General features: G+C 41.2%; 1 protein-coding gene across 4 annotated transcripts; it reads left to right on the top strand.

Annotated features, from left to right (window-relative positions):
* The first annotated feature begins 3830 nt into the window (after positions 1-3830).
* lima1a (LIM domain and actin binding 1a) lies at positions 3831-54056 on the top strand. Of its 4 annotated transcripts, none has more exons than XM_034694969.1 (11): positions 3831-3961; positions 18400-18576; positions 21933-21978; positions 28119-28586; positions 42471-42531; positions 45591-45685; positions 49433-49498; positions 49640-49691; positions 50016-50083; positions 50169-50302; positions 52275-54056. In XM_034694969.1, exons 2-11 carry the CDS (start codon positions 18452-18454, stop codon positions 53299-53301), a joined length of 2142 nt encoding a protein of 713 aa, XP_034550860.1. In that variant the 5' UTR covers positions 3831-3961; positions 18400-18451; the 3' UTR covers positions 53302-54056. The 4 variants fall into 4 exon arrangements, with proteins under 4 accessions (XP_034550860.1, XP_034550857.1, XP_034550858.1 ...); XM_034694966.1 differs by having other exon boundaries at positions 45588-45685; XM_034694967.1 differs by lacking the exon at positions 3831-3961 and adding an exon at positions 3984-4203 and having other exon boundaries at positions 45588-45685.
* The last annotated feature ends 959 nt before the right edge of the window (positions 54057-55015 follow it).

The following is a 55015-nucleotide window of genomic DNA, read 5'->3' as shown; positions in this document are numbered from 1 at the left end:
CCTCAAGCGGATCCTCGATGAACTGCAGCTTTTAACACTTCCGCATTGACTCATATTTTTAGACCGGAGGTTGCCGCTTGGGTAAGACAGTTGGTCTGTAAATATTAAGTGAAAAGGAAAATGAACTTTTTATTTGAATGTTTGATTTGTGAAGTAATAATCACAGAAGATGTTTTGGAGGCCAGTTGACTTATGTTGTATTAAGAGGACTTCATTACCCAGAATGCTGTGCGAAGGAAGAGGGGAAAAAACCCAGTTAGTTTCTGATTCTGTCAGCAGAAAGTTTGTTATCCTCGTTATCACAAGTTATCACATTAACCCTTTTACTTAAGGAAAGTACATGTTCGGTTTAGAGTCCAGACTGTCATCTCAACATTTTGAAAGTAGTTAAATTAAGCTTTATATTACGGAAGCCCTTAAAGGACATGATTAAATACATTTAATTTTTAACGATTTTCAACCCCTCCTTCACAGCTGAAGTAAACCCTTTAACCGCGTCTGTTGTGAACTCAGTGAACTCAGCTGGATGGACTGATGTGTGTCATGTGTATCACCAGTTTTTACTCCTATAAATCATAAAAAAAGGTCTTAAACATGGCGGACACTTTGCCCTTCAGAAAAATACTAACATCATTATATCGTCTATCAGTGTCAGAGTTTGGCACGAGAGTGTCCCCTGTCCAAAACAGATATTTGATCTAATTGATTTTTAATGAGTGTGCACTGAAATAAAGGCTTAAAAATAGCTTGCATGCTAGTTTTTGCTTTTTGAACAGGTGGTCATGACACGTGACGTTACGATTTAAGATAACGAGTTAATTTCACTTATTTTCTCAAGATCACAACAAGCTTTGTTTTGTTGAGATAACAAGAAAAATAAGAGGAGAAAACTGAGACAATAAAATGTCTTTAATCATGTCCTTTTAGGGCTTCTGTAATAAACATATAGGAAGCACATTTATACATATGGTACCAAATAACTTCAGGTAATAGGAAAGGCCTGTTATCAGTTTCTTTAATTATTTAGTTTTTTCGCTTTTTTCACAAATATTGTTTAGAACATTTTACCTCAGGGAAGACAGAAAATACATTTTGTTACGAGACATTTATCTTACAGGTTTAAGATCAAAAACTCAAAAAACGAGCTTTGTTCTCTAAAATGAGATAAATGATCCCATTATCACGAGAAAAATAACTTGTTATCTCTAGAAAACTGAGAAAATAAATTTATTTAATCATGTCCTTTTAGGGCTTCCGTACTAAATGTATATAAGACCTGCATATATGTACAGTGGGGTGCGAAAGTTTGGGCACCCTAAAAAAAATTGTTGTTTTCATCTGTATTTTTTATTTCCTTCAGTGTGGCAGCTTGCTTCTCACACATCTTATAACTGACAGAAATACAGACATTTTCAGCATGAAAACTTATTTATTGAGTTAGATCAGGGTGTACAATAAACTCTGAAACAAGATTAGCTGCCACACTGAAGGAAATAGAAAATACAGATGAAAACAACAAATTTTGTTTAGGGTGCCCAAACTTTCGCACCCCACTGTATTTTTGAGGAAAAACTTTGAGAGCCAGCTAAAGCAGAAATGAGCTGAGTCCAAATGCCAAAAAAACTGATATTTCCTGCATGGTTATGAGCTGATTTAACCAAATTTGGTGCCAAGAGCTCACATAGAAGCAAAAATGTAAAATTTGAAAATAAAAGGTTCAAAATTGATAAAGTTGTAATTATAAATGTTTTGAAAGTTACTTAACGAAATGCACTTTTTTTGTAATTGAAAAATAATCAGGTCAAATTGCGCCAAATTCAACAGTCGTCATCTTTAGTCATCAGGGAAAAACCTGCCAAGTGTTTAGCAACAATTATTGAGAAAATTAGAGGTCATTTAAAAAAACTTTCCTGGTTACCGTAAGCACTTGTAATGCTACTAATGGATATGTAGCTGCTAACATTTATGAGAAAAGGGGATATAAAACAGATTTATTCTCTTAATCCATCATAATCTGTATTACAACATGAAGTCTTTGTTGAAGGCGGTGCAAACTTAAAAAGTTAATCTCTGGTTTGCACAGGAGGAGAGATGGGACGAGCTTGCACCAAAACAGAAGATATAACACAGACAGATAGATGTTCCTCCCTCAAAAATGAGACGGTATGAGTCAAGCTGCAAAAACAATGATCCTACAATCCCCATAATGCAACACAGTTTTTAATATAAACTGCTTCCTGTATTCAACTTTCAGATAAGATGACCTCAGTGACATCTGTGGCTTCCTTTACAAGCCCCAAAAGACATTAAACATCTGTTTGTACAGGCTGACTTCTCCTGAGTTTCAAGTGTACGCTGACGGACTGACCCTTTAAAAGTGTAAAGAGATGATTCACAAGGTTTTCAGAAATCATGTCTCCCTGATGAACAAAACTTCTGCTAGTATCCCTGCACAGCCTCATGTCTGCTTCTGTGTTTTAAATGTTGTCTGAGCAACCAAACAAACTAAATATAGTGATGCAGAGTGGAGCTGCAGGACACATGACTGAGGTAAGTACAGAGGTGGACTGCCAGGTATGTGGACTGACACTGAGCTCGGGCCAGTCATTGTTTAAACTGAAAATACCCTCAGGGATGCTCTTCACTGTACACGTGATAGATAGATAGATAGATAGATAGATAGATAGATAGATAGATAGACAGACAGACAGACAGACAGACAGACAGACAGACAGATAGATAGATAGATAGATAGATAGATAGATAGATAGATAGATAGATAGATAGCACACAGCATGCATGAAGGTCTGTCCTACAAATGTTGTTGTTTTCTGCCATCTTGAGGCACAAAGATAACATTACACAATAAAACATCTTAAAGTTTTAAGTCCATTGACACGTCGCCCCCTGCTGGACTAAATCATTACTCTATATAAATCATGTGAGTGTCTGAAATTTCTATAAATGAAACTGTGGTTTGTGCTACTTTTTTCTAAGCTGCATAAACATCTCACAGAAGTGACAGCGTGGACACAGGACACCAGACAGAGTGATGAAGCAGCAGAGGAACTTAGAACAAGTTGAAAATGTGTGAATATGTTGATATCATTTCTCTGTAATGCATGCAATGAAAGTATATAAGTGAGTTTGATCCATTGTTATGTTCCAGTTGTTTATGAGTTCTACATAGATCCTTTAATAAGCAAATTAGGGATCTTAGAAGCCTTAGATATTAATACAATTAGATGTTTGTTTGTTTAGACCTTGTCCAGTCAGAGTTGTGTTGCTGTATTATAATTTTGTGTAATAAAAAAATAAAAAATAAAAAATAAAATAAAATTAGATGTGATTAAAGAGATGTCTTACATTGATTTGTCTTGCTTTAATATATAGTTTTATTCAATTTATTTTAAACCCTAAAATTTTTTCAACTAGTTCCACTCTCCCAAACTTCACATTAACTCTTTATCATTGATATTTAATCTGTATCATTTAATTTAATTTATAACAGTTCCATTATTTTAGTACCAACCTCTCAGTAAATAAAATTAATATAATATTAATTGGACGCTTTAACTTATTTTAATTACACATTTTATTTTATGTATTGTATTGCTGTCAGTGTGCATTAGTCTCTATTTTATTTTAGTCTCTATTTTAAAATCTATTTATGGTTTTTAATAAGTCTTACCATTATTTTTATTTCTGCTTCTTTCTTGTTTTTCAGTCTCTGTAAAGCACTTTTAACTGCATTTAGTTTGTCTGAAAGGTTCTATATAAATAAAGCTTGATTGATTGATATTAATGCGCTCACAAATGGTCCCCCGGCGGAAGGATACCGTCCCACTATCACGATGACATCACCAGTTGATAAATCAGCGTTAATTGCTGTATCACTCCGCCTCCTGTGAGCCCAGCGGTACCTGCCTGAGAGAGTGACACACTGCCTGCGGCTGCTCAGGTGAGTAATCCTTCATTATGACACACAGCTGAGGCAGTACCTGCAGGAACAGAGTGTTAACAAGGTTTTATCATAAATCAGCGTTTACCTGTCGAGACAAGAGAGTGAGTCAGAGTTCACCTGAGCTGTACCTGTGTCAGTACCTGTGTCAGACAGGTGAGACCACCTGTCTGCACAAATGTTTGCTCACTGCTAATGAAGCACTGAGGCCTTCTATGGAGATTAACATCAGTCATGTCAAAGTAAGTGGTAATATGTTTGTTTATCTGATACTAATGATGAGTGTACAGCAGGTGTGTAGTTTACCTGTACAACCAAGAATACAGCATCCAACCTACATCATGACATAAAGGAGCTTCATACCTGGGAGACCTGGGAAGTCTCGTGCCAACTTCTCCTGTGTAGGTCTAAACAGGGTTCCCACTCTTTTACAGAGATCATTTTCCAGGACATTTCAAGGACATTTTCAGTGATGATCAAGCTGGTATGACCGTCTAAATTTAGTTCCTAATTTAGTTCCTAAATAGTCTAATATGTTCCTCTCAGTGGAAGTCTACATTGAAGACATGCAGTCTATGGCTATCCATGAAATCATCTCTTACATGCTTAAAAATGATGGCAAATTAATTATAGAACAATGCAAACACAGATGTAAAGCACTTTATTAGTGCAACCAAGTAACAATGATGGCCAACTCTCATCTCAGCTTTCTCTTTTCTCAAAATGAGCTAAGTAAAAAACAAAAGAGCCAGCGAAGGAATCTGGAAGCTGCCTTACTGAAATTAATAAATGATAATAATAATCAGAGGATCAGTGCATAAATTGACCTAAATAGATCTGAATGACAAAAATGACCACAAATGTTAAATGGGGATGTATTTTTTTTAACCTTGTCAGGTCACACACAGTCATGTTGGAAATTTTTCCAGGACATTCTGTGATTTTCCAGGACATTTGACTTTTTCTCCCATTTTCCAGGTGTTTTCCAGTCCTGGAAAACTGGTCAACTGGTCAACTGTTTCCAGTTTTTCCAGGATGCCTGGGAACCCTGTCTAAAGTTGAAGCGTGGACTAAACTTAATGACTTTTGATTGGGTGGATTGTCATCAAGTTAATTCTTCTTCTTCGTTGGTGTTTTCCAGCAGCTTGCATCCATTCAGTTGCATTTACTGCCACCTTTATGGTTTCACTCCTTAGTCTCATCAGAGTCTGAAGTCCATCCAGTCCAGTCCTCCTTAGAATAACAATAATTCATTTTCTGCCCTTTTATCATCAAGTTGAGTGAGGGATTAATCATGTTATCTATTTTGCCTCTAGCGCCCCCATGTGGTTAGATAATTTCCTCTTCATAATGATTGATTTTTGGTGAATTTGGTGCAAACATTGATTTTGATAACTTTATTTTGAACATGTAAAAGTAAAAATACAAAAAAAAGCATATAAGTAGAAAAGAGAGTTATACAAACATACAAGAAGAAAAAAAGGAAACAGTTTTACAAAAGAAACAAAATCAATATTAGCAAGCAGTGAAACAATTTACTTTACATGTGCGAAAAGGAGTAGGAAGAAGTTAAAACTTATCTAATCCTACCCCTCAACATTCATGGTGTTTTGCCATCTGTCAGCTTCTTTCAATGCCGATTATTCACACTTATCGTAAGTCTTTCCATTTTGATGTCAAAATAAAATCTAACTTAAAGCTGGGGTTGGTCGTCAGATTTAGATCCACTTTTTGTTCTAGTGGTTAAAATGATCTTTTTGGCCCTGATGGCGATCAATACATAATTTGTTCTTAAAAGAGAGCGACAAAAAGCCTCTATCTACAGCCGGAGTAAACCTGGGAAGACACCAACCAATCCCTGCCATGAGGAGCCAAATTATGAAACCAATCAAATCCCATCCTGCCGTTCTGCTCGCCTCCTGCAAAGCGTACATTTCATGTTTGTTTTTAACTTTCACTATGAGAATGTTTTGGTGTTTTCTTACTGCTGAGTGAGCCATGAGTTGACGTAGTGCAAAACACAAACCTGAGGACCGGTTTTGAGTCAGTCACCATCATATGGTCTCGTATCAGCGGCGCTCGTGCATGTGAACGGGGGCGTCATTTTGGAGGACCTCCGAGGGGAGGGGGGGAGGGGTTAGACGGAGTCCGGAGGAAATGCTACATTCAAATTCATGCTAGTTTTCCATGACTACCAACCCTACCTTTTTAAATGTACGAATTCTTACACTTTAAAAACATCATACCGTCTTGTTAAAGCTGTCTTCTGTGTCAAGAAGCACAGGATTGGTTGGTTAACACCCTCTATCGTGTACTGTACACACTCTCTTCAGTAATATCTCCCCCTGACTTTTGACTGGAAAGTATTTCACTGCTTATTTTTGAGGGAACAGAACACAAACAAATGTGATTCCATTAGTGAGAAGCTTGCTTGTGTTGTTGCCCCCGGGACGATGGACAGGAAACATGATAACGTGTGAGTTTTTCCTGGCCAGGAGAAAGTCAAACACACTTTCTCATTTGGCGTAAACACTCACAGCGCTGATCGTCGCACAGTCGGCTCTCTTTTGACTTTATTTTCTAGACTTAAAGCTGCCGAGTCACTACATCCCTCCCTTCCCTAAATGTGCCCACTGTTATCTCCTGTGTGACTCTCCTGATGTCATCACCAGAGGTTCAACTCCTCAGACTTGAGACAGCTCGTCTGGAGCCACAGAAGATATTACACAACAGTTTATTTAAACTTTGTGCGACCTGTAAACATGCATTGTGAACTCCAAGGCTGTAGATATCACAACATGGACTAATCATGAGAGGAATCTGCTCGGAGCGTTTTCACATACTCTTTGTCTAAACTTGTGATTTCTCCATGTTTGGTTTGTTGGATTATTTCTCTTTCGTAACGACACTGAGTCACAATACAAATGCTGATCCCTGCCGTTGATGTCATACCTGAGACGAGCCTGATGAGTGCGTCTGCTCGCTTTATCACATTTGTGAGAATGTCTGATTAGCTCATTGTCAAGCCTTTACCTACGGAGCTTCTTATACAGGTGCTGGGTCCAGTTAGTCCTTGTTTATAGATGCACCTACCTGGTTGTATGTGAATAAATATATTTAAATGACTAACATATTGAACATTATTGCACTTCTGAGGCACTCCATTTGAGTATTTATAATTTATGGTACTCTAAACATTCACTCCACCATATTTCAGTTCTCCTTTTATTTTTATGTATTCTGTAAAATGAAATGTGGGTTACATCTCTGCATCTCGAAATATGATCCACTTTCACCACAGGTTCTTTAAATGTACTTTAAAGCTACTACTTTTAAGTTCATGATACTTGTTTTAGATGACCGAATGAAGCTTTAATCGTCACTGTTACGTGGGACTTCCACCAGATCTGTGTCCGGTCCGTCTTCGATCCGCTGTGGTCTGTGTCCGAGCTCTCTCGTCTCGCGGAGCTGGAGCGCCGGACAGCTGGAGTCATGTGACCGAGGTTTTCCCTTGGTAATCACTGAATCAAGGATTCTCCTCCTCCTCCTCTCCTCATCCATGTTGTCTTTCTGGTCCTCTGAAAACCTCTGACCTGCTGACTCCAGGCCTGGCTCCGCTCATCAGGACTTTGGTTTGTTGTTGTAGTTAAGTGAAATACGATCTGTTGAGGTTGATGCGTCGTGCTCCGGCATCCTGCAAGAATAGAAGTCTTGTGTATCTGATCCGGAAGGCTCCGACCTGCTGGATCAGAGACAGCAACGGAGCGGATCCAGTGGAAGTTAACACATAGACTAGAATAGAAACCTTTCAGATCTAGTGCTGTGATGGACCGGAGACAGACCGGACACGGATCTGGTGGAATTTTGCCTTTAGAACATAACCATAATAGACTTTTATTTAGTTCTTGACATAAGCTTCACTTTTAGAGCATTAGGGGGCACAATGGAGCAGGTAATCGTGTGAAACCAATGAAGTCATACATTTTGCACTTTGGATTAAAAATTGTGCAAAGTTCAGTGAGTTTAAATGAAGGATTTATTTCGGATAAGAAAGAGAGAATAAAAATCTTTAGGGTCCCTAAAGGACGTCAACGCCACTGCGCAGCGTGCTCTTGCCCTAACTAGTTCAAAGTTAAGGAAGCAATCAGACAACAGTCTAAATTCAGCACAGTTTATTTAACACAATTAAAAACAATATTACAGAGTCTGCAGGTAAATGATGTCAAAGTTGTTTACAGAGTGTAGCTAAGGATAGCAGAGCTAGCACCACCAGCCTTCAGTCCTCCTTGCAGGTTCACGTCCACATGCGTACAGCTGATTATGCATCGCTCTGGTCGAGTAGTTATATTCCAGTTTGACCAGACACAGCAAACTTTATCTCCATTTTCAAGATCAAAACACTGACAAACTGCACCGCACTGCGATTATGAGAGTATACATTAACCAGAGCTGCAGCTTTGACACAACATATGACCTACTTTTAAGTCCTGCAAGAATAAAAATGATCATTTGTTGACCTGTCTAGTAGTTCTGGTGACGACTAGTGAGGGTGACGATGTGTGAGGGACTTAACATGAACACAAAGGTTAGCATTAATCCTTACATTTATGATTGTTTGGCTTGAAAAAGATGTGAACTATTGATTATTAGAACAGCTGTCAGTTAATTCTCTTTAGATCAACTGATCTGTGTGTTTTTTATTTCAGTTGTACGCACATTTAAGACAGAAAATAATCTAAACCTCCCAGTACCGATGCTAAAAAGAGGAGCTTCGACTCTAATCTCATAGAATATGTATTTATTATGAATCCTCACTGTTGAATCCATCTCCACCTCGCTGCACACCCAAAACACAGACCGCCAAGACAACTTTCCCTCGAGCTTTCCCCGTGAAGTTCTCAGGCTTCTGAGTGAAGAGATGAGATCAAGCTGGCCCCTCTCCTCAGCCGTCATGTGTTTGGGATTAGACTGACTCGCTGTTAACGTGACACTGATGGAGCTGAAAGTCTCTCCGGCCACCACAGAGCTGAGGTTTTATCATCCCAGAGGACCTTAATGCTGCACTCAGAATACAAGTTTGTTTTGGGATGATGTGTGACAGCTGTGCACAAAGTTAACGATAATCTGCAAACATTTGGGATCTTTTTTTGCTGAATGTGAATCCTGTGTTCCCAAATGTTGATTGTTTCCCAGTTTGTTAAGAAGTTAAATATATTTGGTCTTTTAGTCTGACAAGAGAAGAGAGTTATTGAGGAAACACTTGGGACTAAAGGTCTTCTGATGTTTTATTAACACAAAGTCAAGTCATTAAGTAAGGAGGAGAAAATCTGGATGCAGCTTGGTCAGTGTAAAGCAGCCTTGATGCTTCTTCTCTGTGAAAATGCCACATCTTGTGTCCCTTTGTTGATTATAATGACCTTGTGGGTCTGATTTAAGACAAAGGAAAACAGTGTTTAACATATTTCTTGATATTTTGAATCAATTTTGGTGACTTAAGTTGTCTGAGAGAGGAATTATGGGGAGCAGAGAGAGAAGGGAATGAAATGCAGCAAAAGTTTGGGGCTGAAAGGATTGTAGCATCAACACATGACATGTATGTGTTGAAAGTGAGGTTAAACTTGTGTCCCGATACCTTCTTATTATTAAGATAGTTAAGGCAACATGTTACGAAGAAGCACAGCCACGTAAAGTTGAATAACAGTACTTTTTTTAGCGTTTTAATGAGCTATGAAGTTCACTACTAAAGTTAGGATTTCAGGCAATTAATGGTAAAGGAAGAGTTTAGACTTTCCTGTGTCCTCAAACTGAAGTCAGGTTCTCGTATGAAAACTGAAACAGGTTTGTCTTGATGCTATCGTTATGAAAGACCTCTGACGTGCTTCATTGTAAGTGATGGGGGACAAAAACAGAAGGTACTTTTTGAGTGACTTGTCTTCACTTGTTTGGTTTTTGTTTCAATTTCTCCATTCAATCCTCAGTTCTGCCGTATTCAGACTGGAAAAACCACAAACAGTTCTTTGTTAGTTATGAAAATAGTTTTGCTTTTGAGTTAAACACAAGGTACTTGAAAGAAAGTATTAGATTACTACTTTACTGGTAAGTTTTGTAGCTTACCCCATGGCTCCTCATGTCCTCGAAAGCCTGAGATTATTATAATAATAACTGGGATTTATATAGCGACATTCAAGAAGCCCAAGGTTGCTTCACAGGGTCAGGTAGGGGGTCTGGGGGGTAGGTGGGGAAAACACTATCTAATGGGGAAAGGCCTTGAGGAAAAGATGTGTTTTGACTGCTTTTTTAAAACTGTCTAGGGTTGGGACGCTGCAGATGTCGGAGAGTAGGGGCTGCCACACTGAAGGCTCTGTCCCCAAAGGTCTGCAGCTTAGTCCAGGGGATGGAAAGGAGACCCAGGTCCGAAGACTGTAGGTTCCGGGATGGAGTGTGTTGGTGGAGGAGGTTAGCCAGGTATTGAGGGGCAAGGGCATGCAGGGATTTGTAAGTGAGGAGGAGGGGTTTATAGGAGATGCGGTACTAAACAGGAAGCCAGTGGAGGTGAATGAGAGTGGGGGTGATGTGCTGCCAGGGCTTAGTATGCGTGAGAATAGCAGCTGAGTTCTGCACATATTGGAGCCTGTCTAGGGCATTGCTGGGTACCTCGAACAGGACGTGGATGAGGTTCTCTCCAACTGAATCTGAAAGAGATGGATGCATGGGAAGAGAGAACCATCACTTCACTGGGGTTATCAAGTGGGCTCCTTCCTTCACTGATGTTTCCTTTAATTAGACTCATGGCAATTAACTCTGGCGTCCCAGAGCAGCCCCCTGAGCATCCCAGAGCACTGCCCATCATATCCACTAGCAGAAAACTCCAATTTAACAACCCAACCCATACAGTGCCACATTCAACGGACTAAGGCTCCGTACATGCAAGCTCCAGGTAGTGACAACACTGATACGGACCCGAGCAGCCCCCACCACCCAACACACAACAAGAAGAGTCTGCAGCCAGATATTAAGAGACTAAGAAGAGTTAAAAAATGCAGCTCCTCATTGTGTCCACTTGAGGCTGCAGGGAAACCCAGTTAGAGCCCATATTAAAGCTCCAGTGGGGAACTTTTGGGTTGTGTTGGTTTTGGCGCCCCCTGTGGACAAAACCATACGTCTCCTCTTTAGGCTGATCCTGTCCTGTGTAGTCTTATCTTACAACTCAACTTTATTTATATAGCACCTTTTACACACACAAGCATGCAACCCAAAGTGCTTCACAACAGAACAGAGAGACAGAAAACAACAGAGATGGTAAAATAATAAAATAAATAAATCAATACAATAAAATAAGTAAGGATAGAAAGCAAAATTAGAAATTAGTTAAAGATAAAAAGATCAGATGAATATAATAAATGAATGGTGGCTGTAGTCCCTTTTTGGAAGCTGTTTGCTAACCGCCTTTAAATAACACAGTGCCAGGTGTGGCACCTTGCATCCTTATAATCGCTCACAGCTCCCACTGACTATCCAGTCATGTTTGCATAAAATGCCCATCCTTAGTTTCTTTAGCGCTCTTCTTTTAATCCTCACATTTGACGCCTGCCCTCCTGCAGCCATTTAAGGCATCAACAGTAACTCTTTAGAAATAACGAGTCTTGTCCCTGATGGTCTTGTTTGCTTCTTTTGGTTATAAAAAGTCTTCAGGGTTAGTTTCAGTAACAGGCAAAACAATTCCTTACAGGAGCTTTAAAATGCAGATTTACATTAACAGCAGAAGTTTAAACGAAAAAGTAGTTTTGGTCTTGTTGCTTTCTTTGTTTTTCATAGAAACTTAAATTTCCAAGCCCACAAAAACTATCAGTTTTGAATATATAAAGGCTTAGATTTATGCGTCAGCTGATTTGACTTGCAGGTGATTGGTTGTAGCCGTTTCCCAGGCCTACACTTCATGTCCTTGCAGGTTTCTACAAAAGCAGGAGGTTAGTTTGAGTCACCTTCAGCGTTATGAAGCCATAAACACCTTGAATCTAATCGGTGACATCGCTGAGAGACTGAGTCAAAGTTTCGTACAGTCTAGGTTTTAAACCTGACTGATATAATGTTTAAAGCTGGGTGAAAATTTCTCCCTGCACAGACGTGAACACATGAAACTACGAGAGAGAATACACGATGGAGTCACAGTTTTAAATCCTTGTGTAGCTGAAACCACGTTTCATATCTGTTTATTGATAATTATCCCGATAAATATCAAATCACTTTCTAACTCAAATTCAAATTCTGATTTTTGCTCCTGAGTGAAAGTTGAAGACAGTTTGTTAGCTTGTATCGGGGATTTAGTTCTCCGATAAACTTCTTGAATCCATCATTTCTGACGGTGCTAACAGGAAGCAGGTCTTTTGTGTAAAATGGGATTTTTGTGAAGTTTTAGTTTGTAGATTCTTGTTTTCCTCAGATCATTCTCCCCCTCCCTTTCCAGCAGGGATGCCCCGATCCGATCCTGGTATTGGATATCGGACTCAAAAAACTAATTGGATATCGGTGACAAAGGGCCGATATATAGTGCCGATCCATATGGCAGATCTATTCATCTCAGTTCTATGCTTTCTGTGTTTACAACAGCCATGTGTGTCTCCTACGTCATCAGCGTCTTTATAAAATGTGCTGCTGATTAATATTGTCACAATATCAGATGTGGAGAAGGGAAACAGTAAGGGCAAAGCTGGGTAGAGTAATAATGTATTCAGTGATTTTAATCCCAGCCACAGGTACACTGCACTTCTGTGGGAAACACTCTATGGAAACACTACGTTGACATATTTTTTATATTCTCATTTGAAGCTGTTTTTTTATACAGAATATTTAATTCCACTTATCCACTGCTGAGGTTTAAAGTTGACATATCATGCAAAATCGACTTTTTAATGGTTCTCTACCTGAAATATGTGTCCCTGCTACAAACCCCCCGAGAATGAAAAGAATCCATTCTGCCCCTGTTCTGATTTCTCCACCTTTCTGTAAATGTGTGTGAAACGAGCCGTTTCAGACTTCAGTGTTTTTGTTACGTAACAACAATATCCGGTCTGTAACAGGAAGTCAGAGCTCGGAGCTTGTTCAGCCCATAGACTGTATAAAATAATACTGAACCCCTCCTCCGTTTTTCATTACCTGCACAAATGTGTGCTAACAAGGAGCTTAGGAGGGAGACATGCTAGTTGTAGGCTGTTTTAATAAACACAAAGGTTGGTTTTACTCCCCACGTCTGCAGATTTGAAGATCTAGTGGATGATTTTTATTTATCATGGATAAGTGCTAGCGCTAGTTAGCATAGCCACATAGCTACATGTTCATAGCTGTAGCTCTAGCTGTGTACCAAGACACACGTCGACATACTGACAAATAAAACAACAAGAAACACTAAATCTGTGACCAATGGTTCAGAAAGGTCCTGCTGCCTTTCTGGTAGACGTCGGTTTTACTCCCCACGTCTGCAGATTTGAAGATGTAGTGGATGATTTTTATTTATCATGGATAAGTGCTAGCGCTAGTTAGCATAGCCACATAGCTACATGTTCGTAGCTGTGTACCAAGACACACGTCAACATACTGATAAATAAAACAACAAGAAACACTAAATCTGTGACCAATGGTTCAGAAAGGTCCTGCTGCAGGTGCCTCTCAGTCAGGGTCAGATTCTGGATCAGATTCAGAGGGTTGAAGTAACGTGATCTCTTAGCAGCCGTATATATTCAGCCAACATGTAAACATTAGATCAACGTGCTGGAGAGCCGAGGCACATCCACTTCCTGAGGGGGCGTGGTCAGAGAGAAAACAGAGTGTTCTGAGGAGGACTGAAGAAGAGGGTTTTTCAGGCAGACCAAAATCTGATTTCAAAGTGTTTTTTTGAGCATAAACTTTAAAGACATGTTTTGGGGACCTCTTAGACCAATATATATTGATGAAAAAAGCGTGATATGTCACCTTTAAAGTTGAATTGTAATATCTGTTGGTTATGAAGATTAACTGACTCATTAACTGCTGGTACACATTTATAATATCTTGAATAATGATACTGTCAGTTTTTAAAAATGTTCATTTTATTTTGGTTTACAAAGTCAGAAAAGCCTGAAGTTGCCAAAACTTGATTCCATCCTCACATTAAGGAATAGAGATTGTTAAATCAATACCAGGATTGGATCGGCTAGTATCATTATCAGCAGATACCAAAGCCCAGGTATCGATATCGGTATCGGGACCTAAAAAGTGGGATCGGTGCATCCCTACTTTCCAGTGATTGGGGGGAGTAATTACAGGTTTAAAAATATCAAATTATTGACTAATTATTGTTATCGAATTATCAACCAGCCCTAGCTGAAACAAATCTGAGTAGTCTAACATGAAGAATGAGGAATGATGTCTGTGATTCTATTGAACAGCTGATGCTTATTGGTTATGGTTTAAGACATCCAGCGTGAAGAGTAGGATCAGAACAGAAGTGTTCATATGAGCACCTGACTTCTCCTTTAAGACCTGCAGACTTCAGAAAAACCGTGAACTTAACCTTTTGATCCGTTTTTTCCCACAGTGTAGGTTTCTCTTTGTCTCCCGAGCGATCTTTTAATCTTTTGAAAAACTCCCAATTATCTCTTTTCACCCCCCTCTTCTTCTGCTTGGCAGGGTTGTGCATGAGTCACATCCTCTAAAGTCTTGACCTCGTGAAAAAGTAGGCAGTCGGTAGTTTTGCTCAGCTTCCAGGAATCCAGTGTGGGATTTTCCCCCTCCCCCCTCTCCTCAGCCCTCCCCTCCTCCTCCTCCTCCTCCTCCTCCCCCCTCCATGCTGCTTGTCTGCCATGTTGCTCAACGCCGGGCCCTCAGGCTGCTCGTCTCACATTCCTCCATGTTACTCTGCGCTGACACTGAACCCCAACAGAGCGGCTGATTGGACAGAGGAGGAGAGAGAGCTCGTACCTGCCAGGTGGAAGTGTGCACTGCTGTATTATTGGCTGAGAGGAGTTAAATGGGAGTAGTGGGACTCCTCCTACTTCCTTTTCTCTACTCAAAAGCACCGGTGGAAGCAGCTGAGGAGTAAAAGGAGAAGGGAATATACAAGTAGTGGACTTCTGACAGAAACACGCCTTGTGGGAGTACAACAGCTGATTGATCTCAGGTAGGGAATGTCTTCTCTGTTTAAACAAAGTCGTGGGAAAAATGCAACTTTGAGAACTTCAGCTTCTTTAACTGGTGTGTGTCTGAAGCTTGAAATGCATCTATGTTTATTCCTCTTCTTTTTAAAACTACAAACACTTAAATAATCATCAGTCACCTCCAGGAAGGCTGGTCATTGTTTGTCCGGGACATTTCTTTGCCAAATGAACTTCAGAGCTCCTTTTTTTTGCATTGTCAGCATCACTTTTACATGCTGCTTTGTTTGTAATCTAAACTCTGGGACCTGAACTGGCTCAGGTAGACACTATCATCCTTCATTTGTGTGTTTACCTGGTGGGAGGAGAAGGTTTTGTCTAAGAGGACCTGGATGTTACAGCTGAAACCATTTGTCAGATAATTGAGCCATATATTCATCCTCTGCTTCTTCAGTGTGAGGGTTTAGTGCGTCCGTCTCTTCTCTTTCTTGCGCTTCAGATTGAGGACTAACCAAACGTCCAAACTCCAAATTTAAGTCCGTCTTCAGTCAGTCTTTATTTGTATGACTGTTAATAAACTAAAGTTGGGTTCATTAGGCAACATTTGACAGCATGTAATAATTAATGTATCATTTTCAAGTAGAAATGTCACGTTTGATGCTCTTGTCTTCTTACATGAGATCATTTTAAAGGCTTCTTTAGTCCTCAAAGCTCCTGTGAGAAATGTTTCGATTGCGTCGATTTTGGCGCCCCCTGTGGACAAAGTGGTACGATTTATACATTTTGCTGATCTCATGTGTATGTAATGTTTTATTTTCATGAAAAATGTCATCTTATTATTATATATTTTTTTAAAGTTGTATTTTTGGGCATCTTTGCCTTTTTTAATGGATAGGAAAACTGAAGAGAGACGGGAAATTTGGGGGGCAGAGAGCGGGGGAAGACATACAGCAAATGGCCGAGGCCAGGAGTTGATCTTGCGACCGCTGTGACGAGGACTATAGCCTCTGTATATGGGGCTGACGCTTAAACCGCTAGGCCAATAACATCCCTTAAGGAACTCTCTAATTGTCAGTTTTGGCGCCCCCTGTGGACTTTTCCTGATATTGTTTTTTTTTTTTTAGAACAGAAAAATCTCATCTTTCTGCCTTTTTTTTAAGTTATATTTTTGGGCCTTTTATTGGCAGGACAGCTGAAGAGAGACAGAAAATGTGGGGAGTAGAGGGTGGGAGAAGACATGCAGTAGATGGTCGACCGGCCGGGAGTCAAGCCGGCGACCTCTGCGATGAGGACTATGGCCTCTATACGTGGGGCGCTTAGACCTCTAGGCCACCAGCGCCACAATCTTGCTTACTTTTAACTGTCAAATATATCACTCACCTTGAGTGACCAGTTGTTTTGCCGGCTCATCTGATGCTTGATGGCAGCGTAAAGGCGTTAGAAATACCTCCAAGGTGTTGTCAGTCTTGTCGCTGATGATCTGTTGTTTTTTTATTTGGTCTTATAGAAGCATCAGTATCATTTTCTGTCCATTTTAGAAGCAGGGTGAGAAAGTGCTTTTTTTTTTTCACTTCCAGGACCCATGACCTCAATTTCAGAGCACTACTCACTTCTCAGAGGTCTTACCTTTCCCAGGTTTAGACCGTCATCCCAGAATACTTTTGCTTCCCTTAGTATTAACTGTTGAGTCACTTTTAAAAGTACTTATCTTTTCACTCAAGGACATTTTAAAAAAGATGGTGAAAAAGAAATCATGTTGCAGCAGCTCCAGACCTGAAAACTGTACCTCCCAAAAAATGAGTGCAGCTAGTTTCCATCCTTCTTCATTCTGATTGGTCGATGATCAAGAAGTGACACTGACCAGCGCAGCAGCATATCAAAAGTTAAACTAGCCCAGTGACAAAAACTGCTGACTCTGAGGACGCTGAGCTGCATTTGAACAAAAAACAGAGTTAGTGGACACAGGCCCTTATCACCAACTAAAAATTACTCACTGGAGCTTTAATTTGAAGAGACTTCGGCCTGCTGTTTCAACAAAAAAGGACACATAAAGACGTCACCTTTGACTCTGTGGAATTGTCACAGGCATTTTACTACTTTTGGAAACTGGATGACAAAAATACAAATGAAAACAGTTATTAGCTGATGACCAAATCATCTAAAATATTGATTTCAGAGAAGAAAGAGAGTCAGCCTTAATCCTCCAGATTGTGAAAATGATAACAGTAGTAGTAGTGAGGCTTCTCTAATGGAAGCATTTGTTTATTTTCTTGTCTATAAGTTGTACAACATGTCATGTTTTGATATAAAGGGTCTGATATGGAGTTGTTCTCTACCTTCTAATACTTCATAGGCCAACATGTCAGTCTATTATCAGGAGAAGTAAGGGAATGGTCTTGTCATACCAAGTTTTATCTCCATTCACTTTATATTACTACTTCACATCTTGGGTGATATATATTCCTTTGCAGTCATTTGAACAAACCTTTAAATGTCTGTGAAGTGAAACACAAAGGACTCAGTGTTTGAACATTTAACGATCCGCTCCCTAACTTGCCAACCTCTCACAATAGTCCACCTGCTGAGTGACGTGGAGACCCCGCAGGCTGCTCCGTCACCGGCCCGCTCATCATCCTCATTGTCCAACTCCCCCGGAGCGTGTATAACTCACAGATGACAGTTATTAGTTGTACTCTGACGATGCTGCTTCTTCTTCTTCTTCTGCTGCTGCTGCGTGTGTCTGCTTGTCGCTCTGCCTGGGAGCTAAAAAGTTGCAGAAGAGGCGAGCAGGTAGCGACGTGTGAGTGTTGTGAAAGTGTTTGTGTACACTACAAGAGGGCTTTTGTGATGAAGCAGAGTATCAGCTGTCTTGTCTGCAGCGTGTAGTCGCCCCGGAGGCTCAGTGAGAGCAGAGTCACACAGGGAACAGATGGTCAATGGCTGTGTGATTCGCTCTATTGACTTTCTGACTCAGACATGAAGGCTGCTCCGTGCTGCAGCAGTGACAGTCAAATGTGTGATGTGGCAGCATGTATTGATTCCTGGGCGAGGTTCTGCACTTTTGTAAAAGCCATGAGAACTAAAGCTCATGTTTAACTGTGCACATGTAAAGAAAAGCAGAACGTAAGAAGTGTTTTAAGCCGTGCAAAGAAATAATTTAGACACATAAAGGGTGTTTCTTCTCTCCACAGTTTGAGAGCTGCAGAGCTGCTGCAGCTAAAGTCAACAGCTTCCAGCACTGTGCTCATTTGCCTTTGTTTTGTTTTCCTTTGGCTCAACCTGCTCCTTGTTTTTTGTTTCTTCCCTCCTCAGAGTTACGACGTGTGCTGAAAACAAAGATTGATAGCTTGGACGTGCAGCAAACATGGCCTCCGTCGCACCGTTCAGCCGCAGACCCTGGGCGTCCCAGTCTCTGAGGGTCACCGCCAAGGAGCTGTCCATCGTCTCCTCCCGGGGGAAACACAACGCCATCGCTGAGCGCTTCTCCAAGTGGGTCTAACCTCTCCTCCTCCTTCTACTCTCCAGCTTCCTCCAGGAGTTCAATAATTCACAAGAAGCCACTCAGCAGATTATTTCATCTGTCACCTCACCCTGCTGCCTCCCCTGCTGATCAGCATTGAGGTCATGGGTCGTCCTTGCAGCACTTTCTCATCACTCAGCTGACTCAGTTTCCTCTTTTTCTATGAAGATGTGACTATCACAGCATCAGAAGCAGACCAGTTCCTCCAGTTCTTCTCAGGTCATGTCTGGTTCAAAGTAAAAGAGGTGAATTCACTGTAGAGTGGCATCTCAAATTACTCCTGTGCACAGAGAAAGAGGTGTTCAGGATTACTCCTCACTGCACTTCCTCTGTGTGACCACTAGGAGTTAGTCCTGCTCCACATGGCCTCTTCACATGCACAGTTAACTTATTTTCCTTCATGTACATGCAGTTGTTCAATTTTTGCAGTCGTTGAATTTTTATACGCACAACAGAAAACATTCCCAACTTCAAATTGCATTTTTTGCAACATATTTCGAAGCATAGTTCAAATGTTTTGATCTCAGTGTGGGAGATTGAACTCCAAATGGTGGATTTAGAAAAACGAGTATGCAAAAATAAATTTTTCAGGCCTTAAAGCTTCAATGAGGAGTTTTTAGCTACAGAAAAAACATGTGAAATGAATGCTGGTGTCTCTATATGGACTACTGAAGTAAACCAGACCAACAGGAGGAAGATTTGTTATAATTCTATTGTTATTTTTGCTGCTTTTTGCTGCACACTACAATACCTAAACAGCCCTTGTTTACATTTTTCACAGCAAATATCCACAGTGAGTGGCATGTCTTGAAAGAACTATGTTCAGGACTAAATTTCAAAGATATGAGGTGGCCAGTAGGGGGCACCAGATTTCACTCAGAGGTAAAACTCTCCTCTGAAGCTTTAATGAATTTTCCCTGTTCCCAAAATGTGTTTACATCCCACAAATCAACAGAGGAGGAAAATAAAAATTACTTTCCACATTTGTCAAACCGCAAGCATTGATCATAACTATAAATCAAATCTGCATCATAAAGAGAGGAGGAGTCATCAACATGTGGGCGTGGGAGTGAACGGAAAACACAGAAAGATCAAGAGGGGATGTTATTTACGATGAGCACAACAAAGGAAAAAATCCCATCCACTCAGTGTTCAGGGTTGTGAAAGGGGTTGTTGTTTTTAATGTGAGGAAGACTGATGGGAGGTTGAAAGCAAAGACCATCCCAAAGGAGAAATGTGTGTGCACTGAGAAGTTAATGTAGGAAAAGCTCTGCAGGTGTGAGAAGATGGAACATTTTGGTAAATAGAGAAGGAGATTACTCCAAAACTAGAGTGCAAAGGTCAGTGACACAGAGTATACCATTTCTGACATATGGAATATCAAGTGCTTAATTCATCTTGCAAGAGACTGTGCAACAAGTAGTATGTACAAATATTTTTAAACAGTGTCAGGCCAAGAACATGATCCTGATTATGAAGTGATGCTCTTTCTTTTTAAAGGCTAATTTTCAGAAACAGACTTTTTTAAAAAATGAAACTATTTGAAAAAATAAGTAACAAAAACATTGAATAGAATAAGAAAGGTTGTTGTTTTTACACTTTTTTGAATAAAAATCAAGTTTGCAAAATTGGATCGTCTCATTTAAATGACAGAAAAAGTGACATACTAACACACACACACATTTCAAGACAGTCTTTGTGTTCTCGCCACCTTCAGACCTTTCCCTCTGGGACGCCATATTTCTTGGCTGCTTGAAAGTTTAATGTCTGTGCTGCATTGATAACCATTATCTTAAATTCAGCATCATGACTCCGCCTCAGTCGGGGAAGAACAACTCCTACTTTTCTGACACCTTCACTGTCACTTTGTCTATCACTGTGTCTCTCCATCTTTCATCCCCCTGGTGCTGTAGTTATAATAATAATAATAATAAATGAAATAAGAATAAATACAATTATTAGTAATAGTAATAATACATAAATAAATACAATTAATGATGATAATCTTTATTTATAGAGCTTTTCAAATTCTGCATATAGTGCATGTACCATTACTATTAAAATACAAATATTATGACATATCAATAATTTGAAAAAATTACAATAGTAAAACAAAACTTTAAAAAAGATAGTTGTGAATGTATTCCAAAAAAAAGACTTATATTAGTGTGAATACTGTACATTGTAACCATAGACTGTATAAAATATGGACGTAGTATCCGTGACGTCACCCATCTGTTCCTGAGAGCTGTTTTGAAGCAAATCGACGGCAGCAGCCATATTGGTAATGCGGAACTCAACTAGGCAGAGTGTGACGTAGTGTGAGTCTCTCTTAGCCAATGGCTGTGTGTTCCCGACCGGGAGTCACGTCAGTCATGTCCTTATTTGGGCAAAACTCATAATCTTAATATCTTCTGAACCGTCACGGTAGAAAAAAATTCACCCCCGTACAGTGTGTGCCATTAGAGAGATTAGCGTTGTAGGGCCAAGACGTTTTTTGAACCAGGCTGTAAACATGTTTATTAATGCTGCAAAGATCGTCTTTTTCCCATTCATATCTATGTGGTTTCCGGTGTTTCTGCAGCCAGCCTCAAGCGGATTCTAGATGTATTGCAGTTTATAGCACTTCCTCATTGGCTTCATCGTTTGAGACCAGAGTTTGCCGCTTGATTGTAACGTGTAAAATAAAGACATTTAACTCCAGACAAATTGCAGAGTTCTGATGAAAAGTTGCAGTTTTAACCCCAGTTTACCCAGAGTATCAAAGGAGCACCTTTAATCCTTCACCATGTCACCAACCTTTCTTGCATGATGAATTAAAAACAAGTCTTCATGAGTCTAAATGAGTGACTCATTTGGAGAGCTAAAATGTCTCTCAACAGATCAGATGTGATAAATGTAACATATGGTTTCTTTGTTAGTCAGTCTTGTTTCTGTCTGCTGCTGCAGTCATGATGAAACTATTCTTGTGGGTTGAGGTTTTGACCTTGTTAGGCTGAAGTTGTCTGCAAGAGCGCACTGTGAAGAAACTCTGCCTGTGGTTGGAGGTGAAAGACGACCGAGTCTGTGTTCTTTCTTTGAGTTAGAAGAAAAGGTGGTCAAAAGCACAGAATGGACAGAATGGTCCCTCCTCTGCGTGCCTCAGCGTGGGCTGAAGATTTTCCAGTCAGATTAACAGCTACACATGAAATCATCTGTTTTTAAAACAGGAAAGTGTCATGTTAATTTGCAGGGTGTGAGCAGCAGGATGAGACGGGACCAGCAGTTTGTGATGATAATGAATGTTCATCAATTCAATACTCATCCCTCTCTCCTTCTTCCTCAGGTACCAGATGGCAGCAGAGGAAGGCAACGCAGAGAAGAAGAAAGGGGTAGGTGTCTAATTTAATGCAATGAAGAAGTATGATGTTAAAATCCTGCATTTAAAAGTTCTAATCTCAAAGTTTTCAGGTGGATGCATGTTAGTTAAGCTCTGAACTTGTGAGCAGAGTTGTGATTGAGTCTCTGGGGAAAGTCTGCATTCAGAGATTGCTGTCACAGACTGTGAGCACTGTCGACACTTCCTCTTACAAAAGGAAACTCACACATCTCTCAGCTGTGGTTTGATCTGAAGCTGTCGGCTGTTTCCTGCAGTGTCTGCTGTCTTCTGTGACTAAAAAAGGAGAGATCAATGACTACAAGATCATGTAGATGCAAGATCTCTGTTAGGGTGAGATCCAAAAACACACCTTGCAACTAAGTTATGAGTGACAGCAAAGAAAGCTGAATAGAGATCTCCTGAAAAGTTTACCTTGAATTGCAGAAATGGTAAAGTGGCAGTACTAGCAGGGAAAACTCAAAGTACCTCAAGTATGACCTCATCGTGGTGCACGCGTATTTTCATACTTGCAAGCACAACTGTTTATGCACATGCTTCCATTTGAGGCTGAAACTCTTTCATCACAGACATGAATCTTCAGTGAGACATCTCAAGTCTTGTTTCTAAACACCCCGGCAGTAAAAGCAGGCGAGCCGTATCAGCCTGTGCTGTCATGCAGCAGCAGTGGTAACAGGATGCCTCTGTCCCACCTGATCTGTGTGGGAGGGAGTGTTAGAAAGCAGACTGTTCAGAGGGTGCAGGTTCAGAACACTTCTTGACAGGCTCGGGTAGGTGTGGTGCTCTCTCTCTTTTTACTCAGTTTGATCTTCTTTAAAAGCATTTCTTGGTTTTCTGTAGTTGAAACTTGAAGAACTTTTAAAGATTACTCAGATTCTGTGACTTTGTGCTTTTAAAACTGTCTTTCATTCTTAGTGAAAATGTTTGTTCCTCTTTTATGAACATGGTTACTTCACTGTTACTTTTGATGCAGATATTCTAACTTTGACAATCTCTTGTGATGTTGCACGTTACAATTTCAGCCAGGTTAGCAGCATGGTTCTGCAGATGGTAATGTTAGAATTACAGACAGCATCTATTGAAAGGATTTCCTTGAAATGGTGCAGACATTCATGCTCCTCAGAGGATAAATCCATACTACTTAAGCCTTGAATTGATTTTTCCTCTGGCGCCGCCGTGAACTCAGAATCTATCTGTTAGATACAGGGACTTCGGTTTCTAATCATCAAACTGGTGACCTTCCCAACAGCTTCCTGTTGAGAATGTCTTTGTATCAATGTCTCACGTTAAACACAGATGCTGTGAACTTGGGAAACAGTCACCACGACATTTGTCTGCTTTTGTTTTTGTTAGTTTTTGGGTCATTTTGCGTCTCATTAAAGGGATGAGCGTGGGTGATGATGCATGCAACAAAGAGCTAAGGTTAGAGTCGCACTCTTGGCTGCTGTGATGAGGACTCTAGCCTCTCTGTACAGGACAGGGCGTGCTTCAACAGCTGAAACCGCCTGCAGGTGTGAATCTAAATATGCATTTGAGACAGCAAGTGTAAATGGAGACAATGCAACTTCACACAGCGTTTATCAGAAGTGTATAACACCAAATATAGGCATGCTAACGCTGAACTTGACACGTAAATGTGGTCAGAATTTGACCTGATAAACCTCAGCTAAGTACATGCATAGAACTGCAACGCTTACATGCAAAGAGGCCAGACTCCTAAAGCTGCAAACATGGCTTTAATCTCTGATTCTGCACTACTCAACGCATATTTCTTCTTGATACTAAAGTCCGCTCTTACAAAGTAGCTACTTTCCCTGCAGTATGCATGTAATTAGGGCTTACTTCTTTGTCATAACAGTGTGCTTCGGACCTTGATCCTCTTGCAAATCCAACGGTGTAAGTTTGTAATGCAGAATTTGAATGACATGTTCGCCTTACAGGCACTAAACTCCATACGCCTCTCTTTGCAGATCAGGTCAAACGGAAGATTAATGAGGGTAACCCCCAATTTACACAGGATGCGCTGCGTTCTGTTACGGCTGTGCACACGTTTGGAATGTAGCGCTAGCTCAGAGCAGGAAGGATCAGCTGGGTCCAGTATAGAGAGAACTACATACAAACAGGTTACAGAGCCTTTCTGTGGTTGAATCATTTGGAGAGTATTCCATTACTTCTGTGCTTTAATCATCACTGAGTATGCTGCAGAACTACAAAGTTTCCATCTTGCAGGTTTAGATAATAATAATAATAATAATACATTTTATTTATAAAAGTGCTTTAAAAGATTCTCCAAGACACTTTACAGGAAAATAAATTGTACAATAGAAAGGCAAAAGGAAAACGGTGCAAAAAAACAAAACAAACAAAAATCAACATTTATAGGTTAAAAGCCAGTCCGGATTTTAATGTATTGAGTGAGGGAGAGAATCTGAGGTGTTGGGGGAGAGAGTTCCAGAGGGTGGGGGCAGCGACAGAGAAGGTCCTGCCCCCCCAGGTTTAGTGAGAGGGTTTGGTGAGACAGGTGAGGAGGTTGGCATGGGTGGAGCGGAGGTTGCGGGAGGGATTGTATGGCTGCAGAAGGTCGGGGAGGTAGGAGGGAGCTAGATGATGGAGGGCTTTATAGGTGATGAGGAGGATCTTGTACTGTATTCTTGAGGTGATGGGAAGCCAATGGAGGTTCTGAAGGACTGGGGTGATGTGGTCTCTGGAGCAGGAGTGAGTGAGGAGGCGTGCAGCTGAGTTTAATATGAATAATTCTGCTCCCTTTTGTCGTCCTGTTACCTTCTGACACAGTTATCTTGAAATCCTGTTGTAGTCGACCTGGATCACTGATATGTGGCTGTTTGTAGCTTACAACCATAATCTGAGTATTTCTGATCTATATGATCTTTAAACGGTCAGGAGTCCATATATGGTGTTTAATTTTGAAATTGGCAGATGTTGCATGCGATCCTCGTGCCTGACTTCCTGTCCAGGTTGTTCTTTTCTGTGCAGATTGACGCGTGCGGGGCGTGGGCTCCATCAAAAAAAATACTCTAGGGGCGCTGGTGGCCTAGCGGTCTAAGCGCCCCACATACAGAGGCTATATCCCTCGTTGCATAGGTTGCTGGTTCGACTCCTGACCGCTACTATATACTGCATGTCTTCCCCCCTCTCTACTCCCCCCATTTTCCTGTCTCTCTTCAGCGTATCCTGTGTAAATTGGGGGTCATAAAGACCAAAGAAATGTACTGGTGAGCAAATTAATGAACCCATCTGATTGTAGTGGAGCATCCTGGATTCTTTTTGGACACTGCTCTTTTTAATCATTGTTATAGAATCATGTGAACTCAGCAGATGATGTTGTGCTCTCATTTGTACTTTTGGAAGAACTCTGTGGAGGTTTTCTTTCTTGTAACTCATATAAAATATTAGCGGACGTGCTCTGCATCATTTTGAGAACAAAAAGCAAACAGAGGAAGAGACAGTGGAGAGAGTTGGAGGTCTTACTTGGGGGAGCCTCTAAGAGAAACATGAGAAACATGAGAGTGATATCAGTCAACAGGCTTATCAGTGGTCTTTGTTAATCCAGGGTTAGTCTCTGTCATCCTCTGTTGGAGTCTCCAGCCCTCTCTGCTTTTACCTTCTTTCTCATTTCCTGGACATATTTTCCCTCACAGTCCGACCGACCCACCGACCGGCCGTCTCTGTTTCTGATTTTCTCTCCCTCCCCGCCCCCTCACCCCCCCCCCTCTGTTTCCTCCCCTCTGTGTTGTAGGGGGTGGGCTTGTTACTTCATGCTGATCTGATCACTTCTCAAGTCTTTCACATCTGGGACAGCTTGTAGCGTTTCCAGCCGGCCAGCAGACACACACACACACCCTCCTCTCTCACACACACACACACCGCCAACTGGACAGCCGGGTCTCCAGCCGCTCTTCAGGTTTTGAACTCTCTTACTTTTTGCAGCTTTGTCCTGAAGTTTTTCCAGCTCGCTCTCTCCCTGCTGTGTCTCCTGTAGATCCAGGTTTACAGGCGTGCATGCTGAGCCACTCTCAGCTCTTTGTCTTTTCCTTTATTTCTCTCTCTCTTCCCCTTCTCTCCTTTTTCCTCCTCATGTAGGTTACAGTATTTGGATCGCTGACATGTTATTTAACTTCTCTGTGTGTGTGTGTAGATGTTATATTTAGCATCAGAGTTTGAGTCTATTGAGTTTCATTCAGCAGTTGTTGGATCGGATGGCGTGAGTCCAGCATTGATGGAATTCATTGAGCAAACTAAAACCAGATTTAGAGAGCAGCTCACGTCCCTCAGTGGGAGTCCTCTCTGACAAAGCTTTAGAAAAAGTGAGTCATCAGATGTAAACTGTCTGATGGACTGTTAGTGTTTCCTGCTCTCCTCCTGACTTTGTTTGAATCCTCATGAATCTGAAGTCTTTCTTAAATCTGTATGATCTGTGAAGTAAACTTTGGCTCTGAGTCGATGAAGCCATTAAGTTAGCATCAGGAAATGATAGACGGCTTAACTTCTGTGTGAAGGTGTGTTCAATACGTCATCTCATGAGTTTTGGGAGGTTTCATTACAGTTTTTCTGCCATTAACACTCAGCTAATTCATAATCAGTTCTTTATTGATTGTGTCAGTGACAAATGTAAACAAAACAGGATGTGTTTGTTTGAATGTGAAGAAGCTGTCAACGACGAGTGGATCTGTTGTATCTTCAGTTTTAGTCGACAGATATTGAAATGGCAACTATTTCTAATAATCCCTGAAGTCTTGTTCAAACTTTATACATTTCCAGCCTTAAAAAAATCAAGAATTTTATTATTTTATTAGAGTTTTTAAGAGTTAACTAAATATATTGGGAATGTAAAAAAAAAAAATACTTGGTAGACTTATTTTGCTAAATTTGGGTGGGACATTTTTGACTTTTTTTTTTTTTTTTTTTGTCATGGTGAATTTATTGAATTTTCCATTCAGACAAAGATCAAATACAACAAAGACAATACAGAAATATAAAGAGAAAACCAAACAAAGTTAGATAGCTTCCATTCACAGGACAGCCAAGGGGAAATGAATATTGTAAAACAAACACGAGAAACACAAAAATAAAAATAGTACAGACTATAAAAGTGACAATAACTCAACTTTATTTATAAAGAACCTTTCATACATAAAAACATGCAAATGCCCAAAGTGCTTCACAGAATAACAGAGAGACAGCAAACAACAGCAATGGTACAATTATAAAAAAATCATGATTATGAATAAAATACTTAAAAAAATAAATAAAATCAACACAGTAAAATTAATAAAATAAGAGTGGAAAGAAAAGTTAAAAATAAGGTAGAGTTAACAAGATCAGATGAACACAAGAAATAAACAGATAAATAAATATTTTTTTAATTAATTAAGATAAATCAGTGTTAAAACAATGATTAAAATAATAATAAATAACAATAAAGAGGAGAAATCTATAAATAAATAACATTAAAATAAATTAAAAAGTGCACCAGATCAGAGTTTGTGTTTATACAAAGCCACGCCCCTTTTCATGCATGAAGTGGCATATTTGACATTTTCAAACTAAGTGTGCAATAATGCCAAAAAAAAAAATGTCTTTATTTTGGGGGATTTTGCAGGCATTGATAATAGATTATAGTTTGCACTCCTTAAAAAATGTGTAAAGAAAAAACAAACCAATCAACATCAGGGTTTGTAAGAGTCTTGTGATGTTTTAGCTCGCTCTTCTTAACGGTTTGTTAGATGTCCCTAATGTGGTAAAACATTGTGCCACTTCAAAAGACCAGTTTTTATGTGTTTTAAACCTCCTTCCTGCTTTTTAGAAAAGTGTACATGGACTTCTAGTCAGTCAGAGACCTTTGAGTTAACATAAGAGAGTAATTGTTGAGAGATGGACGAGTGTGTTTTTGTCTTTATTGATCGGCCAGCTGAAGAGAGACAGGAAATGTAGGAAGTAGAGAGCGGGGGAAGACGTGCAGCAAAGGGTCATGACTGTGAGTAGAACCAGTGACGATGGGAAGGAAGGCCTATTGTCCTTCAGAGCAGCCAGATAATCCCAGATTACAGATTACTGAATGTTCATGTCGTATTGTTTGGAGTTAAATAACTGATGATCATTTCTTCTTCTCCACAGGTTGCAGAGCCTCTGCCCTCTACACTGCGCAGCGGGAACCTGAGTGTTTTAAAGAAACGTTGGGAGCAACAGCAGCAGAAGCCAAGCATCAGAGCTCCACCTAAAGCTTCACCCTGCAGCCCTGCAGCCCCTCAGACCTCCACCAGTCTGTCAGCAGGCCTTAAATCCAGACCCACACCCACACCACAGATCCAGGACAAGTCAGACACCTTAAAAACCACCACCACCACCACCACGTACGCTGAAGACCAGACTCCTGAGCTGGAGACGCAGGTTCCCTCTGAGACCAGCTCCAACCACATACAGTCGGCCCCGCCCGAGGATCTGACTGACATGGAGGAGAAGCCCAGCAGAGAGGCGGAGGAGCAGGAGAGAGCGGCCGCCGAAGTGCCCGAATCAGAGAAACCCAGCATTCCTCTGAACAGCCTGAAGATGATGTTTGAGAAGGGCGAGAATCTGACCGACCAGGTGAGTCTCTTAAGATGCTTTCACACATGACATCCTGACGCTTTCAAGAGAACTGCAGGGCATTTAAGTTCTGGAGTTGTCTCTCATACCGAACCTAAAAGTAGAGGACATATTGGCTCTCTCATTTAATTTCAAATTCATGGAGTTACAGCAGCAAACAAGAAGGTGTACAGTCCAAGAATTTCAACAAGAATATATATAGAAAAAAAATGTCCATCAGAGACGACAGCTTGGCCATAATTCTCCTGTCAGCCACCACCTCCACAGGGTTCAGGACTGAGCTGGCCTTCTTCCCCAGTTAGCTCAGTCCTGCTCTCCTGTATCCTGTCCGCCCACAGCAGGTGAAATCCTTCCAATGTGGCGTTCGTGTCCGGTGTTAGCTCTGTTAGCATGATGCCACTCTGCCAGTACTCCCTCTGGTGCTGGGTTAGCTCGTCCCCCTTATTGTAGATAGATCTTACATTCCCCATAATGGTGGGTGGAAGGACAGGTCCATGTCGTCTTTTCTTAGCTTGCACCTCAGTCCCAGCACGTCATCCTTGCCTCCTTCTCCTCAGCTCACAGGGAACATCGGGCCTGGCATCGTTTAGCATCTCTGGACACACACAGGAACAAAAAGAGTAAACACACCACTGCAAACGTAGCCAGTTTGGTGTCTATGGTCAACAAATGAGTCATTAAAAGTCATGACAGGCTCCAAATACAAAGAGAACTAAACAGATATGAAAAAAGAGAGCTGCTGCAACAAGCAGCCACTCGAGCGGCGCTAAGGGGGAGGAGTCTTCTGTAATAGGGACTCAATCACTATAAAGAGCTTAACACAACACAAACTCATCAGTAGAAAACATGGCGATCAGAAAAGAGTATAAATCAGAAACACCCTCTTACTCGGAGGCTGGCATGAAAACTCTGCTCAAAGTTTTCCTTCTGGAAAATGTTGGGAAATTCTCCTGGCATCCTCAGCATGTGTGAAAGGAGCTCTACTGTCGTGTCGCGACAGGATCACATTCCTTCAAATGAAGTGATTTAAGATTTGTTGTTCCTTTTTTTTATGAGTTTGATCATGTCAGAAGGAACATCTGGATATTTTTGTGTGTGTGTACGTTACACAACAAACATCAGGTGAGAGACAAGGGGCATTTAAATCAGCAGTGAGTGTCAGAAGCAGAATGTGTTTCCTTCTGTCTTTGTGATCGCCTCAAGATTACTTAGCATCTGCTTTTCATTTAGTAACCACTACTGCTCATAACTATCGACACATTTAGTCATTTTTCAAGCTAATACTGGAAGCATTTAAGGATCAGAGCGTTACAAAAAGGCTGAATCTGATCTGTGATGTCAGGTCCTAACTTTTGTGGGTGTGTGATTTCTGCTCCTTCAGCTCTGACATTTAACAACAGAGATGTTCAAAGTAATGAGCTGTAAGTTGACGGTCTGAGGAGTGAAACAGAAACAGAACGAAGTCCTGATTAGTTTCAGTTTAAGTAAAAACAATCGGCTTGTTCTCAAAGAGGTCAGATCCCTGCAGTGCGGGCGTACTGTGAGTCACATGGTGCAGCTTCCCTTCACCATCCTTCACCTCAGCACACACACACACACACACACACACACACACACACACACACGCTCAGCTGACTCGCACATCCTCTGGATAAGCACCAGTAACTCGAGCCCTCCTTCATACCCCTGCAGGCTGCTAATTGTTTTTTGTTGAGCATAAAAGTCGGGTCCTTTAACGTCCAGTCATGCATCTCCTCCAGGCGTGTAAAATGTAAAGTGCTCGTACTCGAGGTGTGGCGTGTTAACAACAGCCACGCTGTGTTTCCTCCGCACAGAGCGCTCTCTTATGACAGGAAGAGAACTTTACAACGCTTCAAGAAGGAAACTGATGAAGCATTATTCTGTGTTTAAATCAACTACTACGAGAGTCGGCACCACAAAGCGGTGTATTTAATCAATTCACTACAAGTATTAGATGTAATGTAACCAATTTGTTATACAGTGAGGAAGTGCTGTTGTCACATTTCTTATATTAACAATGGATCACAAGACTATGTATGTGAAAGCAGCTCATTTATAGCCATGTGACCTCACGCCACACATGTCTTTAAGTCTTATTGGATCATTTGTTTTATTACATGCTCCTTTAGCTTCTTTAAAAACCCTCGAGTGCAACCTGCTGAGCATCAAACACGAGACAGGAAGTGAGTTAAGTTTATTTATAGAGAACTTCACACAGACTGAAGTCACAAAGTGCTTTACAAAGACAAAACATGCAGAAAAATGAACAAGATGGAAGAAACAGGCGACATGAGAGGAGCTCCCAGATACAACAATCAGCTATAGTGCATCTAAATATGTAGGATATTAAAGGATAGTTGAGATTTGAACAGATTTTGAATCCACAAGCCTGTGAGTCAGTGTGAGATATTTGGATTTAAAAGCAACATGGAGCCAGTGAAGGGACTGAAGTACAGGAGTGATATGACACCGTTGTTTAGCCATGCAGCATCCTGTATTGACTGCAGAGTGGACATGCTAAATGAAGAGAAAGAGGAAGAAGTGCAATAATCGATACAGGATGAGATGTATCAGCATCTCAAGTTCAGAGGTTGGAACAAGACGTCTTCATTTACTATGACTTCTTAAATGGAAGTAACCTGAACCCAGAGAGCTAAACATTAAAGTGACCAGCAGCTTAGAGATGCTCTCACCAGCTCTGGATTGCAGGACAAGATGTTTCTCCACTTCCCCCTATCAGAGATGTTCGGGGGTCCAGTAGCTCCTCAGGCTGCTCTCACATCTGTGCCCACTAACTTCCCCAATCTCAAGACCAGCCTGAGACTGACACTAAGGTTTTTGCCACAGTGTCAACAGGCAGAGGAGAGTACTTTCTGTGGATTGATTGGTTTATACCAATCGGAAGCATTCTAATATGTTCCATTCTATTCTCACGTTTTTGCCACCGTGTCAACAGGCTTGGGGGACTACTTCCTGTGGATTCTAATCAGATCCAGTCCATTCCATTCCGTGCTATTCTATTCTATCTCATTCAATTCTCAAGTTTTTGCCACAGTGTCAACAGGCTGAAGGGACTACTTCCTGTGGACTGATTTGATATGCCATGTTTGATCAGGTTGTCCCAAGCATTTATTTGATGTTGAGAATTAATCACCACTCCTATGGTGTTTTGACCAATCAGAAGCATTCTAATAGTTTCCATTCCATTCTCACGTTTTTGCCACAGTGTCAACAGGCAGAGGGGACTACTTTCTGTGGATGGATTGATTTATACCAATCGGAAGCATTCTAATATGTTGCATTGCGTTCTCTTACGTTCAATTCCATTCTGTTCCATTCTATTCTCACGTTTTTGCCACCGTGTCAACAGGCTGAAGGGTCTACTTCCTGTGGACTGATTTGATATGCCATGTTTGATCAGGTTGTCCCAAGCATTTTATTTGATGTTGAGAATTAATCACCACTCCTATGGTGTTTTGACCAATCAGAAGCATTCTAATCGTTTCCATTCCATTCTCACGTTTTTGCCACAGTGTCAACAGGCTGAAGGGACTACTTCCTGTGGATTGATTTGATATGCCGTGTGTGATCAGGTCGTCTCAAGCATTGCTTATGATGTTGAGAATGAATCACAATCATTATGGGGTGTTGACCAATCAGACGCATTATATTCGTTTCCATTCCATTCTCACGTTTTTGCCACAGTGTCAACAGGCTAAGGGGACTACTTTCTTTGGATTGATTTGATATGCTGTGTGTGATCAGGTCGTCTCAAGCATTGCTTTTGATGATTTAATCACCACTGTTATGAGTTTTGGCCAATCAGAAGCATCCTATTCTATCCCATTCAATTCTTATGTTTTTGCCACAGTGTGAACAGGCAGAGGAGGGAATGTGACAGACTTATTCCAGCTGATTGATTTGATGTGACGCTCTCGTTCATTCTTGTTACTGTTATTCAGTTTGAAGACTGTAGAGTCAAAAGAAACTTAAAAGCAAACGCTCCACTCTCTCTGATTTCATCGTTCTGCCTCTTTAAACATCGTCCTGAAATCTGCAGCTCGTTGGAGAAGTTCAGTGAGCAGATAACAGCTTCACTCTCCTAATAACTCAGAGCCAATCCCCCGCAGCAAACAACCACTCCTTGAATATTTCCTGCTCGTCCGTCCCTTTTTTAAATTGAAGACTTTATGAGCTGGAACATGTTTTTTTTTTCCTGCTGTCAGGTCTGCCAGATAAACAGGCTGAAACATTTCCCCCCTATCACCAATCAATCTTTGTCTTTAGAGGGCGAGGAGGTTGCTAAGTGTCTTTTTTTTTCAAGTCGACAAACCCTATAGAAGGATTAAAAGAAAGCAATGTTAAATGTTTTATATTACAAAGACTGAGTTATTTCTTATAACAGTGAAGCTCTGTGGTGGTAAACCGCTAAAACCAGCCGTCTGAAGGTCACAGAAATCCCCTAAAGCTCACTGCTGAACATGCAAGTGTAAAAATATGAAGCTGTGTTTATAGAGGGAGATGCATACTGAATTACATAGCTTGTATCGCTTGTGCAGCTTTGTAAGAAAATCCATCTTCTTATGTGACTCAATAATGCACCTCCAAAACTTAAGAACAGTCCTTTAACAAATGTTACTGGATTCATGCTTTTCAAAGGGCTCCCAAGTATTTACAGGAGCAGGACTGTCTCTCAAACAGAGCCAGTACTCATCCTAATGAACAAACATGTTTCCCAGTGTGGTCCACAGATGTGCTTCTGCAAAGATGAATGAGATGCATCAAGCTTTGGGTTCCTAGAAAATACTTTAAACCGCAGAAAATACTCTGATACTTTTAAAAGTATTTTAGTAATGGGATGTGTTTATGCATCTAGAGTTCCCCAGATGTATTCTTCCAGTCTGTTGTGGTTTTGTTAAGTCTTGTAGGATCCAGCACCAACAAAGGAGTGTCTCTTTACAAAAAAGAAACCTGATGATGTTAAAAAGAAGTGCTGCTCAAACAGAAAATCTTTGTTTTTCCACTTTGTTGACCTCTGACGTGGCCTTCCTAAGAAGTGAGATCAGGCAGCGCTGCGGGGAGTTTGGAGGATTTGGAGTCTTTTATTGTGTCATCGACTAAAGGCTGAATTCTTTGGTGAGATCCTCGCAGAGTAATAAAGAACCTTTACAGTCCTGCAGACACAGAGTTGAGGGGTTTTGTACAATAGTGTCCACTGTATAGTCGAGGCCGAGTCTTCTGCTTCTCTTTGTGAAGCCTTGCAGAGCAGATGATGTCATGGTACAGACTGGGGGGGTGGGTTCATGACTGCAGACAGCTGATCTGCGCTCTGAGGCTCTTCAGACCGTCTCCCCTAAAGCCATCAGAGCCCCCCGAACTCCCCTCCCACCTCATCAATCACTTCTGTTGTCCACTTCTCCTCTGCTCCTCAGCTCTCAGTCCATCTCTTCTGTTTTCTCTCAGCACTCCCTTTACCTCCTCTTCATTCTTCTACACATCCTCAAAGACCTTGAACCTCCACTGTCTCCTTTCACGAGTGTCTCCAAGGATGTTAAAGTCAGACTTCCATGAACATTTCTGTGCACATTAATCCCCGAAGAAATGATCCCAGTGACTTTTCAAATCTTCTGACTCTCCCCTTGAACCGCTTCCATGAGGTTCACATGTGTGATGCAGAGTGTAATGAATCAAACAACTTCTTTATGGATCACCAAGACATTTGCTACAGACATTTCCGTCTCCCTCAGGGTGAACTGTCTGCTTTTATCTAGAGCTTTTCACAACCAATTAGCAAATGTGTGCTAATATGCAAAACACTTGGAGAGAACAAGGCAAAGTTTACACTTACATGTGAGTAGCATGGATTGTATAAAACATGGACGTAGTCTCTGTGATGAAGAGGCATTTTGAAGCCCATGGATGGAAGTCTTAATGGTAGAAAAGCTGACTCTTACAAACCTTCAATTAATCTAGAAGGTTGGAGGTGACAATTAACGGCCTCACAAACGGCTACACTGCGCCCATCTGTCCCTCATTATTCAAATATATGCATCACTCTCAGCCTTAATGTAATTAAAACAAAGAGCCCCCCCCCCCTTTACAGTATTTGCAATTAAAAATTGAGCTATGTAGACCAACACAGTTTTTGTATCGGCCTGTAAATCTGTTTATTTCTTGGCCTTTGGAGCAAGCCTCTAGTGGACACTTGAGGAACTGCACTTTTGGAACTTTCACTTGCTTTTTCAAAAGCTGCTTGACTGTAGCAAGCAATAAGACATTAAAGTTTTATGAATAGTGCAACAGAGACACACTTATGTCCCCACAAAGTCTACCACCATTGGTCCCAAACACGCATAGTTTAAAACCTCCCCAATAGAATATCTGCATACCAAAGTAAGAACAATAACAGGACTTTAAAACAACACTTTTTCATTGAGGAATATGCAACTCATTAAAACTGAAGTCTGTTGTCTCCTTACCCACAATTCCAAGCAGCTGTCCCAACACACCCGCCTGCAGGATGCTGCAGTAATATGTAAGCATTTACAGCAGCTGTGCACAAACAGTCTTAAAGGGCTGCTACTGTAGGATGGCTGAAGGCTAGAGCTGAAACAAAGAGTCAGTCAGAGGAAGTAAAAGTTGCAGAAGGAGATTTTGATGTCACCTTCCCAGTACTGAGAGTTTCTGTCAGGAAGCTCTCAGTATGTTTTCTCAAGATCAAGAAGAAGTTACGTCAAAATAACAAACCCGGTTCCCCTTAATGGATTAGTTTGATTATCTTGAGACAGAAAAGCTTGTTCCCTCCTGATAGAAGGATCATGTTCTGGTGATCTAGAAAACAAAAAATCATCTGTTAAGTTGAGATCTTGAGAAAACAGCTGGAATTAACTCTATCACATAAATATGGAGTAAATTAAACCAGTAGTAGTGATGGAGTGACAAAAACAAGACATTTAAAGGTAGAACTTGGACTTCAAAAACAGGGAGGCCATTTTTATGCTGTTTTCTAGTTCAGACATATGAAAGTTCATCATTTAATCCAGAAACTTCTGGTGGATTTATCAGAAATGGGAGCAATCTTTCAAAGCACACACTCTTTATAAACATATCTGCCTCCAGCCCATGTTTGGATAACCCCCTCTCCATTAAGCCCCCTCGCTGGGCGGGCGGAGCATGCAGCCATCAGGCACTCTGAAATTAATTGACCCTCAACCTCTTTTCGGAACAAATCCCTCCCTCCTGCACACCAACACACCCACAGAGCGGCTCCTCCCTCCGTCTTTTCCTCCCACTGTCCCCCCCTGCACCAGCTGCTCCACCACCTCCCCTCCTGTCCCACCCTGTACGCCCCCTCCTCTTTATTCTGCGACTGTGTGGACCGTGACACAGTAAAAAAGAACAAAACCAGCCGCACACGCACAGATGGATAAAGGGGGGTTACACCGTGGCACACTTTGACCCCCCCCCCCCCCTCCTTCTATGATCCCTACCTTCATCCGGCCGCACCCCCTTTTTTGAACACCTGCTCCCTGTCGCCTTTATGTTCCCAGTTTACGTTCCCTCCTCCTCCCCTAAACCATCTCCAGAGGCTCTCCCACATCTCCCCCGGTTAGACGCCAGATCGGGCTGCTCTGCTCAGTCTGAACCTCTCTTCTCTGCTGGATTAACTCATTTGCTCTCTGGATTTGCTTCACTTCCATCTCTCTGCTCACTCTTCGATCCCGTATGGCCTTTTTCCTTCCTCTTCCTGCACAGGAGGTAACTATGGTGTTTCATTCATTCGGATTCCCTTGCTTTCTTTGTCTGGCCTCTGAACAGGCAGCGGCTTCATCTCCCCGAGACAGACCGTCGACTTTTACTTTCTCTCTCTGTTTTTATATTTGACTTCTCTGTTAGAGCGGCTGAAAGAGTCCATTCAGGCGACCCGGCTGCAGTGAAAACAGTCTCTCAAAGACTGCTTCATTGGTGAACTTTATCAGTAGCTGCTTTCAACTTTGTCGGCTCACTTTAAGCTGAGAAACTGCACCGCTCTGGTCGGGTGTATCACCTTATTTAAAGCCTCTTAAAGGCGTCTAACTCATGCTGTGGATTCCTCTCTTCTGTCTTTGTTTTTGTGAGGGTATTGTCTTTTATGAACTGGAGTTCTGTGTGTGTGTCTGTGTGTATGTGTGTGTGTGTGATAAATTCAGGGACAGGGTGGAGTCGTTAAAGGAACTGCAAGTCAGCCCGTCTGTCTAAAAGAGAGCTATAATAGTATCAGGATTAGCCGCAGATTCTTTGTCTGATCCAGCCTCCCAAGACCTCATTTGGACCGGCTGCTTGTTTACATCCTGCTAACCCTCTGTGCATGTTTACCCCCCTCATGTACAGACACACACATGCATACAAAACCAGTCTCAGACACCCCCTCCTCTTCAAAGCTGCACCCATGGTCTCTGGAAGATAATCCACCCTTGGGGATAAAACCGTCATTACCATCATGATGATGGTTTCTTTTGTGTCTCTGATGCCAGACACGAGCCCACAAACACACCGAGTCCTCGTTTGTGTCTGTGCACACGTTAAGTTCCAAAACCAGTGTGTGATGTCAAAGGTATGAATTATTTATGGCTTCATGCTGACTCAGACTTTCAGATGTAAAGACTGACCGTCACATGACATCATCTGAGAGGGTTCGACTCTGCTGATCAGAGCGTAACATCCTTGCTTGGGGGTTTTAAAATGTGAGAACCATGGAGCCTAAAACTGCTTCAAACAGTATTTTTGATAATGAAATAGGATCAAATGATTACCAGTGTTTTAACGACGTCCCCTAGTCTACAACTCGGCTCAACACAGCTGTACCCCTCCCAGCTTTACAGAGTGTTTGTAGCATCTTTTATTTTATAGTTCTAGTTTTACAGCGATGACTTTAAAGAGCAGGTTCCTCTCACTGCTGTTAAAACTTGATTTGTTTTAGCCACATAAGCTCTTAAAACTCACTGAACAAGACCGACTCGGCATCAGACAGAGGACAGACAGATACCTGAGCTCAGAGGTTCTCTAAGTGGGTTCAAAAGATGATGTCCAAAACATTTAAAATGTCATATTTTATCAATTTATGTCAAAATATGATTGAAAAAACGGTTAAAATTTGAGGTAAATCCATGCAAAGACAAATGCTTCATCAGTTTTCTGCTTTTCTTTGTTTCCACATGAACCTCTGAGTGGATTACGACAGATTAACAAAAGCATAAATTGCAGCAGGTTAATTTCCAGCAGCACAGGAAACACGGCCAGTTTGAGACTCACCTGTGCGTTCACTTACTAAATAGTCCAGTCACTGCTTCATGTATTCTGTCTCTGGACTTTTTGTTTGAGTGTTGGGCTCATGTCTGGTTTTTGATTGGTCTGTTAGTTCTTCCCTGCAGCTGTGAGCAACGTTTGACCACCTTGAGGGACATAGGGGGTCTATGAGTCTACGGCACCATGTTTTCGGGGCTCACAAGCTAACACGTTTCAAAACCCTTGCCCTAGCTGGTTAACATAGTGGAGCCTTTGGAAGCTAAAACACAAACCTGTCCCTTAAGAGTTGGTGGAGACCAAAAACTGAGGGCGTTGGTGTCCATTAGGTTAACAGAAAGCTTTACCCTTAGATGGATGATAAAGTTGCTTCTTATCTGCTGGACGTGTAAAAAAACAACCTGTTATCTCTTCCTGAACTTTCAATTTGTGTCGACTTTGGCGCCCCCTGTGGACAAAGTGTCTTGTCTTTTTACGAGTATTTGTCTGTGTTTTTTGGGAATAGATCCCATCATGCTGCAAACAATCACTCGGTGTGAGTATTTGTTGTGAAAATCACCCTGTCCGACTTATACTCCGTAGCAGCGATCAGTCGTTAACTATCTAGGAATACTGGATCTAGTCGCTGATGATCTAGTTGCTGCTTTTAAGTCATGTAGAAGCATCAGTGTAAATTATAGCCTGTTTCATGACCACTCCTCACAGGAGCTCCAAGTTGATCTTTTAGTGTCAAAACTTCTTGTGGAGACCCCTTGTGGCCATTAATCAGTCCTTGTTCGATTCTAGATATTCTTACAATCTTAAACTCTGGTAAATCAAACTAAACATACTGTTTGAAACCAGTTTCCTTTGTCTGTATAGATGTTGAAGAAATGAGTGCTGTTACAGGGATACGAACACTACCTATAGAATGTCTAACCCATCCTCTATCAGCCCCTTTAAAGAGGCCAGAAGGATATAATTCATACTAGGCTTCATATTGTTTTAAGACGGCTGGAATATAAATGTTTTCTGGAATGTTTCTTCAACTCAAAGAAAAGGTGAATCTCCAGAATATTTCAGCTGTAGCTTCTTGTTAATGAAGGAATCTGACGAGCACTGGAACAGTGAGGCTCATGTTTTTGTTGTTTCTGTAAACTGTGTCACTTTGAAGCACGGAGGAGAAAGATATCAGGCGTATTTCTTATTACAGGGTCCAGATTTCACAAAGCAGACAGTGTGATGAAGTGTTTGAAACATTTAGCTGGAGGAATTTATTTAAGCAATCCCTGATGAGCATCAACTTGTCTGAACTATGCACGATATCTGTCAGCTTTCGCCTCCTCGGTTCTGCTTTGTCTCCTCTTTTTTCTACCTGCTGAAGCCTGCAGAGACTCTGTGGGCAGAGCAGGTGAAGCTTCGTCAGGCGTGTGAGCCAAGAGCATCACAGTCGTGATCTGACCTGTTGTGTAAGCTGTAATTCAATTGATGGGAGGAAGGCGAAGTGTGTCCTCGAGCTGCTTGCAGAGTTGTTTCAGCTGGGTCGTGTTGCTGCAGGAGAGTTTGGACTTGATGGCTAATGAAGGAGCTACAGAACATATCTGAATATTAAACTTAATGAAGGAGCTACAGAACATATCTGAATATTAAACTTAATGAAGGAGCTACAGAACATATCTGAATATTAAAGCTGCTCTTATTTTGAAGGGGTTCAAGCAGCGGACTCTTTCTTTTTTTTTTTTTTTTACATTTTACATATCCTTTATTATAACATAATAAGAACATACAGAAAAATAGGTTTGGTCCATGAAAAAGTCTGAGGATTGAAATAAACTACGGCCACTCCCCCTCCCCTTCCCTCCCTCCCCTCCCAGTGACGTGTTTTACATCCCTCAGGTTCCCACCCCTTGTTTTTAATTTTGCCCCCATTCAAACCCAGGTTAGTGTATTCTTGGAATCAGGCCATGAAACTGACACACGCTAAAGTTTCAGCCAGGACACTCGTCTTAAACTTCGACAGGGAAACAACCATCAAACTTAAAAAGGAGGCGTCAGGTTCTCAGTTAGTGTCGCATGAAGCTACGACTCAACAGAGCTCGATTAAGTGTTTATGGCTTCTCTGCACACGTTGAAATACACAAAAACTAAAAGCAGATTTTGCCCAGCCTGCAGGAACATCAATGTTGTTACATTTGTGTCCTGTAGATCAGCTGGTTTGTCAAATGATGTGATGCCATCTTCATGTTGCAGAGAGCTAAATCACTGTGCTCTGCAAAGCGGGCTGATTAATAATATAAATACTGCTTCAACTATCTGAGCATAGACAAAGAGATAAGAAAAACATCTGTCAGGATAAGAGATACAATTTCACTTCACATCCATCTTCAGTTTATTTCTGCTCAGTATTTACAAAACTATATAGACTAGAGGTACTCATACTAGCTACTTCCTTGATATTCTGTACTAGCTAACAAGACAAGTACTGATATAATACATGTTTCAAAACAAGAATCATTAATAAAAAAAAGAAAGACCAAACTTCATACTAAATGCCACCATCAACGAAAGATGTAGTTTGTCAAGTCAACTTTATTTATATAGCACATTTAAAAACAACCAGTGTTGGCCAAAGTGCTTTACAAGGTACAGAGTACATGAAGACAACAATAAACAACAACATAACAGGATATTACTGTCCTCTTCAAGAGGAGAAGGCCAAAGATAAGAGATGTGTCTTCAACAAAGATTTAAACATTCAACAGTGGGGGGCCGATCTTAATTGGAGTGGCAAGCCATTCCAGAGCTTGGGGGCCGCTGCTGCAAAGGCTCGGACCCCCTGGGTTTTAAGGCGACTCTTAGGCACATCCAGGAGCAGCTGGTTTGTTGACCTCAGTGCTCAAGCTGGGTTATGATTGAACATGGAGAGGATCAGCCAGATGAAAGTGTCAATAACTCAACTTTTAACAACACATTAACAATATTTCAAAAAACGCTTTCTTCCACCTCAAAAACATCGCCCGTCTCCGCCCCTCCCTAAAACTCTCATCCACACCTTCATCACCTCAAGACTCCATTATTGCAATAGCATCCTCTACGGTACACCCAACACCCTCCTCAACAAATTACAATACATACAAAACTCAGCTGCACGCCTCCTCACTCACTCCCGCTCCAGAGACCACATCACCCCAGTCCTCCAGAACCTCCATTGGCTTCCCATCCCCTCAAGAATACAGTACAAGATCCTCCTCATCACCTACAAAGCCCTCCACAATCTAGCTCCCTCCTACTTCACCGACCTTCTGCAGCCATATAATCCCTCCCGCAACCTCCGCTCCACCAACGCCAACCTCCTCACCCGTCTCACCAAACCCAAGCACCGAACCTGCGGGGACAGGGCCTTCTCTGTCGCTGCCCCCACCCTCTGGAACTCTCTCCCCCAACACCTCAGATTCTCTCCCTCACTCAATACATTCAAATCCGGACTCAAAACCCACCTTTTTACATAGGCTTTAAAACTATAATTGATTGATTTTTTTCTTGTTTTGTTTTATTTTGCTGCCTTGCTTTTCTTTGATTTTCTATTGTATAATTTTATTTTCCTGTAAAGCGCTTGGAGAATCTTTTAAAGCACTTTTATAAATATAATGTATTATTATTATTTATTATTAATAATAATTTCAACCGAACGCTGATTCTTACATTTTTTGAAATAGTTGTTGTTGTTATTTTGTCTGTCTTGAATTCCCCCCCTCTGGGCCAGGGGCGCACATTCATCTGCATTACATGAAAACACAAGTGATCATTGTTGGAGTCGTTCAGGCCTTCATTACAGCGACTTCACACATGACATGCCAATAAAACCCTCTTTTTTGAAAACATATCTGCTGTCAAAGCTGCAATAAAATTAATAATAATTGAAGGAAAGTAAAATTTAAAGAATGAAGTTTTAAAAGCAGAAACGGGGACATCATTTGACGTTCTTTCAAAAGTAAAATCTTGTTTCCAAAAGCAGAAACTTCACGGTGCACTAACACAAGCTCACTATTGTTAAATCAATGTGTCACATAAGCTTTATATCAGCTACTGTAATCTGTGAACGCTGAGTTATCTCGTGATGGACTGATATCAGGGAACAGGGCGAGGCGTTGTCGGCGGGGCGTCCTCTCTTTGAACTGAAAACCTGGGTAAAGGAATGATTTGTTTTGTTTCAGCTGGTCGCTGTGGACAGACGGGTTGTCTGTCTGACGCTACGTCCCTCTGAGCTCATAAGGGGATTAAAGCAGTGTGGTCTGGACACACAGACACACACAGACACACACACACAGACACACACACTCGGCTCTGTACCTCAGCGATCCACTCTTGTCTGTGTTTCTGCTACACTTTGATCTTTTTGATGGACACTGTTGCATCAGATCTTTTGGCTCTGCCGGCTGAAACATGTGAGCATCAGATGGTCGTGTGTGTGTGTGTGTGTTCATGTAATGTGTGTCATCCAAGACGCATCCAAGCTGATTTGTGTTTTTCCATTTGACGTCTGTTTATGGCCTGGAGTGTTTGTTTCCACGCCTCTGACTGAGTGTGTTTGTTTTCTTGTAGGTGTCCAGGGAGCAGACCAGTAGAGGAAGCACTTCTGCCAACATGGAGCAGCTTCTAGGAGGTCAGTATATCTGCTCTGTATCAATTCTTGATCATTTTCAGCCTTTTTATTGGAGAGATGAAATATTAGGAGTGAAGAGAAAGAGGGACTTTCATTATAAGTCCTCAGGGGAGATCAGAACCTGGGACATGTGGAGGGGAAGTTTGGTCCATTAAAGGTTCTTATTGTTCAACTTTTATTAAACCTCAAGGCCACAAAGAAGCTCCTCATACTCTGTTTGGATATGGAAGCTTTAATGTGCAGCAGCATATTTTCCAGCTGTGATTCACCTGCTCAGATATGAGGTGCCGTTTGTAAAGTTGTGCACACTGAAAATAACAGAAACATTTTTCCATGTTTGGCTCTCAAACGACATAATAGAGTACTGTGAATTTTGAAAAGTCACTTTTCTATCACATTTAGAACAAAATGTGTGATCTTTATCACTTTGAGTTTATCTTGACAAACATATATATAAGTTAAGATATCCGTTAAGTCTAAATGTTGAATCGAAATGTTAAATGTTGCTCTGTGATCCTAAATATTTAGCTAATATTCAAATTTACACTGCTGTCCAGCGGAAGTACAAAAATAAAAGCTTCAGAAAGCTACAGAGCAACATTTAACATTTCGTTTTAACATTTCGATTTAACAATCAACAATTATATTTAACATTTATATTATATTAAACACTTAACATTCATATTTAATATTTATATTTAACATTAAGGTTTAACAATCAACATTTAAAATTACCCTTTATATTTAACATTTATATTTAACATTTAACACCTATATTTAACATTTGTGTTTAACATTTATATTTATATTAAACATTTATATTTAATATTTAGATTTAACATTTATATTTCTATTCAACATTTATATTTGACATTTAGATTTAACATTTATGTTTTGATTTACTATTTAACATTTATATTTAACATTTAGATTTAACAGTGATTGTAACTTACAACATATATTTGTCACAACAAAATTAGATATGAAGATCACAAACATTCCTCTAAATGTGATTTTAAAAAAAGTCACTTTTCATAATTCACTCTTAATTTTTAAGACATTTTAGAGCTAAATGTTGAAAATTGTTCGTTATTTTCAGTGTGCACAATTTTACAAAGAGTGCCCCATACTCGGCACCAAACATTGGACAGACATAAACACACTGTAGGATTTAGAAGCTACATGGTCTGATATTTTTCGTCTGAGTCAGTGGACAGTGTGATCATATCATGAGATAAAAGCTGAACCCTGAATGCATGCTTATTTTGCTGCTTGATGAGAGTATGATGCTACTTTTAATAAGCTACACTGATAGTTAATGAAGGACGAATACATTCCATTTTTAGATTTCCCCGCCTCTATTTCCCTTCAAACAAATAACTTTAAGGATTTATTCCTTTTTATTCGTATTAACTCAACCTGTCAGAGAACATCTGCAACCACTGCAGGTCTATCTTTACCCTGACAGATACTCTGATTGTCTTTGGAGAACGTTCTGGCAAAGCTGCAAAGCCTGTTACTCTCCTGGCAGCAGCTTCGTCACCAGACATCGTTGTTTCAGCTTGGGTTGTCTCCACCTTGGCTGAACTTGTTAAAAAGCTACAAAACTAATGTATTAGCTTAAATAAAGAACGACCCTCATTATTAGATAATCCTCTCTTCAAGCACTTCTGGTGTCAGTATGTTGATACCATTAAAAACTGAAATAACGAGCAGTCTGTTGGATGGATGTCGGGTCAGATAATAATTGTGCCAAATAACCTCAAACGTTCTCCTCAGACTCTTTCCAAACAGAGCAGGTCTAGACTGTACTCTGTTCTATTCTTAACAAAGACCCAACACCAAGACTGGATAAGATCCAGTCCCATCTTACAGACAGGACTCAGTCTGATCTCATCTTAATCCACCATGAGCAGAGCACTTTGCAGCATTTAGCAAGTTACAGTGGCAAGGACAAACTTCCTTTAACAGGCAGAAACCTCCAGCAGGACCAGACTCATGTTAGACACACATCTGCTGAGACCGGTCAGTGATGAAGGACACATACTGTACATATAAGGAGCACCATCCACTGTTGAAAGAATGTGATATATACAAGTTTTAAACCGTAACAGTGGCATCCCAAAATAAGAGAACAGAGGATTTATGGATTAGGATACATTCCCTTTGTTTTGGCCGACTCAAACACTAAAATATAAAGTGGATTATGGATGGAGAAAAGCTGCAGATGCTCAGGAACATGTTCTGAAAATAAGAGTGAACCAGAACAAGTCATTGCCTCTAGCTTGAACCTTTTCTAAAACCAGTCAAATGTTGTTTTTTAACCCAGTGATGCAGCTGTTTCCTTTAAAGCATCCACACTGGGAGTATTTAATTAATAATGATGTATGAACCTCTCAGTGTACTTTTGGTTTCTCTCTCTGTGTGTTTTTCCCTGATCCTAAGCATCATTGAGGAGAAGGTTTATCAGTTCCTGTCTTATTATTGGTGGTTTCCCGTCACTCCATCTGCACATGCTCCATTGTTCTCCGGGACTTTTCAATCCGTCCAAACATTTTCCTCCAAACGTGTCCTCCTCCGTTCCTCGGAATGGATTACATCCTCCCCAGGAGTGAAAATCTCCGAAGTGACGGCACAGACGGCCGAAGAGCCGCTGTGATCAGCAGACAGGAAGAGACAAACGCCCGCTTTCCCTCCGACACTGCGGACGACTCCTGACCTCCAGTTCCCGTCCGCGGCCTGCATGACTAACCGGCACATTCTGCACTCAGCGTGAACCGGGATGTGTGGAAAAACTCAGGACTAATTGTGTTGTAATGGAGAACTCCCCAAACTTTCCCAACAATTAAAGCTCCGTTAAAAAACCCTGTAAAACGGACCTGTTGTTTTTATAGCTGGAACACGTCTTTAAAAAAAGGTATTCCTGAAAGTTAGAGCTGAGTCTGCTGAGATCTCAAACCTCCAGAAACATGTTGGAGTCATGAAGTGTTTGAGGTTTTGTGTATCATGTATTTCTATATTTGTATAACCTTCTGTCTTGTGTTTCTTTGTGGCAGCAGATGGAAGTCTCGCAGAGTCCACTCCTCTCCGGGACAGGATGGCTCTCTACCAGGCCGCCATCTCCAAACAGGACGTCACTCCCACTTCAGTCAATGTGAGCAGACCTGTCAATCATCCTCTGGAACAAAACACTGATCAGTCGTTTCTGTTGATGTGTGACCTCCTGGTGTCTTTAAATACTTTTGTTATGAGGAAAGTGGAAAACAGATTTCACTTGAACACCAAATTTAAAGAGTAATCAGAACGGAGCATTTAAAATGTCTGTAGTGTCCTCTAGTGAACTTTACCCCTGAACTACGCGTGTTTCGACCGGTGGACCAGGGTCCAAATTTAGTTCAGGGGTAGATAATCTCCCCGCTGAAAAGGCCCTGCTAGGGGGGTAGTACTCTTCAAAGGTCCCAGGACTTTCAGGGGGCGGGGCCTGCAATGCTGAACGTGTCTGATTGGTAGATTAACCGCAGTGTTTTTACTCCACCCACCATCCACAATAACATCACACACATCTGTGATTCTCTTGATTTCTCTTTCATTCATTAGTTTTTATTTGTTCTATCTTTTTTGTATGTGTGTCTACTTTTCAAAAGAAGAAGCTGTGATTCTCTTGATTTAGCAGCTTGTAACAGTAGTCTTCTCTCAGCCCACCGTGAATGCGTCTCTCCCGGTGTTCCGGTTTTTAAAGTGACCCTGTAAACTGGAGACCTTCAGCTGAACGTGTCAGTGTTTGTGGAGTTTACACAGCTGTTGAAACACAGAGGGAGTTCCTGGGAATGCAAACTAGTTTAGTTTTTATTAAGATTTCAAAATATCCTCATCAGATATTTAATGATCGTCTAAAGACGTTTATGAGGGATGCATCCGGCTGAAAGTCTCCAGTTAACAGGGTCGCCGTTTAAACCAAAACACCGGCCGATCTCTGCCACGGCTTTTTGAGTTGAAAAGGATTTTAAAGCCGTGTTGAAACGTCTTTGCTACTCGCGCTTATCTCCTCTCACGTGTTGATTCATTCATTGCTTTTTCCATGTTTTCATACACAGATGCAAAATTTTCATTTTTTTTCAAGTTTTTTCTGCTTTTGGAGCACAATTTCAAATTTGAGGAAAATTTATTTTTCGACAGGCTCCGAGTCAACTTTTTTGTCAAATTTTTTTTTTGGTCAAATTTTATTTTACAAAAAAAAAAGTTAAATTTTTTTGTCAAACTTTATTTTTCAATGATTTTTTTTTTTTCAAAAAATAATTTTCAAACTTTTTTTTTTTTTTTTCAAAAATTCAAATTTTTGTCATTTTTTTGTCTTTTTTTTTTTTTCAAAAAATGTTTTGTCAAATTTTTTCCAAAAACCATTCAGTCATTGTTTGTCCATCTGTGATTCTCTTGATTTCTCTTTCTTTCATTAGTTTTTATTTGTTCTATCTTTTTTGTATGTGTGTGTACTTTTCAAAAGAAGAAGCTGTGATTCTCTTGATTTAGCAGCTTGTAACAGTAGTCTTCTCTCAGCCCACCGTGAATGCGTCTCTCCTCCCGGTGTTCCGGTTTTAAAAGTGACCCTGTAAACTGGAGACCTTCAGCTGAACGTGTCAGTGTTTGTGGAGTTTACACAGCTGTTGAAACACAGAGGGAGTTCCTGGGAATGCAAACTAGTTTAGTTTTTATTAAGATTTCAAAATATCCTCATCAGATATTTAATGATCGTCTAAAGACGTTTATGAGGGATGCACCCGGCTGAGAGTCTCCAGTTAACAGGGTCGCTGTTTAAACCAAAACACCGTCCGATCTCTGCCACGGCTTTATGAGTTCAAAAGGATTTTAAAGCTGTGTTGAAACGTCTTTGCTACTCGCGCTTATCTCCTCACACGTGTTGATTCAGTGAATCCATCTGTGATGAAATATAGCACCATCTAAAACAGACCAGCTGAGTCTCTTCATGCTAACAGGCTAACTGTTGTGTTGCTCCTAATACCTGCCTGTCCGTCTGCTTCTATGGTGTCATCTGTGATGAATGGCATTCGTCTTTGTTTTACTGCCCTCTACTGGTCTGGTGGTGTAGTGAATTTACTTTCTTTCCCCCCTCCAAGTATGTAGTACCAATTATCTTGAAAACGTCAACAGGTCACAGGTTGAGAAACTGCTTGCCGCCTCTTACATAATCAACCTGAGTGTTTTTGAAACAATAGTATTGTTTGTGAATATCAAGACCACTGAAGGGGAAGGGAATAACACAGATTATCTCCTTACAATGGCTCCCGTCAGAGAGTGGGATATGTGAGACCACAAGTTAACATTTTGGTCTCTAAGTTGATGTTGGAAGAGGAATAATGGGCGGACTTAAGGGTGTGGGCGACTTTCTCCAGAGCCGAATTGTGTTGGCTAGACAGCTGCAGCTCTTGTGGGGAGTTCCCGGTCTGCAGGGGTCAGGAACTTCCAAAGGTGGACCGAGGAAAGGAAACCAACAGCATCAGTGTCATGCAAGGCCAAAGCTCCCTGATGGATGCAGGGGGTGAAGGGTGTCGAGTGCAAAATTGGTTTTGGAATCATTGTCTGAATATCTCTATCTAAGCACCTCCTTGTGGTCCAGCTGCTCTGCTGTAGAACAAAAGAACACGTCAACACTCAGCCCTGGATCTCCTCAAACACCTAAATTGGCTTGCATTGAGCTACGTAACGTGATTCCAGCCAATTAGCAACAGGTAGCATTCGTGCACGGCACTCGATTCCTCGGCTCCGGCTGACTTCTCTCCTCCTCTTTCATGTCCTCACCCGAGAGAGAGGCAGACCTTAATCATGACTGTGATGGAAATAGCCTCTCTGATTAATGCTGACTCATCCTGAGCTGGGCAGGTGATCCGGATTCAGCCCTGGTCCTATTTTAAGGTGCCTAGACTTAAAGTAATTTCCTTTGGCAAGGTGGCGTTAGGAGGCGGAGCTTCTGGGACAGTGACGGAGGAGGGGAGGATTTGATTGGCTGTTGGGTTAGGATTCCTTCCTTCCTCCTTCGTCATCTATCAGATAATCTGGACTGAGAGATAAATGATTCACAGAGGACTCAATGAGAGTGTTGGGAAGACTCAAGTTCTTGTTGTGAAGCTGCCTCAGTCAGGCAGAGTCTTTATTTGAACCTGTACTCACCTGGTCTGACACCTGCCCCCCTGCCAGAAGCTGTTATGGACATGTTTGCTGTTCTTGTTGATGGTTTGTTTACCTTTTTTAGGTCATGAAGAGGAATCAATTTAATATCACTCTGTTTTATGAGCAGCTAAAAAGTCCTTACAGGAGCTTCAAAGGTGGACCTGTAAACGTTAAAGTCTTCAGTGTTTGGAGGTGTTTATTTTAAAGTTAGGATGTTGACATCAGAGAGAGGATGTGGTTAAAGTGGATTTCTCTATCAGAAAGTCTGTGTGACAAACTGAAGCTGCAGAGATGGGATGTTGAAGGATTTTCTCATGGTTCAATAAATCACATTATTGAGTTTCATCAAACTGAGGAATGAAGAATCAAGAGAGTAAAAATCTGATTAGTGAATCAAAGAGTGGAGTCGGACATAGACCCTGTTTGTACCTGTTAACCAAGACTACTTCCTCTTCTAGTGTTCTACTTTTCCCACACACCTGAAAGAACCACGGTACCTGAACACAACCTTCTGTCCTCCAAGTTGACTTTTTTGTCCTTCATTCAAACAAAATGAAACCTTCTCTGTACTGGAGGCAACAGGATGCGTCTAATAAATGCAACACAATAAACCTTCAGCTCATGTAGTCAGATTATGAGTGATGAAGGAGCTCTGTGGGTCAGCTGTTTTAGATGTACAGTAATCATCTAACCATCATGTCTTGTTTCTGTTCTTCAGACTGATCAGCTGGACGGATTCTGTGGAAAGCAGAAGGAGAACGTTCCTCCGTGTTCCCTGGACCTGGTGAGGAGACTTTAACAACTCTGACTCAGTTTATGTTCATCTGTGAGATATAAAAACCTGCTCCTTTTAAAAACTGTGGAACATTTTGTGATTTAGAAAAACTTAACAGGACTAATTCATGTCCTCTTTGCTTCTCTCTAGAGTCTGGACTCTGAACCAACCAGCAGGAAAGTTTTCACTGCAGAGAGCAACGGTAATTAACTTTTAATATCATTTTATATGACTCTGAAAGACATTAGTTTTCTCTTTTTATTAGACCTTTACAATCTGAACTTGGTTAGAGAGCTTTAACCTTTAAAAACATCATTTAAAGTATCATTTAAAGTTCTTATCAAATCAAAAACACACAGAGCATGCAGCCTGTAAGACACATGAAGTTCTGCAGACATGTATTTATTTGTATACATGTGTTTCCTATGGTGCCTTTAATGCCACTGTGTTAAACATGAGAACAGCTCCATCTAGTGTTCAGAATGCATCACTGCAATTTCTCAAACCTGACTGTGTGCTTCCTCAGGCTCCGCTACAGGCACCCCGTCCTCCTCAAGTCAGAGAGACTCCTCTCAGGCCAAGACCACCCCCAAGGTGAGTCCTCACAGCAGATCCTTTATATATGGAAATAACATTACATTGTTTATGTTGGGATTAATTTGTGTGTGTGTGTGTTCAGGGTTTCAGGCTGCCAGCGAGGGAGACGTGTGTGTCCTGTACGAAGACGGTGTATCCTCTGGAGAGGCTGGTGGCCAATCAGAGCGTCTACCACAGCTCGTGTTTCCGCTGCTCGCACTGCAACACCAAACTCAGGTGAGGACCAGGAAGATGAAAATATATGACTGGTTAAAGAGCGGCAGAAGAGTGTGAAGTGTTTACTTGCTGATCTGAGATTACACAAACGTCTCATGATCAGCTCTCATACCTGAAGACAACACTCTAACAGCTTTAAGTCCTCGGTCAGTGTGATGTGTGAGACAGGTGATCCCACAGGTTACAAGTTTAAAGTCTTCAACATCATGTCTGAGTTTTAGTGAATCTTCAGCTCAGTGCTGCCCTCTTGTGGAAAACTCCAGATATTGCATCATTTTTACACCACCCAGGTGCAAAACAGCAAGTGATCAAATGACATAATTGTGACATAAGGGGTTAAAGAAATGAATCAGTGACAGATTTCCTGAACTAAAATAATTCCAGTTATTTAATAATGGAAATGATATTATGAAACACTAAATGTTTGTATCGTCATGGTGCAGAGTGTCAGTAAAGTGGAGGGGATGTAGTAATAAAGGAATGGAGTGTTTACACCATGTGTTGCATTAGTTTGTGATTAACCAAGATAGTACTGAGGTTTTATAATGTATATTATATAGTGTATTTTATATTATATAAACAGTCCCAGCAAACATTACATGGAACAGTAAGCAGTGACAAAACAGTGTAAGTATAATCTGCTGTTGTCATTCAACAATCAATGTTTGAACTAGGGATTTAAATTTCAAGTATTTTCTGTGATCGATCTTTGGAAATGTTAACGATCAATTAGCGATTAATCATAAAAAAAAAAAATGTAAATGTTTCCATGTTAAAAAAAAAGCCGAATGCGTTTTTTCTCCTGAATCAAATTTTCCTTTTTTTTTTTTTTAACTTTGATTTCACATAGAAAAACAGTCACATCCAAAATTAGAGGTTGGTACATTTTCCTTTTTTTTTTTGGAAGAAAGAAACACACAGATGACATACGAAATACAAAACTCATAACCCCCCACCTCGAGGTATAATAGTATAATAAAGATAAACACATGAAAGCAATAATCTAAATATAGTAAGACACACCATGGTGATGCTCAGTCTAAAGACACACAGCAAGCTAAGCTCTCAACATGAGTCTGAATCAAGTTTTCCTTCACAACTCAATATATATAACTGACCGTATTGAATATCTACAGATCGTATTGAGGCGTTCAAAATGTTAAACGCGCTGAAAATCAACGTGTGGAGCAGGCTCATAATCTCTGCAGACACACAGTCATAAAAGTGAAGGCTCAGACTTCAACAAGAGAACTGAACAGAAACATATCTCAGACTCCGTGTCCAGTTTTCTAACTACTGGTTCTTATTGAGAAAAAAATAAATAATAATGACAATAATAATGCATTTTATTTAAAAAGGCGCCTTTCTTAGCACTCAAGGTCACTGTACAGGGTAGAGTTTAAAAAACAATATCAAAATGAAGCTGATAAAATGAACAGGAGCAGATACAGTGCATTGAAGAGGTGCAATCAGAGTGAATATGACAGTTTAAAAAGATGTGTCTTGAGATGTGATTTATAAAATGGAAAGAGAGTTGAGATAAGCATGTGAACGTGGTCAGGTGTCAGCCGGGAGCGAAACTGGGTTATTATCAGTCCGGCGACCGAGGAAAAAAAGCGCTCGTGGAGACCTGTCACTCAGCCGCAGCCCCCAGCTGAGCATCAACACCTTCAGTCAGCTGATTCACATCCAAACATGCTTTAAACTTCAAACACCTCCCTGATAGCTGAACCAAATATGAGACCACATGATGTTTGATCCACGTGACAGAAAATCTAAACAAGAAATGTGTTCTAGTAATTTCTAACAATCAATTAATCCATACTTGATGAATTGTTGACATCCCCAGTTTGAAACCTCTTCAGTAACATGAGCTGCTCATTCTCTTCTTGATCCTGAACACTAAATACTTTGATGACAGAAAGCTGCGGCTCGTTTGAACTAAATGTCTTATTTTCTCTCCTCCCCTCAGTTTGGTGAACTACGCCTCGCTGCACAACAACGTGTACTGCAAACCGCACTTCTGCCAGCTCTTCAAGGCCAAGGGGAACTACGACGAGGGCTTCGGCCACCGACCCCACAAAGAGCTGTGGGAGGGCAAGGGGGACAGCGGAGAGACCTCCCCTCAGCCCAGCGCACAGCCCAAACCAAAGACCCAGACCACCGCCTCAGACCTGACCAGCCCAACTGTGGAGGACTCCCCGCTCGCTAAAGTCAACGTCCTGACGGCCAACATGGAGGCTCTGGGTCAGGGGTCGGCAGAGAAGGCAGAGAGACCACCAGAAGCCCGCAGGCTGAAGATCTCCTGGCCTCCTCGATCAGATGACGAGACGTCCAAAGGCGCAGACGGAGGATCTGTTACCAAACCCATCAAGGCCAAGTGGCCCCCAGAGGACGAGTCCCCCTCCTCCCCCTCTGAGCAGCCCAGAGAGACCCCGTCCCTCCAACGCACCTCCTCCCTGAAGGAGCGCAGTAAGCCCTTCACAATGGCAGGACAATCTGCTCCTGAGGCCAGGAAACCAAGTCCTACTCCTGACGAGGACCCCCGTCAGCTCAGTCCTGACCCCGCCTCCATGGAGCTGCAGCACCAGTCCTCCGACAGCCAGACCCCCACCGAGGACAGCTGCGTGGACGTCCTCACCTCCAGCTCAGGAGACGAGGAGCAGGAAGGCGAGATGAAGAGTGAAATCACTCCTGACACCACCGATCAGCAGGCGGAGCAGCAGCAGGAGGAAGAGGAGGAGGAGGAAGAGGAGGAGATGGAGGAGGAAGATGGAGACATGCTGGAGGAGGAGATGGCGCCTCTGAAACGCCAGGAGACGCCGACAGACATCTCCTCTCCTGAAGCGGAGGTGGAGGCGAGCCGGTCGTCTCAGGACGTGGGTTTCTGGGACAGCGAGGAAGTGGACGACAAAGAGGAGGAGCAGCAGGAGGCGCTGACGGTGGAGGAGATGATCAAACGGAACCGATACTACGAGGAAGAGGAGGAGGACGTATAAACTGATTCATCAGTCAGATTAACGCAGCCATGGACTCTTAGACAACTTCACGCCATTCCTTCTTTTTTTAAACATTTCCTTCTTCTTCTCTTCTTTTAAAAAAAGTTGCTGCAGTGACTCGTATAAACTCTGAACTCTTTGTGCCTCTTTCACTTTCTGAAACCTTTGAAGCCATTCCTTCAGGATCGTTTTTACTGTTAGAGAATCTAGAACTCTGACATGTTTTTAAGTGTACAATATTTAAAATAACGCCCCGTGTAATAAATATTTTTAGAACAAATGTCCAACAGCAAAAAAAACAGAGGACCAGTTTTATTTTTGTGTACATGACTTTTGTAATTTTCTAATTTCATTGAACGCCTCTTAATCTGAACCAAGACTCTGAAGAAGAGCCCGTAGAACACATGGTCTCTCTCTACCAAATCATGGGATTATTACAGCTCATGTAGCTCTTGTCACTAAATGGTCTTAATGGAGAAAGGAAAATTAAAGAAGACGTGTTAAAAAAACAAGAAATATAAAAAAAAGTCCGGCACTTTGAACTGCTACTGGGTTGAGTTTTTAACGGTCTGTCACTTTTCTTTACAGCCAACGTTCTGTCTGTACATGTGAAGCTTCAATAACACAAGTATGCTCCTTTTTTGTTTTTCATTTTCAAGAGTTCAAACTGGATCTGAATTATGTTGTACTGTTTTTAAACCATGGGACCAAAAATCCTAGATTGCTACTGTTTAAATAAATTGTTATACAAAATATTTTGTCTGAAAAGTTCATTGTGTCTCACACACTGGAACGTGAACTAGAGCTCCAGTAGAGCGATCTGTTCTTTTAGCTGATTGTAAGGGTCAGTGATTACAGCCGTATCCAAAACAACAAACTGTAAGCATATTAATGTGCACAAAGAAGTCCAGTTAAGTTGTCATTTACAAAAAGAGAAAAGAGACAAAAATCAGTATTTCCTAACTGCACATAATTCCTGCCTCGCTCGCTCTCAAATTAAGTTTCCATCAGCTCCATTAGTGAAGACCAGTACAGATGGAGGAAGTGTCTCCATCTCTGTGGAGCCAAAATACTCCCGGTGATGGATGCTGACTCTTTTGCACATTTGGAGCCAGTCTGCTCAGAAGGGATCAGCATCAGGTCTAAGCTTTGACATTACAACCTTCCTAACCAAACACAGACTGAATAAGACCTGGATGTGGTCTCTCTGATATCACCAGCTGGTTTCTGAAGAGCAGTGCTGGACACACGTCTCTGTGTTACTTTTAAAATCTATTAATGTGGAAATTCAATCAAACAATCTTTATTTATAAAGCGCAAAATCCCAACCAATGTTATCCTCAGACTCTTTCCAAACAGAGCAGGTCTAGACCGTACTCTATGTTCTAGTATTAACAAAGACTCAACATCAAGACAGGATCAGATCCAGTCCCATCTTACAGACAGGACTCAGTCTGATCTCATCTTAATCCACCATGAGCAGAGCACTTTGCAGCATTTAGCAAGTTACAGTGGCAAGGACAAACTTCCTTTAACAGGCAGAAACCTCCAGCAGGACCAGACTCATGTTAGACACACATCTGCTGAGACCTACCGTGTTGGAGAGAGGGATAGAGGGAGATGAAGAGAGAGAGAGATGATAGTGGTGAGACGGACAGTAGTAGTTGTAGCTGCTAATATCTGGAACATCTATGGCAGAGATCCAGAGGAACCT

The sequence above is a fragment of the Notolabrus celidotus genome, chromosome 11 (assembly GCF_009762535.1).
Source record: "Notolabrus celidotus isolate fNotCel1 chromosome 11, fNotCel1.pri, whole genome shotgun sequence".
In the NCBI taxonomy this organism is placed as follows: Eukaryota; Metazoa; Chordata; class Actinopteri; order Labriformes; family Labridae; genus Notolabrus; species Notolabrus celidotus.
This window is presented reverse-complemented; position numbering and strand designations above follow the sequence as displayed.

Coding starts and splice junctions, on each gene's coding strand:
- lima1a (XM_034694966.1), top strand. CDS start 18,452: ATGGCCTCCGTCGCACCGTTCAGCCGCAGACCCTGGGCGTCCCAGTCT. Junction 18,577..21,932: donor ATCGCTGAGCGCTTCTCCAA/GTGGGTCTAACC, acceptor CTTCTTCCTCAG/GTACCAGATGGCAGCAGAGG. Junction 21,979..28,118: donor ACGCAGAGAAGAAGAAAGGG/GTAGGTGTCTAA, acceptor TCTTCTCCACAG/GTTGCAGAGCCTCTGCCCTC.